This window comes from Microtus oregoni, unplaced genomic scaffold (genome assembly GCF_018167655.1).
Source record: "Microtus oregoni isolate MIOR12 unplaced genomic scaffold, Mior012 000005F_ref0000423, whole genome shotgun sequence".
In the NCBI taxonomy this organism is placed as follows: domain Eukaryota; kingdom Metazoa; phylum Chordata; class Mammalia; order Rodentia; family Cricetidae; genus Microtus; species Microtus oregoni.
This window is the reverse complement of record NW_024543064.1, coordinates 1,872,475-1,933,422: the sequence shown is the minus strand read 5'-3', so window position 1 is coordinate 1,933,422 and position 60,948 is coordinate 1,872,475. Positions and strand designations below refer to the sequence as shown.

At 49.5% G+C, this 60,948-nt stretch overlaps 1 pseudogene; it reads right to left on the bottom strand.

Moving 5' to 3' along the window:
• Positions 1-394: 394 nt before the first annotated feature.
• Positions 395-30,371, bottom strand: LOC121448255 (annotated as a pseudogene).
• Positions 30,372-60,948: the final 30,577 nt, after the last annotated feature.

The window sequence follows — 60,948 nt, the reverse complement described above, 5'->3', positions numbered from 1 at the left end:
TTAATGTGCTCCCTCCAATCAAACATGGCCAGGCTTTGGGTTTTAAATAGTTTATAGCATTTCAGATGCGGCTTCGAAGTCAGGTAGTCCCTGGAGAGGCCTAACAGACTTCTACACTTAGCCAGTGATGAATAACCAAGAGAGCTCAGGGCCCGGAAGGATTCCAGATTTAATTCAAATAATTTAAAATCCAATGTTGAAAGAGCTCTTTGCATTCATGGGCCATACCCATTTCCAGCTGCAGAAAGAGGAGGCTTTGTGTCTGAAGCTGAGGTAGGAGCATTAACTGTCTTACCATGTGCCTGGCCCTTCCAGCCAGCACACCAACATTTTTCATGTTACAAATAGCAGGCTGTGATCCCGAAAGCCAGACATGACGAGGGGGAAAGATTTATCATGGCCGTGGAGTCTTAGCTCCAGGTGGAAGGATTTTGTCCATGTCCACGGTGAGGTTGCTGCCTAACCAGTCCTGCCAAGAGGAGATGGAGCACCCTGGCCCACTGGGCACAGCCTGGGAGGCCCTAAGGAAGTTCAGAAAGCTGGATGCAGAGCCAAACACTCTCACCCATGCTTGGCTGCACCATGAGCAAGTTCTGTGTGTGGGTCTGGAAGAGGGGAGAGTGTGCCAGGTGGCGATGCTCTGAGACTCCGATAGACAGAATACCAGTTTCTGTGACCACATGACTATAGAAGGATCTGCTAAGGGTGAAAGTCAGGCCCATGGCCCCTCTGGCTGGTAGGTATGCCCAGGCTGGCCAAGACCCCTAGGAGGAGGGATCGCCAATGCCACCTGCTGCCTTCTTGTCTGGTCTTCTCAGACTAGAAGGATGGACTTGAGTCTCAAGAGACTGATCTTGGATGTGGTGCGGGCAAAGACTGGCTCGGGCTGAGTTTTGGGGAGCAGGCTGCACCCACTTCCCCCCAGTGCACTCACACAGACTCGTAACACTCGGAATCTCAAGGCACACATTTAGTTATCAACAGGGTCTTGGCAGATATTACTAGGTAAGCTGAAGTTAAGGATACTAAATTAGGGTGGGCCTCAATACTACCTCTGGCACCCTCAGTAGAGAGGAGAGATGGGGAAGGTGTGACCACACAGGTGGACGGACTGTGTCCACAAAAAAAGATGTGTGACCTTTGTTTCCGTGCTGTTCCACTCTGGTCTCTTGTTGTAGTGGTTACAGAAGCTGACGTTCTGTCAACCAGATTCTCAGAACATGGCCGGCTCTTAAGTCTCGGAGCCAACTGCACAAAGGAATGAGCACACATATCAGTCTATACGAAGAACCCCCCCTCTTCTTTGCCCTTCTGGGTGAATTCGGGGAGGCCCTTGGGTGCTCAGATGTCTTCACGGTGTCTTCACTGTGGTCTCCATCTCTGGACATGAAGCCACAGCCACCAGTCCATCTTTCAAAATTCATCATCTCCTCTCACCCTGACATCTGAGAAAATCCACAGAACCCTAAGTTAACCAAAAAGCAACATCTCACTCCAGAGTCTGTGCCAGCTTGGGTGGCTAGGCCTTTAGAGGGGCTTTGGCAATGTGTGGAGGCCAGCGGGTGCTGTGTACAGTGACAGAGACTTCAACAAGCAAAATCGTTTCACTGCCTCTCCCCGAGAAAGTCCTCAGCAAAGTATACCTTAGCCAGAGCTGCATTTTAAGGACAACAGACTCGGGATTTGAAAGAATAAGCACACAACATTGAGCTCAAAATGAGGTGCTTGGGGCTCCTACCAGCTCCCAAGGACCTGCCACTTGCAGAGACCTTGGTTCTGCTGAGCTTAGAGTCATGTGACAGAGGCAGCCATCTGAGGGGATTAAGATCCCTGCTCCAAAGCTCACCCATTGATTGTGAGGACAAGGGTTATGTCTTGCAGCCTCATGTCACCAATTTCTTTGGCCCAGTCCTTTGGGTCCTCCAGGAGAGCAGTTAAGGGCTGATGCCTAGCAGCTGGCCTAGACTCCCAACAGTCCCCTGAATGTGGATATAGAAAGTGTGGGACCAGTTCGAGGCTTCTGCAACCCCAGGCACATCTCAGCACCCTGCACCTGCATGCTTGTCTCCATGAAGTCTCTTGGAACCCAAGGTAGCCAGTGTCACATCCTTCAACACTCTGAAGGACTGTGCACAAGCTTCTGCTCACACTCTATTGGTCAGAACTAGTCACATGGCCAGCCCACCTACATGAGATCCTGGATTCAGAAAGCACAGGGACCATGCCTCCTGAGCAGTGTTTGGCTTGTCACCCAGCTCCCCTAGGACCATGGGACATCTGTGTATCTGAGCTTCACCTGCTCAAGCCAATGCAGAGGGTACAATGCTACTGCCCAGACAGGTGGCCTCAACCCCATTGCCCCTCCCTGTCCTACCCATCTCTCTCCCACTGCTCATGCCATGGATTCCTGAAAGAAAGGCAATTGCACTACAGACTTGGCTTGGCTTTCTGTGCAAGCCAAAACAAGGCTGCTACTCTCTTCTTCCTCAAACCAGACCTCCCAGACGGGAGCCAGAGACATTCCCAGTTGTCAGAGCTTCGAGTCTCATGCTGGTTATAAACCTACCAGATTGTGAGCCACAATGATGATTAATGTGTAGCCCAGGCCTGAGAGGAAAATGTCAAAAGTCAAAGAGGGGTGGAAAATGGGCATGTAAGTGGCCTGGGGAAATGGAAAAGCCAAGTGGGATAGGTGACCTAGCGTCTGTCTTCAGCCCCTCAGGTTCGGGCAAACTTCATCACTAAAGCAGGTATGGTGGCAGCATTCGAACCCACGAAGTTCACAGCCTGGAGCTTCCTCCCGTCTCTGGATGTCCCACCTCCCCACGTCACACACAGACCTGCTGCGTCATAACTCCAGCTCTCAGAGATGGCACCTAGATGCTCGGTCCATGCTGGTTCCTGACCTGGGCTGGCATATATTCTGGGTAACGCGACAGAGATGACGGACGTGGCAGAAAGTGTGGCCGCAGGTGTGTGGCTATGGACTCCCTGGCTTTTCACAGCCACGTTCAGAATCAGCCAGGCGGGTGGAGCGTGGGATAGAATGCAGGCCATGATCACCATCGTCCCCAATGACCCACTGTGGGACTGCATCTGCCTACCCTAACACCGTGTCTATGTGGTGGCCAGGTCTTTATCTGAGGACCACAGGAGGACCACTCCATCTTGTCATCATTGCCTCTCCTACATCAGGAGAGCAGCAGGTGCAGATGGAGCAAACCTGGTAGGGTTTGTTGACCTCAGTCACCAAGGTGGAACTGAACTGTTGCTGCAAAGCAGGAAGGGGAAATCCCTGTGTCATGTGACTCCCCGGGCACCTCTCGATACTCAGTGCTCTGATGTGCCTTGCTGAGGTATGATGACGAGGACTCGGGCTTCTCACTGGTCCAGCCAGCCAGGAGTGTGGCATGAGAGTAACTAGGCATATTGTTTCCTTGTGTTGTTGCTGGGACAAAATACACTGCCACGGTATCTTGTGGCAGGCTTGCCCTTGGCTGACAGTTTAGGGAGTTGCCATGGATCACGATGAGACAGGCACGGAAAGAGGCAGGAGCAGGAGGCAGCTGATTGCACCCGCAGTGAGGACGCACAGAGCCAAAGGGCAGTGGGAACTGCATTGCAAAATCTCCAGGTGCACCCCCAACGACCTGCTTCCTCCAACAGGCTCCAAATCCTAAAAGTTCCAGAACCTTCTAAAATGGCAGCACCGGCAGTGGGCCAGCTGTTCAAATACATTAGCCTCCTAGAGATATTTCACTTTCAAACCACAACACTCAGTGGTGCGGGAGCACAAGCAGTGGAGGCAGCTTCAGCGGTGGGCTCTAGATCAGCACACACCCTCTGGTAGCGAGTTTCCAGGAGCCACGGATCCCTGGTAACATGAATATGAGCTCTCCGTATCCTTCAGACAAGGGACAGGCAATTGTGGATGTTCTTGGGGCCCCAGCCAGGGCTCTTCCTGGACCAATGACTTCATCTCCTGTTGTTGGTGTGTTGGGAGCCCATGGCTTATGGTTTCCACCTCTTGTCCACTGAGAGCTACTGTTCCGCTTGGGAAGTTATGTACCTCAGAAAGGGCACAGCCAATACCTGACTGGCTACTGAGGTACAGATAGACAGACAAATGGACAGACATTTGCTTCTGTTGTGCATGAGACCGTAAGGCTTCTCTCCCACTCTGGCCTTTCTACGGCAGCAGTTCCTGGATAAATGACTGTGCCTTGTGTCTTCAGGTCTGAGAGGAGATACGCCAGCAGCCCCTTCCTGTCGGCACAAATTTCCACAAAAATGAACTGTCAGAATAAACAGTCATAATTAATGACAGGGTGATAAAAAACCAACCGTGAATCTTCACTGTGGTAGCTCTGGGATGCTCATCAGACCCCTCAAAGAAGAGGGAACGGGTGCCTCCGAGATGAAAGGGTCTAAATAACACCCGAAGTCTAACACACAGTGAGCTCCATGTCTAGGGATAGGCTTGGCTGGAAATGACGCTGATGGTATCGTTTAGAATGGAGAGGACTCATCCTTCCAGTGCCAGCATCTACCAATCCACCTAGCAGTTATATCTCAGCAAGACCCTGTCCCTGGGACCTGAAGCTGAGCTGTGCCACACTGCTGCTCTCTAAGCTCAGAGCTGAGAAATGACTCAGTAGAGGTCCAGGGACAGGGAAAAGCAGGAAGTGAAACTGGGCACCCAGCGTCTACCATTCAGGGTTGGATAAAAGAACAATGGTATGTGATGGCCGTCCTCAGTGGTCAACTTGACTTCATCTGACGTTAACTAGAACCCCAGTTGGAGGGAAGACCCACTTCTAGTCCAGATCTTTCCAGAGGGGGGGGGGATCCACTTCTAACTGGGGCTCCACCTTCTCTTGGAAACCTGTGTAAGGACTTGGAAGGGGGAAGCTTTTGCTCTTTGCCAACTTGTTCTCTCCTCTCCAGCCTTCCATTCCTCCTCTGGCATTCTGGCCGAGTTCTGTGGGATTCAGGTGTATACTGAAGACCAGCTGAGACATCCAGCCTGTGGACTGAACAACCACTGGATTTTGGACCTGTGCTCATAGGCAGCTATTGTTGGACAATCTGAACCACAGACTGTAAGTCATTCTTAAAAATCCCCTTTTTATATAGAGATTCATTCTACAAGTTCTGTTACTCTAGAGAACTCTGACTAATACAGATTTAGTGGTGACTTCAGGGCAAGACCCCACCCAGCTGAGCTTCCTACTTGTGAAAAGGAAGAAAAGCTTCAGCAATGAAAGAAACCATCAACAACAGAAAGCCGAGGCAGCTGTAACTGATTAAGGGGGCCATGATCCAGCCCCAGCAAGTGGCAAAATTTGGCAACTTCAGCTGTGTGGTTCTAGCTCTAGAGTCAAGGACACAAGGGGTTATAGATTCTCTCTCTGCAGCTAAGGAAAGCCACTTGGACCAGGCATGTGTCAGAGGTGTCCCTGCACGGAGGCCTAGGGAGGCCATTGCATGAAGCCATGAAGTTGAAGCCTGGATTGCCTCGGAAATCCCAAGATGTTGGAGATGCCAGAGCCATGGGATACAGGCCAAGGAGAGCTGCGAACAGGGTGTGGAACCAGGCCAAGAGAGCAGCTTCTCTGCTGTCAGCAGAGCTGAGAGGAATTGGAAATCTGAAGAGCCCTTTGGCGTCAGACATGGAGATGCAGAGCTGGGAGTTCACCCAGCTGGTTCTAGGTCTTGTTTTGGTCCAGTATTTCCTCACTACGCCCCCTTTTGGAATAATATATATTCAGAGCCATTGTATGTTGAAAGTATGTGACCTACATTTTTGATTTTGATTTGACAGGAAATTACAGTTAAGAGAGATTCAGAAGAAACTTTGAACTCTGAAACCATGTTGAGATTCTGCTAGACTCTGGAGACTTCTGAAGTTGGGCTGAATACATTTAGCATTATGATCTGGCTCCAAGCCCTTGGGGGCCAGGGAGTGAACTGTGGTGGCTTGAATAAGAATCGTCCCTCTAGGTTCCTATGTTTTAATACTTAGTCATCAGAGAGTAGCACTACTTGAGAAGGACTAGGAGGTGTGGTCTTGTTGGAGGAAGTGTGTCACTGGAAGTGAGATTTGAGGTTTCAGAACTTCAAGTCAGGCCCAGAGTCTCTCTCTTCCTGCTGCCTGGATCCAGATGTAGAACTGTTAGCTCCTTCTCCAGCACCATGTCTGCCTGCTGCAGTGCCTCCCACCATGATAATGGGCTGCACCTCTGAAACCGCAAACAATCCCAAATTAATTTATGATTAATTAATTATAATTGATTACTAATTATAAATAATTAATTATAATTACATTATAAAACTCTTTTATAAGCATTGTGGTCATGGTGTCTCTTCACAGCCGTAGAACATTGACTAAGACAGGGTGTCTGTGAGTGACTGGGAATTCCTGATGCTCTGAAGATCCATGAAGTACAAGGAGGATGTATTCACTCGGACCCAGGTGTCCTGCTGGATTATGACTTCCACGAGATAAGACATGGTCCTTCCATATTATTGCAGGCTTCCCTGGGCATTGTCCCTCCAGTTTTCACTATCACTTCCAACTTGGAAGCAGTGACTTCTGGGGTCAGCAGCACCTGTCTCCTCCCAGGGCAGCGCCTTCTCACCACTCTCTTGGTCTGGCTGGTCCTGGGCAGTCTCGCTGCTGTGCTTTGGGTCTGGCCTCTGAACATCCACCCTCTGCATCCCAACAGAAGCCACCTCTGCCACTCACTATCTGGGACCCCAGAGTCTCTCTTCAGACACAGAACATTGGAGGCCCTGGGACCACGGAGGTTTCTCTAGACCTGTCAGCAGACAGGCCCCAGCACTCACATCATGAAAACCTCTGGAGAGGATCAAGGTGCTGAAGTAGTGCACAAGAGTCAGGGTCTCCTGCTTGCACCCAGCACTCTTGGCACACGCAGGTTAAAAGGCCTGCACATTGTGTTTTGATAGCAGTGTGGATGTCCACGTGACTTTTAAAACCAGGAGAGTGCCTTCCCTAAGAGTTTATCAATCAGGATGGCCAGAGAACACTTCTATTTAGAGAAGAACGAACATAGAAAGGCCAGGTAAAATATGAAGTGTATCTTTCGGTGCAGGGCCGAGCTCGCAAAAGAGTAATGGAAATTTCCAGGGGCTGAAAATGAGTAACATGATCCAAAGTAGTAACTGTGTGAGGTAACGCTGTGCTACCTGGGGCTGGCTCCCAGATGTTGGGGCTTAGAATGCGTTCCTAGGAGAGGGAGGTCCTCAGCCCTCAAGGGGCAAAAGTCAGACCTATGATTTCTACAAAGAGCTGTTCCTACCATGACCTCAGCAAAGGGTGGCTACCAGCAAACATGCCCCCAGAGCAGGCGTGACAGGAGTGACTATCTACCTGGTCCTGACTAAGATGATGCTACAGTCTGGCTGTAATGCATTGTCCATAAATAAATCCTTGGCCCCTGCAGTGCCAGCATGGGAAGTGCTGTCAGCCTTTAGGAGGCAAGGTCCTAGTGGGAGGTGCTTAGGTCACTGGGGCTGTGCTTCTGCCTGCCACCCAGAGGCAGGGGTCAGAGAAGCCGAGTCTCCATGACTGAGAGTTAAAGACGCTATCTCTTCATTACTTGTCTCACATATTACACTTCAATAGCGCAAAGCTGACATAGAGATGGGAATTTTGAAAATGTCTCCTGGGGCTGGAGAGAGCTCAACAGTTAAGAGCACAGTCAGCTCTTCTAACCTGGGTTCAATTCCCAGCACCCACATGGCCACTCACAGCTGTCTGTAATTCCAATTCTAGGGAATCTAGTGCCCTCTACTGGCCTCCACAAGCAATGCACACATGTGGGGTACAGACATACATGCAGGCAAACCCCCATAGATAAATAATAATAATAAATAATAATAACAACAACAACAACAACAATAATATAGCTTTAAATTTTCTCCTGCAGAGAACTTCTAGAATAGTGGACTAAAGACTCAAAATCCTATAGCTGTAGAAAATCAAGAATGCAGGAAAAAATGATCAAAATTAATTTAATTGCTTAATTCTGACTGCCCTTGAGATTCTTCAGAAGCAAGAACTAGAGTCTAAGTCAGAGTTACAGCCTGCTAGGAGACTGAAGTCACACTCACTAACATCTGGAAGACTTCTCACCTCAAGAAATCTCTCAGGGCTGGTGAGATGGTGCAACAATAAAAGTGCTTGTCCCAAACCCTGAGGACGTAAGTCTGATTCCCAGAACCCACTGGAAGCTGCCAGATGTGGCAACGCACATCTGTAATCCCAGCACTCCAGCCCTCACACCCGTAAATGAAATGTCTAAGAAAGAAATTCATGCCCAGACATTAATTGGCCTCTAACTAGGCAGAGTGAGCAGGTACTGGAGTGGCCACACAAGATAAAGAATGTGGATCTCACAACAGAGACCACGATGGGGATACCCACAGAATCAGCTGACCTGAGCTAGTGGGAGCTCTCTGACTCGAGACTGACAACCAGGGAACCAGCATAGGATCAAACGAGGCCCTCTGAAGGCAGGGGACAATGGTGGGGCTTGGGCAGTGTGTGCAGTAGTACGTGAACTGACCTTGAGGGACCCATTCTCTATGGAGAGACACTTTGCTCAGCATAGGCACAGGGTGGGGTTGGGGGAGGGCCTTGGTCCTGCCTCAAGGAGATGATGGACAGACTTGGTTGGCTTCCCAGAGGAGGCCTTACCTTCTCTGAGGAGTGGATGAGGGGTAGGGTGGGGGAAATATAGGGAGGAAAAGAGGGAGGGGAAACTTGGGATTGGTTTGTTAAATAAATAAAAAGGAATAAAACGGATCTCACTGGAACTCTACCATATAAACAAATAACAAAACCAGATAAGAAAAAACCAAAATCTCCGGAGTGTGGGAGGAAAATACAATTTCTAGAGCTTCCACACTGTATTGCTCAAAGTGTCCACATTTCAGCCAAAAACTTATGAAACTTTGGAGGAGACAGGTCAAAATAGCTAACAAATGAAGACATTTTCTAATCTTTCAATAGCATCTGTCCCCAAGAGAGTCAGATGCTAAATTTACCAGGCAAAACTTTGCCACCTATTGAAAATGTGTTTAAAGGTCTAAAGGAAGCAATGAGGGGACACCCTACCAATAGAGAATAGCAATAAATTGATAAGTAATCAAGCAGAGATTCTGCTGCTGAAATATAATAAGGAAGAAAATGTGCTAGAGGAAGTGAACAGCGATCTGACTAACAATAGAGCTGATGAACTTGGCAGCGGGCAAATTGAGATCAGAACTTCCAAAATCAACTTAAAAATTTGTTTGCATAATCTAAAAGCTTACCTTTGAGTAGAGTAAACTCAAAGAGATCTATACCTGAGCACTGAACAGTTGTCAGAAAGCAAAGAGATAAAAACAGAATTCAACTTGCAAAGTCAAAATTACTCTGATAGCTATAGCAGACTAGCACAGAGGGTGAGGGGAGGGTCTGTTGTTGCAGGAGACAGTCCAGCCGCTCAGCCCCGAAATAACCACACAGAAACTGTATTAATTAAAACACTGCTTGGTCCATTAGCTCTAGCTTCTTATTGGCTAACTCTTATATTAATTTAACCCATTTCTATTAATCTGTATATCACCACGTGGCAGTGGCTTACCAGCAAAGATTCAGCATGTCTGACTCTGGAGGCTCCAAGGAGTCTCTCTGACTCCACCTCCTTTCTCCCAGCATTGTTTAGTTTTCCCCTACAGCTCTGCTCATTGATTAACCAATGAAAGCAACACATAGACAGAAGGACCTCCCACACCAGACTGTGGGCCAGAATTTCTCATGGGCATTGATGAAAAATTAGAGATGATTCTTATTCCTTGTTATCTCACTGAGTGTACCCTAAGAACATAAGGCCTGCTCAACATACAAACCCAATTAATGAAACACCTGGGGCAGACTAACTTCCTAAAGAAGAGAGGTTAATTAGCTCACAGAGGAGAGAGTGGAAGAAGCCAGGAGACCCTCATGGAGGAATACAGGGTGCACACAGTGGGAAGACACACCCTGAAGTGAGAAGCCAGAATGGCTGTGTAGAGCCAGGCTCAGAACTTTGGAATAACCACTTAGTATCTCCCACTGGAATTGCCTGGCCCCCTCTCACACCCCTCCGAGGGAAGGGCTCTCCACCAGGTTCCGCTCCTGAAGCTAAGGACTCTCCACCAGGCTCTGCCCCTGAAGCTAAGGACCTTCCACCAGGCTCCGCCCCTGAAGCTAAGGACTCTCCACCAGACTCTGCCCCTGGAGCTCACCACTTGTGAGGTGGGCCATTAGGAGGATCCACATGCAGGCTTTAACCACAGTGGTTTAATCTCCAGCTTCTGGAAACAAAGTTGATCAGGAAAAATGTCCATGGAGAAGTGGTGGATTCTAAGGCTAGAGCAGGGGAAACAAGTTTGTTTCTTAATGGAGTAGCGGTGTCAAAAGGACCCAGAACCTAATCAAGAAGAGCCTCTCACTGGCCAAAGCTGTCTATTGAGAACTAAATGCAACAATGACAGCTGGGCTACAACTCAGAGGAGGAAAATACCAACCAGTCCATGAATGGTGAATAAACACGAGAGAAGCAACACCCGTCACCTCACACACCCAAGCCACGTGGCAATCCATGTATGCAAATGACAGTCTATGGTAATTCAAAATTCTCCTTTAAAAACCGCAGTACTGGGGCTGGAGAGATGAGCTTCATTCCCAGCACATCAGGACATCAGGCAGCTCACAACAGCCTATAACTCCAGCTCTAAGGGACCTGCTACCCGCTTCCAGCCACATGCCAACACACAGACCACACAGACATACAGGCTGGCTAGCTGTCTCTCTCTCTCTCTCTCTCTCTCTCTCTCTCTCTCACACACACACACACACACACATACACACACACAATAAAATAAGGTCTGGTGAGATGGCTCAGCAGTTAAGAGCATTTGTTGATCTTCCAGAGGAAGTTACACCTAACTTGCTGTAAATCCACACACACACACACACACACACACACACGCAAGCACGCACACACATACATACATACATACATACACACACACACAACTATAAGTCCAGCTCCAGGGGAATCTAATGCTCTCTTCTGGCCTTTGTGAATATGTACACACACACACACACACACACAATAAATCTTATTTTATAAAAAAAAACATTAAAATTGTTGTAGGCAATATCCTCCAATGAAGTTAGTAGGCAAATTTTAAATTAAAAAAACCAGGATATTTGAATACCCTCAAAATATTTTCTTATTACAAGTAGAAAAACAATTAACTTCACAGAAGAAAATCTAGCAGAGATCAGCTTAACCTAGAGTCAAGGTCAACACACCCAAAGACAGAGATAGCTCACATCCAGGATATAATATTCTCAGACATCCTTGACCTGAATCTATAACCACAAAATTCTGAGAAAACAAAATGAACTCAGGCTTGTGGACATTCTTAAAATACCTGGCCTGTGCTGTTCACAGAGGCCACAGTCCTGGTTGGGAGGTGGAAGGTTGCCATTATCTTGTTTTATTACCTACCCTGGCTGCCCCTCAAGCAAGGGTGGTGGCCTGAAGGGATTTTGTTCCTTCAGGCACCAACCTTTTCCAAGCTACCAAGGTAACTTCTCTAAATCTAAAGAACTCCACAAGTCAATGATGGAACTGGAATTCTGCTCACTCAGAGAGGCTAAATAGCTAGTAACTAACATTCCCTCTTTGCTGGCATCTTCCAATGCCCCTGTCCTTCTCTCTACGCCCACTTAAAAACCCTTGCTCTCCCCAAAGAAAACCTTGCTCCCGTGGTTCCTGTCACTTCCTGTCAGCTCCTTGCTGATGTAGCCTCCTGCTCACAGGTTAATTTTATTTAAATCGAACACATCTTTAAATTGTTAACGAAAGCAGTAGGGAAAAACGCAACACACTTTCAACTAATATTCCCCAAGAGAAGGTCTTCTACACTCTCCTCAGCAGGTGATGTTCAGGGGACTGTAGGAGGTGGAGCAGGGCTGGACTGTGTGTGCATGCTGTAGGAGGTACCTGGCCCTCAGTCCACACCTCACTCTAGGCTACTTTCCCCACACATTCCAGTTGCTATGGTGTTCTGCCCAAGTGCATGCAGCCAAGCTCTGAAACCATGAGCCAAAAGAAACCCTCTGTTAAGTTGTTCCCTAAGCATGAGAATCAGGAGGAAGCGCTGGAAGTGACATATCCACAGCCCTAGAGGAAAGCAGAAGGACCTGACAGGTGGAAGCTGGCCAGGAGGACATGACTACTAAATGCTGGCACAGAAAAGCATATTAGAGGGGAAACCGAAGAAATTCAAACGAAGGCCGCAATTTTGTTTAAAAAACTAAAGTATAAACAACGGAGATTAAAAGTATCTTTCAGAGTAATGTTCTTATAATCACTAAAATAATAAATACAAAGTATCCTTCAGAGCAGTGTTCGTACAGTCGCTAAAATAATAAATAAAAGCCCCAGGTCTAAACAAACTTAGATAATAGAATGAAATGCCACTTACCAACTACTATTATTATTGGGGGGGAGGGATTGAGACTGGGTTTCTCTGTGCAGCCCTGGCTGTCTTGGAGCTCCCTCTGCAGACCAGGCTGGCCTCAAACTCAGAGATCTGCCTGCCTCTACCTCCGAGGCGTGTGCCACCACCATTAGGCCTTATTTTTTAATTTTTTTTTTTTTTGGTTTTTTCGAGACAGGGTTTCTCTGTAGCTTTGGAGCCTGTCCTGGAACTAGCTCTTGTAGACCAGGCTGGTCTCGAACTCTCAGAGATCCGCCTGCCTCTGCCTCCCGAGTGCTGGGATTAAAGGCGTGCGCCACCACCACCCGGCTTTATTTTTTAATTTTTGAAGATGCATCTATTTTACATGTATGAGTGTTTTGCCTCCATATGTGTATCTGTTCCACATGCATGTCCAGCATCTGGAGGAGTTATAATAAGGTGTCAGATCCCATCAAACTGGCGTTATAGATGCTTGTGAGCCATCAGGTCGGAGCTGGGAACCAAAGCTGGGTCCTTGAGCACAGAGTGTAAACCACTGGGCCACTTCCCAGCCCTCTGAATTATTTAATATGACTAAAGTTGATTTAATGTTTGGTTTCAGAAATGTATATTATGAAAAGGGAAAAGTGCAAGTTGCACTTTCTTACAGAAATGAATTTTTAAAATAATAAGTAAAACGGTTAAAAATTAAACTCAGCAATGTGAAACAGGCCAACATTTTTAAAAGGCCAAACTTTACTTAACAGAGGAATGCAAGGATAATTCAACATCAGAAAGTATAAAGTCAGGTACCAAGAGTATTAATGAGATTTATTTCTGAAGATAGTTCTTAATCTCTCTGACTAGCATATGAGGAAGAGGTCCTCCTCAGCTGTCAAGTAGCCCCTTGAGGTCACCTGAATGTAGTGATATTTGGTTTGTGTTTAACAAAGCCTGCCTGAAGATCAGGGTGCAGAGCTAAGCCACTAGAGGTCAGGCAGGGGTGGCACACACCTTTAATGTCAGGACTCAGGGGACAGACAGATCTGTTAGTTCAAGGCCACCCTTGGCTACATGAAATTGATTCAGTCTAAAAGAGAAACAGAGCACACACAAAGGTGATCCCAGTCTGAGGACAGGCTCGCCCCTTTGGTCTGAGCATTGGTAGAACTCTCTAGTGGCTGCCGCTCTGCTCCTCTGATCCTTCAGCTTTCAGCCGCTGATACTGACTCCAAGGTTTTGTTATTAAGATCAATTAGGACTCGTGCTATACCCGAGGAACTGGGAATCTGCTCTGTCCGGCCGTTCTCTGAGTTTTCATTCTCTGTTGTCTGCTCCCAGTCACAACCACATCCCTGCATCAATAGTATAGAAGGTGGGAGAAAAATTGGAACACGCAGTTAAGAAATTGAACAATGTTCACCCTACTGATCAAATTGTGTCAAGTGGCTGCTGGAGAGACTGGGTGTGGGTTAAAGGTCACAGTCAGGCCTTCTGTTGTTTTGGGAGACTGAATCTAATTGTGGCTCTGTTTCTAAATTTCAGCATCCCAAGAATGTGGCTCCTTTTTTCTGGATCCGAGTTTGGGGTGCCCTGCAGAATAGCAGAAAACAGACACACCCCAAAATACGCACAACAGGACTGAGAGGAGCTAGGGCACACCCCAAAATACCCACAACAGGACTGAGAGGAGCTAGGGCACACCCCAAAATACCCACAACAGGACTGAGAGGAGCTAGATGGCTTCGCAGGTGCCATTAGGATGCCAAATCAGTCGATGGGGAGCGTGTTCTTGGGCTGTTCTTGGGGGGCCTTGTCTAATCAGATGAGCTCCTAAAGATGGGCAGAGGTATTTCAGTGGAAGATATTAGAATATGAGAAATTAAACAAGAGGGCTGGCCTTTCTAGTGACTTTGAAGACATGGGAGACAACACGGTAAGGACTTTAAAACAGGAGATCTTGGGACAGAGCCTGGCTGATAGCCATACACAAAGACACTCAGGGCCCAGGAACTGGTGTTTGCCAACAGCCGTACAAGCTTGAAAAAGGAGCCTGATGTTCAGCAAGGACCACCACCTGCCTCACATCCACACTGCTCCCTGAGGCCCTGAGCCAAAGCAGAGGTGACGGCCAGCCTGTAAAACCCACAAGATGACCCACAGGTGGGAGGCCACCAAGCTGCGGGGAATCTGGGTGTAGAGACACAACACACCTTTTCTCTGTCGAGAGAAGCACACTCCTCCCAAGTCATCCATGCAGCCTCAGGGGACAGAACCATGTCTGGAAACAGGATTATGATAAACAGAACCACAGTGGCATGAATAATGAAAACCCGGAGACAGATACAGAGGTTTGGTGGAGAGCCTTGCAGTCTGCTGTCCTGTTGAGGACAGGATCGCCCCTTGTTTGTTTGAGCCTTGGTGGTGGTAAGAACTCTCTAGTGGCTTGGCTGCTTTGCTTTTCTGATCCTCAGCTGGAACCCCAATATCTGTCTCTGGGTTTTTATTATTCATGCTACAAACCACAAAAAGTCAAAGACATCTATTGATGAGACTGTTGTTAAAAGAAACTGGAGCATGCGTTTTACATGAGACTTCATGGGGACTGTGCTGATATTTTGTTTATGATCTAGCAAAAAGTTTGCCTGAAGATCAGAGTGTGGAGCTAGCCACACTAGTTAGCCATAGAGGCCAGGCAAGTGGTGGTGCACACCTTTAACCCCGCTGAAGGCGATTGTGATCTAACCTAAACCAGAGAAGCCAGAGAGACCCTCCCTGAGGACAGCCCAGGACTGGAATAAAACTCCGGGAGACAGAGGCAACTTACATAGACTTGCTCCAAGTGCGTTTCCCGAAACCGTACTTAGCTTGGCCCTCTGGGGGTGGTAAGTCAACCCGGTACCCAGCCAGGCTGGTTCTAAGGGGTGACAGCACCCTCATTGTTACTCTTCAGACCTTGGTTTTCTTGGGTCTAAGAGGCGAACTTGGGTGAAATTGAAGAGCTTTCCTCCGACTATACCCTTTTTTTCTCTAATGAGGCTTAGTAAATGTTCATTAGTATTCACTGGAGCAAACACAGGTTCACCAACTTGTGCTCCAACTATCCTGCATTTTTCAACCCAGTGGATGGAAACCAGTTTTGTCCCTGTCTTCTGGGCTTTGCCCCAGGTACTTTAATGTCCATTTTTGAAGATGACATCGGTCACTTGTTTGTTGAAAGGTTTTAAAACCTCTGTCCCCATATCCTCAAGTTGTATTGTAACTGTGTCTGAGTAATTCTCTCTCCTGTTGGGAAGACCATACTTCAACATAGGCCACTATCTTTTATTAGGAAGGCGTCCCCCAGCACCGCCCGAAGCCTCTATGATCCGACCAGGCGCGGTGGGACTGAGTGTGAGCAGGCAGGAAGACAGAGAGGTGTGCACCAGGACCCTGCCTGTATGGAAAGGGTTCTGGTCTCCTTCCTTCCCTCTCCGTGTGCTCCAGGCTCCATGATTTACTGCAGCAAAGCCCTGATCCCACAAGGAGGCCTCAGAGCCGCTTCAGGATGCGGCTTAGCATCACATCGCTGCTTCCCCGGGCTGGGCCCATATCCTCCTCACCTCACGTGCAGTGACCCGGTAGGGCGACCCTGCGCTCTCAGCCCCCATTCCCATTCTCACTGCGTGGAGCCCAATGCCGGCTGCAGGCAGTCAACCCTTCCTAAGGGGGATTAGTGGCAGCGGTGGAAGCTGAGTCCTTGGAGTACTGGAGAACAGGAGGGAGTGGAGAGAACCGATGGATATTTCCCCTGGGAGTTTTCCAGCTGCTGACAGATGCCTGACCCTGCAGGCACCTCGCCAGGACCGCGGCCCCAGCCCACCTGCTTGCTCCTGAGGTCGCCCAAGCCAACGGTCATGGCCCAGAGCCGGGTTTGGGCGAGCAGTGTTCACACCACAGTGGATCGTTCAGACTCTATACCATCTGGTTGGGCAGGTACTTCTGTGGAAGATCTTCAAATACCGTAGTGATTCTTGTTTTAAAATTTTAAATTTTTTTTAAAAAAAATTAAATTTAAAGTTTGAAAATTAAATTGTTGAAAAGCTCCAAAACCACAGAGAAACCCTGTCTCGAAAAACCAAAAAAAAAAAAAAAAAAAAAAAAAAAAAAAAAAAAGTTCCAGCATCTGTGAACCGAACAGGTTGTCTGCCTCTGGACTTAGAAACATCACGAGGTGCAAACGAAAGAGAGACAGATCTGAGTTTTTCCAGGTCCTGCTCTCAGGAGGGTCCCTCTGGCTTCTCAGGTTTAGGTTGAATCGCTGTCGCCTTTAGCTGTTTGACCTCTTCACTGACAGGTGATGTCGTTCCTCCGAGGTTTCGATGAGCTTTGGAACGGCCTCATCATTGCTATCCAAGAGTTTGTATGAAGACACCTGCCGCGCACGGCGCATCGCGCCCCCGTGTCTGTGCTCTGTACACTGGCACCCAGTTCGTGAGCTTCAGGCAAGGGGGCTGGAGGTTAAAATACACAAACACACACACACACATAGAAACAGCGACACGGGTCATCCTTGAATTCCCCAAGAATGCCCCCTTTATTGTGGTCAGGGGCAGATTATATAGAGATAGCCACGCCCCAGCCAAACCCACCAGAAACCACTCTCCTGCCATCAGGAACTCCTAAAGGTCTCGTGCTCAGAGCAGCTGTAGGCACTCAGATCAGGGGATTACAAGAAATTCAGGATCTGGGGTCTCACTGCTCCCAACAGGCACCAAAGGTTCATCTCCGACTGGGCTGCCCCGAGGCAGGTGTCTGTATGGTGTCCTTCGTGTCAAGCCCAATATCCCCTTGTCTACTGGTCTCACTGCTTCTTGGGTTACTTTAGCAATTCTCATGACTTGTCTTCAAAGTCTTGAAACTTTGGATTCACACGCACGGAAGAATGATCACCCGCACCTTCCTTGCCCACTGAAGTATTTCTTGAGCAGATGAGTTCGTGTTGAATCTCCACATGGAACCATCTTGTTAGTTGCATACACCTGGTTCTCTTCCAGGGCTTCCAAGCTTGCTCTTAGCCTCATTAGTGACTGACTGATGTGACCAGTTTCAAGCACTCTGATCCTTTCTGCTTTAGTCCAGTTGTTCCTTACACATCCAGCAAGATCTGCCAGAGAAAACTGACGGTAATTTGTACTTTTTCCTGCAAGACATCGTCTCCATCAGCATCCAGGGGAGCTTGGACGAGTTTGACACCGAACACTCTGTGTGAACGGCTGGATTCTCTATTCAAATGGGTGTTAACAGTATGTCTCTCTTTCTGACTGCTCCACAAAACTTCAAAATCCTCTCCCATCGATTCCACTTCTACTTCTATACAACCTGAAGCATACAGATAGCGGTCTTATCTTCTCACAGTATTTTAGATTGTAGGAGGTTGGACTGGATGGGATTAAAACTACACCTCTCCCAGTAGATCATCTATGGAATTATTATAGATTTCAATGTAAGACAAATACACCATAGACACCATCTTCATCAACATCTGCTTTGCAGAATTCTGGTGCATTTGTAATCTCTGCAAACCTTGGATCTGCTTGTTGCCCGCTAGGGGGGATCTTTGAAATGGCCATGGCTTCTCTTCTCCACTTTTCTAATACAGCATCAACTTCACACTGTTATTTCTATGCTGTCCTAGCACTAGATTTAAAAACACAATGGTTTGCCAGGAAGGGCCCTGTGCTGTTAAACCCTCATGTTCAAACAAAGAGGAAGCAGGCTTCTGTACCCCACAGAACCTGTCATTCTGTGAGCTTGTCCACTTCCGGTAATACCATACGTAAACAAAAGGCCATTATTGCCATGAATGAGGTCATCTATCAATGGACTAGCCACAACAATGAAAAGTTCCTTCTGAGCGGTGTGAGTGCCTATACCTGCTTAAATGAGTTCTGAGTCTCCTTATAGACTGCATTCCTGTTATAGACTGCATTCCTGTTGGGTCGGCAATGCTCAGGAATATGGGGCTACACAGTCTGCAAGTTTGCATTGTTGGTGACTTCAATACAACATTCTGATCAGGGAAACTCAGTGGGTACACCCTCCAGTATACCCCCAAATCAAGGGACTATTGGATCGCCATCTAATCTCATAACTTTTTTGGTTTTGTTCTGACCTTTTAACAGCTTTTCTTAAGGTACAAATATTATCTCAAAATCTGTATGATTAATACATATTTTAAACTTTTTATCAAGATATTAATGGTCATATGGAGTACTAATTCTAGATAAAGGCTTCCCGTACATGATTTTGGGTTTGAGTCTCTATCAGTTTTCTGCAGTGAACCATGACCATGCCTAACAGTGCCCTTGCCTCGACTGCTGACAGTATGCTGTCCTAATTGGACAAGCAGGACACAAAATATGGTGACTGCCAAACCATGCCAAGACAAGGCAGGACAGTCCTTCAAAACTCCTGATTCATAGAGAAGTTTGTCAGTTATTTTAGGCCATTAGGCTGAAGATGGATCCCCAATGTTACAGAGGAACTTTGGGTGACTGTCCAGGCAGTCAACTGTCCATCATTTCTCACATTTTCTCAAAGTCTCTTGCTTATATGCCCTGCTTATACTCAGTTAATATTATTTCCCTTACAGATTTCTGAGGGAGTTGAAGACTAGATAAGTTTTTCTTGTTTATCATACTCAGAAAAAAATTTACTAAAGAGATGTAAAGTATATAACATTGAGACATAAAAAGATAATTTTGAGTTGGTAATGCAAGTTAAAATAGAAAGTAAATAAGGTAGAATACTTTGGAGTCACTAAGATAGGATAGATAATTTGAGTGTTTTCTCTGAATTTTTCAAATGCAAATGGATTAGACATTGTTGATGTACTTATTGCCTGTATATATTGTAGATAGTTATTATTATTATTGTATACAGTTTTTCTTATATTAGTTGCAACCTTTTTATTAGACAAAAAGGGTAAATGTGGTGATATTTTGTTTATGATCTAACAAATAAAGCGTGCAGAGTTAGCCACACTAGTTAGCCATAGAGGCCAAACAGTAGAGGCGCACAACCTTTAATCCCAGCACTCAGGAGACAGAGGCAGACTGATCTGTTAGTTCAAGGCTACCCTAGGCTACACAAAATTGATACAGCCTAAAAGAGAAACACAGAGCCAAGTGGTGGTGGCTCACACCTTTAATCCCAGCACTAAGGAGGCGGAGACAGGAAGGGTTATGACTGGGTAGAGAGAGGAATATAAGGTGGGAGGAGACAGGAGCTCAGAGCAGTCAGTCTGAGGCTGCCTTCTGAGGTTTTGGTCTGAGCATTGGTCTGGTCTCATAAAAGTGAGAATTCTAGAGGCTGGCCACTCTGCTTCTCTGATCCTTCAGCTTTTATCCCATAATAGCTGACTCTGAGTTTTTATTAGGAGCAATTAAAATTCATGCTACAGAGACCATGAGCAATTAGGAAGGAGCAACCAACTCCATGAAAATTCAATGAAAGTCTTGGTGGCTCTTTCTGTGGAGATGATCAGATGGGGAGCTGGTAGGAGAAAGTCCTCACCTCACTGCCATGGGGGAAATGATGACCAAGACTGCCTTGGGCTACCACCACTTAGAGTCCGGAGAGGCTAGAGAACCCCTGAGAAAGGACATTCTTCAGAGAAAACACTTGGAGAAACTGCCCAGTATCACAGATTCTGACCACAGACCTCAGATCCAGACATTTATTTCATGCTGGTTTGTATTGAGCAGAAAACCTCCCACACCCCTTTGAAGGGGTTTCCAAGTGTTCCTAATACCTGATCAATGCATTCTACATTTTAAGAAAAACCATCAAGTTTAAACACAGCTTTAAAAAATCCTTTATTTTAACAAGGAGTCTGTATTAAGGATTTATTTACTGACTTCTTAGCCCCTGTGGCCTCCCCTGGGTCTATAGCACCTGCTCAAGCTGCCAGCCTACCCCAGAAGCCATCCAACAACTCACAGAAGCACATTCACTCTGTGTGCAAAGAAGTACCAGTAGGCAAGAGCACACACAAAGGTGGCACTTAGCAGAAGCAAAGCCTCTGTTGGGTAGGAGATGGATGGGTGGGTGGATGGATGGATAGATGGATGGATAGGCAGATGGATGGATGGATAGGTGGATGGATGGATGCATGGATGGATGGATGCATGCATGGATGTATGGAAGTGGGTGAGTAGGTGGTTAGATGATTAGATGATCAATGGATTAATGGTAGATATTTGAGTAGCTAAATAGCTGAAAATAGATGGAAGGACGGGTGATGAATGAATGGATGGTTGATGAAATGAACAGAGTAGATAGATGATAAATGAGATAAATGTATGGGTGGATTACCAGATGGGTAGGTGAGTGGATGATGGGGTGGGTGAGTGGGTGGATGGGATGGGTGAGTGGATGGACAGATGAATATATGATGTAGGGATTAACTGATGTAGTCATCAGATAGAATGAATATATACCATAGATGAATGGTAGGTAGTTTGATGTCTAAATCAATGCGGGGTATTTGATGGAGAAAAGAGATGATAGATGGTTGGATTACCAGATGCATGAATGGATGACGGATATACAGGTGGATTAACAGATGTACTGATATAGAGATGGGTGGATGGTTAGGTGACCATTAGACATCCATTAGACAGACAATGGAATCCCACCAACAGCTCTGTTGGGTCTCGGGAATTCTAGCAAATGAGCATGCTCACTGGCAGGCAGATGCCTTCATTTCACCTTTTCCAACAGAAACAGTGTTCTCTGTGTGCCTGAGAGAAGCCAGGACCAGCAGTAGTAACTGCCATTGGCTGAAGGAGTTTGGATTGAGCAAGACAGCTTTTGGGTCACTGGCTTGAGTTCTTTAAAAAAGATTTATTTTTATTTATGTGTATATGTGTCTTTTTTGTGTGGATAACAGCACATGTGTGTGGTTGCCTATGGAAACCAGAAGAAGGCATTGGGTCCTCTGAAGCTTAGGCAGTTGGGGGCACCTGGCGAGGGTCCTGGAACCCAAACTGCAGTCCTCCTGCTACAACAGTAGCCAGCACTCTTAACTGCTGAACCATCTCTCCAGCACCTCTGGTTCATTTTCTCTGAAAGAAAAATAAAAAGCAAAGAGAATAATATGCTGCTCAACAAGTATTGAGACTGTGTCTAAAATACAGTCAGCAACTGGCTTCTAAGACTTTCCCGGGAATATATTAAAAGTGAGAGTATGCTGTCAAATAGCATAGAGCAAAAGTCAGGGGTGTGTTAGAGTGGTGGCCTCCAAGGGAAGAGTTCATCCAGTGACCAGGGGACACATCCAAGAAGAATGGCAGCCCCTAAGCATGCTGAGAAGATCCAGCACAGGAGAAGGTTTCTCCAAGGCTCTGTTTGGGCAAAAGTCACAGAGCCATGATCTAAGGAAGGAAGGGAAGACAACACCCATTTCCAAAGGGAAACAACTCACCACATGGCATGCTTTTATTGCCACCCAAACAAGGCCAGCCACAAGGTTCCACAGACCTTGCACCCACGGAGGTTTCCACGGAGACCCACCACTGGCCACACAGAGCATTAGTGGGTTTTTGTGCATGCCAATAAAAAAGTAAAAGGCGCTGTTAAAATCGAAGCCCTGCCACATGCCTGGTTCAGATCGCAGGGGAGCTGGGCTTCTGCGCTGGAATTTGCAGCATCTGTCCCAATTAAGTCTTGTTTTTTAGCTTAAAGATATTAGTCCAATCACTAGTGTTCTGTTTGGGACATGAATGGTGCATTGTTCTGCCCCGAGCAGTCCTGCAGACGCTCAGACACCATTAAACGGCTTTGAGGCCCAATTAGAAGTGGAGGTGGGCTGGCTGTGGGGCAGGGGCTGACCACCAGGGCACAACACTAGGTGGACATGGAGTGGGGGAGGGGCGGCTAACACAGTCCATGTGTGGAGAGGGTGGGCCTTGGCGTGCATGTCTCTGACTCCATGAAGAGGCTCATCCATCTTGAGGTGACCACTGGTTCAAACGAGGGGGCCAAGTGGGGAGATGGAGTAGTCTGTGAAGCTGAGCAAATGGTTCTAGGCTAACCGCAGGACACAGTAGGAGGGACCCAGCAGGCTCATGCCCACATCTGGGGAACACGGTGTTGTCTAAAGTCACCATGCAGATACCCCACACTGCAGCACAGTAGAGGTGGCCAGCGTGTGAGACACTCCTCACCCACTCCCACAGACCGTGCTCCTCAGAGGGCAGCCCCAGGCAGCCTGCTAACCAGCTAATGGCTTTCACAGCTGCCTTGCCACCAGGTGGGTATTTTCTGCAGAACCTTCAGGGCAAGTGTCCTCATACTGTCATAGAGACATCATTAAGGGACAGAACAGCTTACAGAAGGCACCAATGCATATGGATGCACATGATATAAAAAATGAATAGAACACCAACATTAGGTTAAACCATATGAAAATACCACTTTTCTCATTTAAAGAGATAACAACTGCCTATGGTTTAACTAGAGTTGGTTGGCTGAATGGGTGAATAGATGGTAGGTGGATGGATGGATGGATGGATGGATGGAGAATAGATGGTAGGTGGATGGATGGATGGATGGAGAATAGATGGTAGATGGATGGATGGATGGATGGATGGATGGATGAATGGATAGATGGATGGATTGATTGATCAACCAATTGATTGATAATTTGGTGAGTTGCAGAGACTGTAGAGACCTGTGGTAGAAAAGTACTGGGAGGAATTACAAGGTCAGGTTTTTCAATGGTTTTTACTTCTTCTTATCGTCTGTCTTTTCTAAGTCTTCTATAGTAAGCAGGTAGGTAGGTAGGTAGGTAGGTAGGTAGGTAGGTAGGTAGGTAGATGGGTAGGTAGATTAGATAGATAGATAGATAGATAGATAGATAGATAGATAGATAGATAGATATGGGTGGGTTGGTGGAATGGGTAGATGATGATGATGAAGATAGATAGATAGACAGATAGATGATACATAGGATAGATAGATAGATAGATAGATAGATAGATAGATAGATGATAGACAGATCATCTATCTTTGCTTTTATGATAAGCATACATAAATGTCTCTCGCTATAACTTCATTCCAAAACTCTGGAGTGAAAGCATTGGCCTCTCATTCCTGAAGCTAGAAAGAGGAATTCCAACACCCAGTGCCAGGAAGCTGGTTTGTCCCAGCCTTCAAGTTTGAAACAGCGAAACAGAGGGGCCTCTTTCTGCCCTTACTCAGGCAGCCCGCTGCCATGACATCATCCCCACGGTGTGAAACTCAAGAAGCACTGTGGGAAGTGTTGGAACTGATTGATCTGTGTGCTGGTGTCCAGGAGGCTGAGGGGCCAGCCTGAGACAGCAGCTGGCTATGTCTCTCAGCAGTGATGGGGCTAAAAGCTGCATCTTCATCCCCCGGTCCAGAACCTGGAAGAAGGGCTAGCATGTGCCACATTTCTAGTGAGCGCACCAGGGGCTGGTATCTGCCCTGGAGGAAACATCTGTGCACGGTCCTCGCCCCAGGACCTTCCCGCCCTATCTGCCTGCCCCCTGCCTGACTCCTTGGGTGGGCCGCAGTTGCTGCCTCTTCTCCACAGAGAAGGCAGAAGGTAGGGAGGACTGGGGAAGGCTGTCTAGGAACCCCTGGATGCTGAAGCCAGACTTACCAGTTTGGACATGGGCATAGTCAGTCCAGGCTATCGGACCAAACCTAGAGAGGAAGCTTAGCTGCTACTTTGCTTGTTTACTGTTTCTTTATTAGGGTCAAACCAGGAGTAGACGCTTATGAGAGCTGGGGCAGGGGTCTCACAGACTCAAGGAACATCTTCCCACTAAGCCCTCTGGTAAGGCATAACACTTAACTCCTGGGATCCTCAGAGTTGTAGTCTTTAAAGCAGGAAGTTGTCCACCCATTGGTGATCAAATGGAAGTGACCAGCTCATGGTTCTACCTGGCATCTGGGACCCTCGTTTCTGGTGTGATTGGGAGAATCCCATGAACACCACCAGACTCCTTCACCAGATGAGGTGTGGCATTCCTTTCATCACTAGTGGACACTCCATGACTGGCCATGGGTGTCTTTCATTTCATTTTGTATTACCCAAGTTCTCAGTGCACGAGTCTCCAGGCCCTTGGGCATGTTGTTACAGGAAATGCAGAGCCCGGACCTCTCACAGTACCCACAATCTTGATGGCTATGTGGTGATACCTGGGTCCAGAAATGCCCCTTGTCCCCAACAGTTCTCGACTTTATCCACTCCAGGTCACAAGATGACCAGATGCCTGAGCTCAGAACTCGTGACAGAGCTAAGAGGCCTCACAACACAACTCACCAGGGAGGGCCCGGGACCTACCCGAGAGTCCCAGCTAATACTACGGGGTTGTCTTTTGCCATTCACTCAGAGGAAGCTGCTAGCATGAACCAGCTCTATCTCCTGATCCTTCAAATGATGCTGTGGACTTTAAACAGTTATAGCTTCCAGGTTTTCCCCACCCCTGAGGAGCTGTATCAGAGAAATGAAGAGAGACAGTTCCATCACACAGCTCCTGAGAAGCAGCGCTGGGGTTTGTGCAGGCATTTCTGCAGACTGGCTGCTCAGAATATGGCCCCCCTGGGGTCAGGTGCAGGCCAGTGCACTGTCCCAGTCACCCCAAGGAGCTCGCCTGCTGCCCTGCATTAGCTAATGCAACACGCAAAGGGATGCTAAGAAAAAAAATCAATTTACAGTGGAATGGCCATCTATTTCAGAGTAAAAACAATCACCTTTGTGTTCCAGAGGAACGGGAGAAAGCACTTATTTAAATTGCTGTCTCAGAACTATACAGAAGCTATTTTCAGAAAACCCTTGGATGCTTTTTCCTTCCCTTCCCACAGAACCCCACTGCTGCTCCACCCTGCATGCCTGCCTCGGTCTGCACCATCAGCCTGCAGAGCCCCTGGACCCCCAGAATGCAGCTCTGGGCCTCCCTCGAGCAGGGCTGGCTTTCCATGGCTCAAGCAGGTAGGACCCCCGGCTTTTGTGAAGCCATTAAAACGGGGAATTTGGAGGGCTTGTGGAAAGCATTGCCTTTGCAGCATGGCCAGGAGGGGAGCGACAGGTCAGGCCCCCTCACCGAGGCAGTTAAAAAGTAACACAGCCCCCAAATCACATTAAATATGTTAAGCAAACACACGGCAGGCGGCGGGGATATTAGGTCATTTCTCATAAATATTAATACCGGGGAGTTTTCCAACGGGCGAAATTACAGAAACAAAGATGCCTCTTCAGGTGCAGCCTGGCGCGCTGGTAGTCCTGGACCAGGCCCAGCAGGGGAGGGGTCAAACCAATTCTGCGACCAAAGACTTCTCAGTGCATGCGCGATTGCGAGTTGCCCCCTGCCCCTGAGATATGCTAGCACACAGAGGCAGAGCGAAGGCCAGGCACCCAGTAGGACGGAGCCAATCCTCCCCAGCTTTGGACCTGCACCTCCCAGGGCTTCAGAACTCTCTCTCACACCAGCATCCATGCCCAGTATCTACACCTGATACTTCTACCCCAGGCTAAAGGTCTGTGAAGGAGCAAGGCCTCCCTGCTCCTTCTGAAGTAGCCAGGACTCCTGTGTGTCTAGAACAGGGTGGGCCTTCCAAGGGCTCCCAGTGAAAAAGCTCAAAAACACAAGGAATTCTGCCACTCTGTCCTTAGGGTTCTCCCACTGATATATACCTGCCAGATAGCATGGTGCCTACCTGGATGCCCCAGACCAAAGAATGGATAAGGAAAATGTGGTACATTCACACAATGGAGTCCTACATGGTGGAAAAATCTAATGACATCTTAAAATTTGCCAGCAAATGGATAGATCTAGAAAACATCATAATGAATGAAGTAACCCAGACCCATAAAGACAAATATAATATGTACTCACTCATAAGTGTCCTTTAGACATAAAGCAAAGAAAAACCAGCCTACAATTCACAACCCCAGAGAACCTAGACAACAATGAGGACCCTAAGAGAGACATACATGGATCAGATTTACATAGGAAGGAGAAAAAGATCTCCTGAGTAAATTGGAAGCGTGGGGGTCATAGGAGAGGGCAGAAGAGGAGTGGGGAGGAAGGGAGGGGAGCAAAGAAAATATATAGCTCAATCAGAACAACAAAAAATGAAATATTACGGTTGAATAGAAAAAAAGAAATTAAGCTTTATTGTGGTGTTTGTGTGCAGGACGAAGGCAGTGTCTTGGTTCAGGCTCGCTCTGGGTCTTGGAAGCCATCCCCACAGATAAGGCATAAAAACTGTGAGTGCTATCTAACTCCGTTTTTACAGAACTTTAGGAAATGTTAACCCGGGAGCCACAGGAAGACTAGTGGCTTTGTGTCTGAGAGAAGCAAGAGGAAGGGCTGGCAGTGGTGTGAGGAGGTGAGCAACGCGTGCCCTAGCAGCTCAGGTCATGGTGTCTCACGGGTTGGGCCAGTATCTCCAGCATACCAGGTACTGAGGGTAAAATGCAAGGGCTTGTATGTGCAGCCCATGCAGTCAGCAATGAAGCCACTCCAAGCCCTTCAAAAGGCACAGCTTAAATCCTGTCAGTGATGCTCCAAGTAAGTAGTCAAAAAATATCACACAATAATGCCTGGCTTATCACAGACGGCAGCCAATAAACACGCACACGCTGGAAAACTTTGTCAAAGGAGCTGGATGAGTGACTGAGATGTCTCTCTTCCACCCCTGACCCACCCTGCAGATGAAGCTCGGGTAGCCTGAGGTCCACTGGGAGGAATGTGAACAGCCCCAGGCCTGCTCTTTGCCAGCTCCCTCTGAGGTGCCCCCTTACCCCTTCTAAGTCCTGCCACTCGCAGAGACTCCTGGGAGTTTCACTCTTGCTTGGTTATTTTTGGAAACTGTTAATGATTCTATTTGCCTTTCCAATGACCTCAAAAGTTCCACTGCCCCAGACCCCCCTCGCCCTGCCAACTCTGCCCACAGCCCCACTTCCCTCCTCCCAGAACAAACCTCAAGCAGAGAGGCTAAGGACCTGAGACCCCCCTCCCCATGCCCCTGGCTGCACCCTGGTAAGTGAGTGATGTCTTCCATAACAAGAAAAGAACAAGAACAAAAGGCATGTGTCCAGTGGCACCCTCCCCCTGTCTCAGTTTACTTTCCTAAACAGTGGGGAATAGGCTTGGCCTGGCCACGGGAGGTGAGAATGACAGTCATGCTGGCAGCTGTGGGTACTGTCACGATTAGAGGTGGCCTAGAGATGCGAACTGGGCATAGAGATACAGAGGAGCGATGGGGCAGAGAAGGGGCCTGACCTTCCCCAGACTCAGGGGCTGAGGCATGTACATGGCCTAAGTGTAGAGCAACCGGCTGAGAACGTGCCAGTAGCCCTCCCTTGGATTTGGAGAACATGGCCATAGAGTTTTATTGCCCAAAGCCGCTTTCCCCTTGATTTCCAAACCCATGTGCATTTATAAAGGAAATATAATCGGGTTGTTTTTAATTCTCTCACACTTAACTCATCAAAATGCTATTCTGTGAGAGCAAGTCCAGACCAAGGGAGCCTCCAGAACCTCCACGCACAAGAGCCGCACGGCCAAGCACAGCCAGCCTCTCTTGGAGGATCCTAAGAGGCTGAGATGCCACTCCTCGAGAGTCACCTTGTCCTGCCCATTGGGTACGCTCCCTCGGGGATGTAGGACAGAACCCTTCTTCCTACAGAGAATCGGGGAATCTCTGAATCTGGATCCAGTATCTTCACTGGTGCCAGCTCTTGAGGGGACTGGGGACAAGGGGTGGACATAAAGGACTGAATAGCGTACCTGAAGCCCCCCACCTGCCAAGTCTGGCTCCTTGACACAACAAGTATTCTCAGGAAGCAGGGGAGCCACAGAGGGACGGGGAGTCCAGGTGGGGTGCCAGCGGTACATGCTCCTATGCCCAGTGGTGGCCAGTGCTGCTGTTGGCATCTAAACACAGCCCCCACTGCATAGCACACACCTACAACTGGCAAGCCCTCTGCGGAGACTGATCAATAGCCTCTTCTGGGGGCGGGCCAGCTGATGGGGGACAGGGGAGGAGGCAGAAAGCAAATTCCCACACTCTGGGGGCAGGGCGACCAGACAGACACCAGCACACCCTTGCCCCAAAGTAGCCGCAAAGCTGCTGGAAATGGGGCGCGGAAGCGTTTGCAAGTGTGGGCTGGGAAGCCAGGACTGACAGGCCCCTGAGAGCCCTTCATGTGGGAGTTGGGGAGGAGGACCTGGCAGGGATGATTCTTGTCTCCTGCCCAACACCTGCCCCCAGAAAATCGTCTTCAATGCTCAAACAGCCGTGCTGGGTCCTTAGGGGTCACATAGTTCCCTCCGCCCTTTTCCAGGCTGTCCTTCCTCCCACCTTCCTCCTTCATTATCCTCTCTGCCAAGGGAGAACAAAGAAGAGTCAGGGAAAGCCCTGAATGAGAAATTCGCTTGCTCTGACCCAAAGTGGTCAGCAGGACTCAGGGCTGAAGGCTTCAGTCTGGGCGACCTAGAAGATCAACAAACCCCATCATGACCAACCTTCATTCTTATAACTTACTCCTTTCCCAAACCCAGCTCTGCTTCCCAAACCACTACCCAATGACTTCACCTGACTTTAGAGGCTGGGTTAGGGATGTCTTCGAGTAGTATCTAGGCCCACCTGAGAGGTATAGACTGTGCTGTGTACATGGACCTTCTAACCCAGTTTAGGGACCTCTAGGACATGTCCTGAGCCCCCATCTCACTGCTCTCTGTCCATGCCTCTGTCATTATTCGACAAGCATGCACTGATCCCCCTAGTGGGACCTAGCTTGTGGAAGGCCTGGGAGTCTGAGCTAGTTCTGGACAGAGGGCAGAGGTCTCAGTCAGGCAGAGGATAACAAAGGAGAAAGGTACTCCACCCACATTTGCCAAGAGTGGCAAGGCTTCCTGGAGAGAAAAGCATGGGGTTGGGAGGCTGTTAATGCCACAGGTCATCTTGGGCACAGAAGCCAGGCCAAGCTGGAGATGATCTAGTTCAAGCAGCAAGCAGCAGACCCAGGTTCCTTAGAAACTCAGAACTATCTAGAGCAAAACATGGCCAATCCATTTCCTCTGCTGGCTCACCCCTGGTCTTTTGCTCTTGCTCTCATGCTTTCTCTGAATTATGAGAGGCCATTTGGAAGGGGAAACCAGCCCACATGGTTTGGTAGCATACCTGTGCCTAGATGGCAGAGGCCAAAGGGTCCAGTGATGACCCCAAAGGCCGCCAACCCTGGGACCGGCTGTCTCATGTAAGCTGTAAGTGCATTGTTATGCTTCAGTGTGCACTCAGGGTCTAAGCGCTCACCTAGACTTCAAGGAGACACCAACCCCAGCTAGCAAACAGGCACATAGTAGAAGTCCAGACCCCAGTAGACAGTGTGCTGGTGACCGTCAGGCCCGGAGGAGACAGAAGACTCCAGGTGGACAGCGGGTCCCAGGTGGATATGAAGTCCCAGTGTATCTCAGGCCCAGGTGAATGCTTGCATAGCAGGTGGACACCAGACTGCAGGTAGCATCAATCCTCAAGCGGACATCCAGGCTCACACTCAGGCCCCAGTGACGCCCACTCTAGCAACTTTCAGCATGGGATGCAGAGATTCTTATCAGACAAATATCCCTACTCTCCTTTAAGGTGCTCATATCAGCCATCACCCAGCCGTCTGGTCCAGACCAAAGGGCCTGTGTCTAGCCTACCAAGAGGGCAGGTGGGGAGCCCTGGCTGGGCTGCCAGGTTCCATCTGCAGCCACCATGCGCTGAGCAGCGGGGCAGGAGGTACCCAAGGAGCCCCAGTCAATGGACTTTTTCATTCCGTCCGATTTCACCTCTGCTGTGGCCTCGCTCCCTTCTCCCCAGCAGAATTACTCTTATCTGCAAGTGATTTAAACTCTAAGGTTTACTGAAGATTTAAAGACTGTGAACACAGTTGGAATGTTTTAGACCAACAGTGCAAGTTGCATTTTAAGAAAATAATTAACTCCCGGGGGAGGTGTGGGTTTTGGAGCCATGACAGACCCTCGAGGCTGCCTTCCCTATATGGAATTTCCAAATAATAAAATATCTTTGATTCCCTGCTGATGTCAGACGAGAACCTGTGAGTGTGTGAGCAAACTGTCATTTTTTTTTTAAACGGGCCCATTAGTGTCTTAAAGATGCAGAACCCTCTGCAGAGGGCAAAGGGTTTGTTCAGAGTGCCATGTGGCAGGGGGACCGTGGTAGTCTCACAGTTTCCTTGTTCCTTTCTCCCTCTAACATCCCACCACCCAGACAGCCCAAAGGGCACCTTCATTCCAGGGCTCAGAGTTCAAGCCCTCACCTGCCAGGATGCCCACCCTCCAGCCCCAGGACAGGGCACAAATGCACCCACCTAAGTAGCCTGGTACACAAGCGTCCACACAGCGTCAACCGTCACCGTCAACTGTCAGCACAGCCCTAGCCGTGGAGAGTATTAACCGGGTCTTGGGGATCTGGACCTTAGCTACAGTTCTATGGGAGGCAATGCAGAGTTTTGTAACCAGCCAGAACTGGTTCTCATGTGAAGCTGTGTCACTTGTGGTCCACAAAAAACCCAAAGTTGGGGTTTTCCTCCACACAGCATGTATGGGAAGAGGCGGGGCAGGGTGGGGCGGGGCTCAGCAGGTTAGAGAACATTTCAGGATGCCCAATGCTGGTCAGGAACGTGAAACTGCTGACCTTGGCCTGGCTCATGGCATGACCTCTCCTCCCTTCCCACGAAAAAGCAGCCCTGCAGCTGAGGACAGCTGAGGAGCCACAACAGACAATACCGGAGTTAGACACATGGCTCTTGGGGCTCGAAGTCCAGGGGGAGGGCAGGTGGAGTGGGTACCCCCGTGGTCTTCCCTGACATGGCACCAGAAAGTAGATATCACTTTATTGATGGTTTCCATCCCACCTATCCAGCCATTTCTGGGGTCACCATCCCTGGAGTGTATTTGACATTTTCACGGCATCAAACTGGCTCCAGGCACTGTCTCCACAGGAACCCCCATGTGTATGTCCCCTTGGAGCAGTGTAATATGTCTTACTGCCATTAACTAGCGTCCTCCTCTCTGGCCTCATTGCCTACCTCCAAAGACAGGGCCCCAAAGGCCCTTGAAAAGCCCACTCTTTCCAGGTACATCCTGCAGCTTTCCCAGTCACAGGGAGATTGGCCAGGAGGTGCTGACTACCTCTCCTCTCTTCTCGGGGCCTTCCAGGTGTCCCCAAAAAGAAGAATGCCTGCCCCCCACTACTTCCTGGTACCCTCCCTCCCCCAGAGCTCCTGGAATACAGGTCAATCCCACCTGCCCTTTGGAGGGGGTACATGCCCAGGTCATATCCCTCCATCTCTCAGTTCCTGTCTCCAGAATCATGGGTACCATCTGCAGTTTCCTTCATCTCCATCCCTGACTCTTAAGATGCACTCAAGACATCCAGAGAGGAATTTCTGCTACTGCCAAGACGGCTGTCCAGATCTCCACCTAACCCTGGCTTGGGGAAGGAGGCCTAGGACAACCTTCTGTCTATACCCTGCCAGGGAGGAGTCTTGGAGAGCTCACCACAAGCCCGACTCCAGGAAAGCAGCTCCTCTGAAGGGGAGATTAACACCCTTTCTCCCAACCTGCACTTTCCTCTGGCCTCAGGAATAGCCCAGCTGGCCACGGCAGCTGGCCTCCATGCCTGTAGGGAGGATTGGAGACAAACATTGCTGGCCATCCGTTTTCTAACACCTTTTTCACAAATCTCTGCCTCTCAGGAATAATTCTTTCTGGTAATTTACTTGCAAAACATTTGGCCATTAACACCCAGCCAAGAGTGGATGGCAGGTCACAGACTATTAAAAATATCCACCTGGGCCTTCAGGCAGCCCATTTAACCACTGCCCTGGGCGGAGAGTCCGGCCAAGAGACCCATGTGCTTGCCAAGCAAGCTGCATGAGGGCAAGAGGACACCTGCCCGAGCCTGGCCGTCATTTGCCAAGGGCCTGGGTCACACTTGGGCATTCCTAACCTCAGAGCCCAGGAGGTTATCTGAGGAGTGGGGAGTGCAGGAGTCTCTGGTCTGGAGTGGTTTCTGGAAGGGCTGGGCCTTTGCCCAGGTTCCACCCGTGACTGCACCATAGATAGGAAACTTCAACAGAGACACTCTAATGTCCCCCAGGACCCTATATCCTAACCCATCACTGCCACAAACTCAGATCTTCTTGGGGGCGTCTTCCTGTCCCCAGCCCATCTGGGGAGGCCTTTGAGGTGTCTTCTGCTACTCTAGAGTGGGGTTTGACCTCCCTGAAAGGACAGTGGCCCCTGTCAGCCAGTTCTCACCAGCCCTTTCCTCCCCAGAAGCTTCTGCATAGCAGAAGAGCTTTAGAACAGCTGCTCTGCCTGGTAGACAGAGCAAGCAAGGAAACTGAGGCATGAAAGACACCAGACACCGCATCAGAGAGCAGGGCGTGGCCACCATGGTCAAATCTAGAACATTAGCCTCCATCTTCCAGAAGTTCTAGAATGTGGCTCTTGGGAATGGAGGGGGGGTCCCTCATTAGCCTCTGGGGAGGAGGACTTTGCCTCTGCTCCAATGGGTACTCAAGCTCTGAGGACAGATGTGTGGGGATGGGAACCCAGTTCTAACCACCCAGCCAGAGCCCCAGTCAGGCCCCGGGAAAGAGCCATAGAGGAGAGGCACCCCTCTGAGCACACCTGTCTCCTGTCTCAGCAACAGTCCTGAGTGAGGATGATGAGCAAACCCCGCCCAGCTGAGCCCGTGTGTGGTCTGAATAGATGGACGAGAAGATGCTAGCAGAGCCATGAAGCAGAATGGGTGGGGTGACTGGGGTGGAGGGCATGAAATATTGGGGAGGTTCCCGAGTGTAGTCTTGCCCCTTGGGCATCCCATGTGAACTTTGTACCCTATCCCTAAGAGTTAGAGTATCATATTCTCCTTGGTCTTGAGACTACACCCAGGAGAAAGTGGGCACAGCCCCCAGTGCAGAAGACTGGACCTCACAAGTGTGCAGAGCAGAGACTTCTGCTGGCCACTCTCCCTGGCCTTGTTCTCAGGCTCACGGCAGACAGCCGACATCTTCTAAGCTCAGTTATCAGCCTTGGGGTGAGGGTCAGACGCCGCAGGGTCCTTGTCACCCCCAGTATCCCCTTCCATCATTATACCCTCCAAACAGAGCCACCCCGCACTCACAACCAACATGGCCTGAGGCCACCTACAGTGTAAAGGTGTATCCAGCTCCTTTCAAGGAGATGTGCAGGCCTCTGGGGAGTCTACCCCAACCTGTTTGGAGACCAGTGTCCCTACTCAGATAAAAATGTTGACCTGTCCCTTGGAAATGCCTTTTGCAATGAAGCCAGTTTCCCATCCATGAGACAGGAACAGGGGCAGAGACCCTTCGGTGTCAAGTTCTTGGACCTTATCGCACCCTATCCTTAGAAGAACCAGGCTAGTTAAGACCAGATCTGAGGTGACGCTCCGGGGTTTAAAGCCCTGCCCTCCCCACAACCCCCGTGTTCACGCACACTCACACACACACACACACACACACACACACACACTTGCATGGCTTCCACCTCATGGCAATGAAGATGGCATGACCTGGCACCCACCCCACCCAGACTTCATGTTCTGAGGGAACCATCAGCACCCTGACAGATCTGCTTGGCTGGCCAGGGATGGCCTCTCCCTCAGAGGTAGGGTAGAGCCATAGAGATCAGGACTTGGCAAGGACAATCCCTCCAAAGTCCCTGAGCCTTCTAGACCCCGCTCCAAGTCAGGAGCCTGGTAACAGTGTATCTTTCCAACACCCAAAGCTCCTGCTGGTGAACAGCGCAGTCTTCAGAGACAAGTGCTACCCTGAGCTGCAGACTCTGACTCTCCCCCATCTCTCAGGGTCTGAACATTCAAATGCTTTCCTGCCCCCATTCCATAGCCAGTTTTCCATGTGGGGAGTTCTGAGCTGCACCCTTGAGCCCACCACACTGACCCGCAAGCCTTTTCTAAAAAGGTTGGTAAGGCACAAGTAAAGGATGGTCCTGGGCCTAGGTCCAAATACCTTGCTGGCACCCAGGGAGCCTCAGCGGTGACCTGCTGGCCAGCTCGAAAGGCCGCTCATGAGATGAGTGAAGCTCAGCAAACCCAGCTCGGGCCTGACTCCAGCCCAGGAGGGCAAAACTGAGGAAAGACCCAGTGAGGCTGGCTCCAGGCCTCAGCCTCCAGGAAAGACCTTTTCCATGCCCCCCCCAGCCCTCTTATCCTCCCCCCATTCCGCCAGGCCAAAGAGGTTTATAACAAACCGTGCGGCACACCAGAGAAAATGCCCCTATCATTAAGGGATTTAACGACAGCGTTGGCCGATATTGGGGATTTGTTCTGTCTCTCATTACATGTTTTAACAAGCGCGTTTCTTCACCACGCAGCCCCGCATCCTGGGCTGCCTGCCCCTCTGTGTGTGTTACTTTCATTAGAAGGCGTTTTATGAAGCCACCGATCACAGATGCACAGACAAACCACAACTGCTGGCCTGGTGTCCTGAGTTGGGTGGCCGGCCAGCCGTGTGCCTTCGGCATGCCTGTGGTGATGTCTGCATCCCCGGGCGGGGAGAGGGCCCCTCTCTTTTCATACTTGTCCCGAACCAAACCACGTAATGAAGGGGAGGCTGGGAATCAGGGGCATATCCTTGAAGAAAGCCGGGGTAGGTCTAGGTCATGACTCCGTGAGACCTGGGCTGCTTCTAGCTCCTCTCTAGAACTTGGTCTCCTGCCTGTGAGGCCAAGAAGGTGTCATGGCTGACAAGCAGAGTTCAGCTTATTTTAGCAACAACTTTATTTTCCCACAAACCACTAAGTGGTGTAAAAACAAAACCGAAAGGCAGAAATAGAGCAGATTCTATACATCCATTCGTCTACAGGAGGCTCCGAGAGCACCCAGAATTCCTGCGAGTCTGCAATCACTTCTGGGTGTCCCTCCTCTGGCTCTATGGCTGGAACCCCCACTGGCACAGAGGATGTGACAGCCCCAGGCAGCCTTGGGCTCCAGGCTTCCCAGCAGGAAGAAGACATGTGCTGTCTCATACCCCCTGAGACGCCCACTCGGTATCTGGTACGCCCTTGGTTTTACAGCCCGGTGAATCTGAGTTTTTGCAAATGGTAAGAGTTGGCCTCCTGGGGCAGCTAGAGGCCAGCACACCGTGGGCAGAGGGACAGCAGGGTCGATGAAGAGAGATGAAGGAGTATCCACCCCAGGTCCTGGAGCCCTGCATCTGCAGCCAGACAGCCCATCCCTCTGTCTCTCCACACTGACAATTGATGCTCAATCATATATATAGTCTCACAAGGTGCTACGATGGAGGACTTCCGATTCTGCAGAATCTTCTGGATTTCTCCCCTAGATCAAGAGCCATAGCTGGTCTGAAGATGTGATTGGGCATAGTTTTGGCTTGGCTTCTTGGTCAGCTCAGAGAAGCTCAAAGGAATCAGTAAGGAAGACCAGACACGGGCCTGGGATGTGCTTCATGAGGAAGCTGAGTGAGAGGGGACAGAAATCACAGTCCTTAGGGCCAACAGACTTCCTGGGGAAATAGGTATGCAGAAACACGGTCCTGTCAGGGGTCACCTGGTCCCTCCCAGACAAAAAGCCACAGGCTGGAGCCTAGAGAAGCCCAGCAGAGAGCAATAGAGGTGCAGGGAGATGTCCCGATCCCAGCTGAGATGGACTCCCACTGCCCCCAGCAAGCAGCCAGTGAGCTAGTAAATGGCAAACCTCGTGGATCCTGCTCTGCCGCCCACTGGGCCGCCCGGCCTGTGACTGTGGCCACAATGCCTTGCTTTCATTATGCTCCTTAAAACGGCTTGTGTGTCTGGAGAACAGGAAGTGGCCCAAGTCCCCCGTGTAAAAGCCATCTGAAGCCCCGACCAGGTATGTTCTCAATCAGGAAGCAGGCAGTAAATAAACATTTACGTCCCGCGGCCGCGCACTGCCTGCCCCCGGGCTGCAGAGGAACACGGAGAGCGGAAATTTGCTTAGTCCTATAAAAGCACAGGCCGTATATCAATAAATGATTAAAAATGGAAACGGAGCCGGCTAATGGATGGTATTGATTTTAATAAGCGTTAAGTACATGGGGTTTAAAGATAAGAACCGCCTGCCCATCTCTCCACGCTCCAGGAAAGTGACTGATGCAAAGAAGAAAACGGCCCCTTTGCCAAGTTAAAACTCCCTCCCGTCCTATCAGGATGGTTTCCAAGCCAGCGTCCACCTGAGTGTCCGTGCAGCACAGACATATACATTTACCTATACTGTGAGGACAGCATGCTACCCTCAGAGTGGAAGACACGCAAGCCCGCAGCATCCCACATGACCCTGAAGCCCATCTCACCTCGATGTCGCTGGCTTTGCCCAGGCCCCTGCAGGCCACGGAGTGCACTGTGTCCACTCACCATAGGGTGATATGGGCATGCCTGATACCAAAGATGACCCATCCATGTCATCTCATTTTGTCAGAGGATTGTCCAGATGCCCCCAGGTTCCAGGCCACTTTTTGGGACATACCCATGCTCATCCGTTCTCCATTTTTTATTGTTTTGTTTTTCAAGACAAGGTTTCTCTGTGCAGCTTTGGAGCCTGTCCTAGAACTCACTCTGTAGACCAGGCTGGTCTCGAACTCACAGAGATCCGCCTGCCTCTGCTCTCCTCGTGCTGTGATTAAAGGCGTGCGCCACCACAGCCCAGCTTACCTGAACTTTCATTCTAAATTTAAAAGTGACATGGGTCCTCAGAAGGTGGAGAATGTGGAGCTAGGTTTTCCACTGAGAGACACATGAGCCAGACAAGTTCAGAAGGGTGGAAGCCAAAGCTATTGATCTGTTCCAAACCATTACATAGCACCCCCTTCCCCCAGCAAGATGAGGGTTCCCCACAGATGGTCACTACCTGTAGCTGCTCGCTGGACAAGAGGGCTGGTCACTGGGAGATAGCTGGGCAAGTGTGATAGCCAGAGAGGGAGAAGGTGGGCTCCTACTGGACAGCCATCATCCGGAGTTCTGGTTGGGGACAGCCCATGGGTCATGCTGCTGGCAGGGGAATATGGCCATCACTTATTTCACTTGTTCCTAACTTCCGGCTGAAAGTTTTCTATTAGGAGAAATGGTTACTCAGTCGGTTAACCCCTCACTGCCAGGGTCCACAGTAATCTGGCCCCGAGAGGTGAAGCCTCAGAGCTCCAAATCCACCTGGCCCATCAGGTATGTGTTCAAGACCAGATGGGTCCTCACGTAGAGAATGTTTCCGAAACATGTGGGCAGTGACTGCTCTGGGCACAGCAGACTATTGTCTGATTATGCACTGGGCTCTTAAGCAAGCAAGGACAAAGTGTCATCAGCAGAGGTGGGAATCCAGTCAGGCAGACCCAGCTGGAAGGCACTTTCCCCCCTCCCCGCCCCAGAGACCCCATCCCTGGCTGGGAAAGACTGCACCAGCCACATTCTAGCTGTGACCGACAGCCGCTTGGAATTTTGTGATACATTATTTTGTCTAGCCGGCATTCCAGGCCGACCCCCTTGGCCTCCAAATCTCTTATAAACCATCTGCAAGAGTGGGAAACCGAATCCCCGCTAAGTCCCAGTGCTGAGGCCATCAGGGACCTCATGAGGGACAGCTCATTCTCATAGCCAGCAGTGGAAGACCCTCATCAGCTTTTCAAGGGTAAGCTGCCAGGGTTTGCAGGTAGACACTTTGGGGTTCAGGACAGGGCATGAGTTGAGGTGGCCAGGTCCAGGCTCCTAGAAGGCAGATGTCTTAAAAGATGAAGACTTGAACTGGGGAGAAGGCTGAGTGGTTAAAATCCTTACTGTGTCAGCATGGGGACCCAAGTTTGGAGCCCAAGAAACCCATGTACGGGCCAACTGGGCCTATGAATCTTCAGGTGCAAGCTGGCTAGCAAGACTAGCCATGTAATGAGCTCTGGGTTTGATTGAGAGAGTCTGCCTCAATAGATATTTAAGGCAATCAAAGATGATACAGACATCAAGGCTGGGCCTCCACACACACGTGCATGCACACACACATACGCACATGTACACCGCATATAAAAAAGTTAAGACAATAAGGACTTGAGTATAGCTAGTTTGTAGTAAATGGAATGATTAGTTGTAAAGCATCTGCTAAGCCAGTTCTGCCCCCTGTCTCCCAGTGTGAAGCTCAGTCTCGGTAATGGTATCCTGGGCCAACAACAATTGCATGCAGGGTGACTACACCTAGGAAAGGGGAGGTTGACCTGAGTTGGGGGGTTGTTTCCCAGGGTTCATAACACAAGTTACTGAAAAGTGGGTCCCTTAGAACAACAGAACCTCGTTCTCCAGTCTGGAGACAGGAAGGTATCGGGGGTCTTCCTCTACCTTACCTGTCCAGCTTCTGGGGCTCCTGTCAGCACTCAGCACATTGCCTCTCAGCTCTGCCTTCTCCATGTGTCCCTCTTAGGAATACCTCCTTCCACAACAACCGCCAGGACACCTCCATTTTTTTTCTTAATTTGCTAAGAGGTTTTTTTGCATGTGTATATGTGTGTTTTGTGTGCATGTATGTGTGAAAACGCACATGCGTGTGGGGGCAGAGGCCTGAGGATGAGGATGGGTGTCTGAAGGGGTAGGTGGAAATTGTCTTATTGCTTCACCTTCATGCTTAGCATGTACACTGCACATGGAAAGTGCACGCAGGCAGGAGGGAGGAAAACAGGCACAGGGAAAGACTAGGATACAGAAAAGGTCCTTAACCCAGATGTTCACAGAGAAATGGTTTTGCTTCCTTTTGCTGGAAAGACAACCACTTAAGGCTCTGCCCAGCCTCAGAACCTGCTGTGGGAACAAGTTGTAACCAGATGTAGGAATACCATGCTTTGAATCAGACTTCCTCTTCATGGTGGGTGGATGTGTGGATAAGAGAATAGATGAGTGGATGGATAGGTAGTGGGTACACTTCTGCTAGAAAGTAAATGAAGAACCCTCATCTCCACTGTTACACGCAAAAGTGGCCGAGTGGGCATGGCCACTCTCTAATACAACAGTTGCCAGTAAACACTAAAGTCTGAATTTCACATGAATGTTGCATGGGATGAAATTTTTCTTTGGTTTTCATTTTTCATAGATTTAAAACTGCAGAAGCCACTCTTGGCTCATGGCTGTTTAGAACAGCCGTGGGCTAGCTTGGGTCTATAAGATATAACTTTCTAACCCCATCTTGATAGGGCAGTCTTCTTCCCTGACACTCTAGGACATGATGGCTGTGTTGGAGGGGACTTTCAGGACCTAATGCTGACATGGTCTTTCCTATATCCTCCAAATGTCCCAGACGAGGTAAAAAAATAATCCTTGTAAGCAAAGACCCCCCCCTCCCAGAGTTAGGTGCCCCATGCAACTTTGGTCTTCATACTCAAGAAGGCTGGAGAAATTGCCTGCCCCAGCTAGACCAGCAGGGTAACTCCGGTGAAGGCCCTAGGTGGGCTTCCTAAGGCCTAGCTGCAGAACGGGGGCGTTTTCTCAGTAGGTGGGACACCTCTGGTCACATTGTGTCACCAGCGTCCCCCTTGGCCAGAGAAGTCACAGGGACCAAGCCTAAGCACACAGCAGGGAAGCTGCCCCACCCTACAGGCATGGGACACAATGAGTACCTGCTGAGCAACGGTGCAAATGATCACATATGTTCTCATTAGCTTCTCTAAGTGACTGTTAATTCCACTAATAGCCCGTCTGCTCCGCGAGGATGGGCGCTGTGTGTGTTGCTCACCTTTAGAGAGCTCTGTGCAAATATTTGCTTGACCAGCGAGTGACACCCCGTGTCTGGATCCTGTTTACACAACATTATTACCAGCGCCCTCCTCTCCACCCTGTCACCATCACCCCTCAGCAGCTGTGCTGAGGACGGAGCAGGGATGTCTGGCTTCAGGGACTTTTCTGTTTGGTCCTCTAGGAAGGGCACTGGTCAGCTCAGGCTGACCATAATAAAGCCCTGCAGAGCGGAGCATCTGCCTGCACACAGGAAACATTCATGACCCCGGAGGCTGAGAGTCCATTGGCAAAGAAGGCGTGGTGGGGCTGTCTCCTGAGATCTCTCTCTTTGGTTGGTAGATTCTGTCTTTTCCCACGGACCTTAAATGCTGTCATTATTTCTTTTTATTTTGTCATAAATCTGACTAGACTCAGGTCCACTTCATGCCTGTTTTAACGTAAGTAGTCCTGTAAGGACCCACCTCCATGCACAGCCACAGTCTATAGTCTTAGGGGCTCAGGACATCAGCAGGCGGGAGAGGAGTATCGTTTAGCCCACTATACAGATTTGCCTGACCCTGAAGTGAAGATTGGAAATCTCAGTCACTTGACCTATAATTGTTAATGGAGCTATAGACCAGGCAGGTCTCCAGGGATCTATGGCCACCTATGGCCCAGTAGAGAGAGGACAAGTGTCTAACCCAAGTCTAGTGAGATCCAGGGCACGGCTGGGATCCAGCAGCTGTGTGACAGATACATCACAGCCCTACATGCAGGCTGTCGCCCTACGTAGGATTTCCCGCTTCTTGGCCAAGAGTGACTTGAAAGAATGCACACTTGTGGTCGACGTATGCAAACCTGGCCTTAACCACTGAGCCATCTCCGTCAGCCCCGATGTTTTCCCATTTTAAGGTGCATTTGTGTCCATTAGTTCAAGTTTCTGACTGTATTATTTAAATCAATCTTCTAGTTCTTAGCGTTTATCTATTCATTCTATTACTTGCAAAGAAATTTGTGTTAAAAAAATCTTCCATTTTTCCTATTCACCCATCAGTTTCTTCCTTTTTAATTCTGTTATCTTTTGTTTTCTGATTTCCAAAACTGTTGTTGTATGTATATGTACCTAAAATCCATACATTTCACAGAAATCTCTTTTTTCTTCTCTATGAATACACTCCAACCACAGTTACCCCTTCCTCCACTCCTCCCAGCCCCTCCCCCCTCCCCATGATACACTCCCTCTCCATCCCCCTTCAGAAAAGAGCAGGCTTCCATGAGACAACAACCAAACAGAAAAAGCAAAAGACAAGGCAAAGGCCCTCACACCAAGACTGGATAACTCAACAGGAGGAAAGCATCTCAAGAGCAGGCAAATGAGTCAGAGACACACCTGCTTCCACTGTTAGGAGTCCCACAGAAACACCAAGCTAACAGTTACAGCAAATACGCAGGGGACCTGGTGCAGACTCCTGCAGGCCCTGTGCTTGCCGCTTCAGTCCCTGTGAGCCTGTGAGCCCTGCTTAGTTAATTCCGTGGGCCATGCTCTCCTGGTGTCCCCTGTCTCCTCTGACTCCTACAATCATTCCTCCCCCTCTTTCGCAGGGTTTCCCAAACTCGAAGGAAAAGGACCAGATAGAAAACTCCAGTTTAGACTCTCTCTCCACATAAGGTCTGACTGTGGGTCTCTTCATCTGCTCCCACTTACTCTTGGAGGAAGCCTCTCTGATGATGACTGGACAAGGCACCAATCTATGAGTACAGCAGAATATCATTAGGAAACTCCTCCTCCTCCTCCTCCTCCTCCTCCTCCTCCTCCTCCTCCTCCTCTTTCTCTTCCTCCTCCTCTTTCTCTTCCTCCTCCTCTTTCTCCTCTTCCTCCTCCTCTTCTTCCTCTTCCTCTTCTTCTTCCTCCTCCTCCCTCCTCTTCCCCCTCTTCTTCCTCTTCTTCCTCTTCCTCTTCTTCTCCTCCTCCTCCTCCTGCTCCTCCTCCACCACCACCTCCTCCTCCTCCTCTACCTTCTCCTTCCCGCCCCCCACATCCTCCTCCTCTTCTTTCTCCTCCTTTAAGTCATGTTGGTTCTACCCTAGGTCTCTGGGCTATCCAATCTTTGGTTCTTGGTCATTCAAGCAGTGTCAAGAATGGACTCCATCTTGTGGCATGGGGCCTCAAATTAAGTCAGACATTGGTTGGCCACTCCCACACGTTCTGTGCCACCACTGTCCCAGCACATCTTGCAGGCAGGACAGATGGTAGGTCGAGGGTTTTGTGGATGGCTTGGTGTCTAGGTTTCTCACCTTCCTGCACCAAGGAGACTAGAAGGTAGGGATGAAGGCTCCATGCTGGCACCAGCTCAACCTCTCCATGTTCAATGAGCGGTGTGGATGTTGTCCTCAGCAATGGGGCCCTACTGGCAGTCTTCAGAGAGCAACCTTCTGTCCTAGCATCAGCCTGGGCTGTTTGGGCGTCTCCATGGGATCCCCTCGGTCAACAATTGAACCAAATGCATCTCAGTCCCACCATTAGAAGACTTGCCTGAGTACAAAAGATGGCCAGTTCAGATTGAGCATCCCCCATTACTAGGAGTTCTCACCAGGATCACCCTCATAGATGCCAGGAAGTTTCTGCTGCACTAGGTTTCCATGCCACCCCACAGTTGCCCCCTAATTCTAGCCACCTCCCCCTCACTCTCTCCCTCCATCCCATCCCGCATCCCTTCCCACTCCTGCTCCTGTTCACACCACCCAACCCACTCTCCCCAGAGACCCGTGTGTACCCCCAGAGCTCTCCTCTTTAGCTAGCATCTCCAGGTCCACCAATCACAGCGTGTCATCATTTACCTAGCAGCTAATATCCGTTTAGTGAACACACATCATATTTGTCTTTCTCTATCTGGTTTACTTCCCTCAAGATTTTCTTTTCTAGTTCCATCCAGTTGCTTGCAAATTTCATGATGTCATTTTTTTTTTTACAGCTGAGTCATACTCCATTGTGTAAATGTATCACATTTTCTTTATCTATTTTTTTGGTTAAGGGACATCTAGGTTGTTTTCGGTTTCTGGCTATTATGAATAAAGCCACAATAAATATAGCTGAGCAAGTGTCCCTGTGGTAGGATGAAGCGTCCTTTGAGTGTATGCCCAAGAGTGGCATAGCTGGGTCTTGAGATAGATCATTTCCCAGTTTCCTGAGGAACTGCCACATTGATTTCCATAGTAGCTGCACAGTTTGCACTGCCACCAGCATGGAGACATGTTCGCCTTGCTCCATCCTTGGCATCGTGAGCTGACACTTGTGTTATTGATCCTAGCCAGTCTGGCAGGCAGAAGATGAACTCTCAAAGTAATTTTGATTTGCATTTTCCTGATAGCTAAGAATGTGGAACGTTTGTCTTAAATGTTTCTCAACCATTTGAGATTGTCTTATTGAGAATTCTCTGTTTAGATCTATACCCTATTTTAATTGAATTTTTATATCTAGTTTCTTTAGTTCTTTAAATATTTTGGATATTGGTCCTCTATCAGATGTGGAGTTGATAGAAGAAATCTTTTCCCATTCTGTAGGCTGCTGCTTTATCTGATTGATAGTGTCCTTTGCCTTACAAAAGATCTTCAGTTTCATGAAGTCCCATTTATTAATTGTTGATCTTAGTGCCTGTGCTATCAGTGATCGCTTCAGAAAGTTGTCTCCTGTATGAATGCATTAAGGCTAGTCCCCACTTTCTCTTATTTCAGGTTTAGTATATCTGGTTTTATGTTAAGATCTTTGACCCACTTGGACTTGAGTGCTGTGCAGGGTGGTAAGTATGAATCTATTCCTGTTCTTCTACATGCCGACATCCAGTTTGACCATCACTGGTCAAATTTGTTGAAGTTGCTGTCTTCTTTCCAATGTATATTTCTGTTTCTTTATCCAAAATCATGTGTCCAAGGGTGTATTGATTTATGTCTGGGCCTTCAGTTTGATTCCACCGATGAACATGTCTGTTTTTATGCCAATAAAATGTGGTGTAGTACAACTTGAAATCAGGGGTGGTGACACCTCCAGTTTTTTTATTGCTCAGGATTGTTTCGAGCTATTCTGATTTCTTCCATATAGAGTTGAGAATTGTCTTTTCAAAATCTGTAAGGAATTATGTTGGAATTTTGATTGGCATTGCACTGAACCTTTCTGTAGGGTGGCCATTTTTACTATGTTAACCCTGCATATCCATGAGCATGGGAGATCTTCAAGGGAAACTCTTGTCAGTTGGTCTTTCTCTCCCTCCATTCCCCTCTCCATCTCTCATCATACCTTTTAGTTTGAGTTTGACTTTATCCAGTCTCTATGTGGCCACCACAGCACAGCTTCCTGGCCTTTATTTCAACCCCTCTATGTACTTCTAATTAGACTGAACCTCTGTAGGTTTTATAAATGGCGTATACTTAGATTCTGGTTTGTGCCCTTCATAAACAAAAAGTATTGGGGTTTTATTTTTATTGGATGTGGTAATTCCGTTTTTAATTAAATCATTTAATGCATTTACATTTAGTGTAATTACTGGTATATTTGGTCTTTTTCTATTCACCCTGAAGAGTATGTACTCTCTTTTCTTGCTTTTTTTGGGTTGATTCCATTTTTTATTATTCTGCTTCTGTTATCTGCATAGATATCAGTTACACGTAGATTTCTGTTCACTTAGACATTACCATAGAGATTATATCAACCAGCCTTGCCAGGACCAAATGCAATGTCTCTTATGAAGCTTTGAAAATGTTTAGGAATAACTTCCCCCTTACCACTTTAACTTACGTTAGGTATTACATGTTTTCATGTATTATAGATCCCAATAGTGTATTTTTTAAATCCAGTAGGAGAATTTATTTAGATAATCAGTATTTACATAAACTAGGCAGCATGTCGCCATCTGGAATGAAGGAATGTCATCCATCCCTGCTTGTATGCTTGACCCTTGGGAGTCTCTTCCTTTCTAGTGAAACTTTTGAGTCTTTATATTCGCAGTGGCTTCTCAGATTTTGTTGCCTCGAAATACCTTTGTTTCACCTCTTTGTGAAGTATACGTTTGTGGTCTTTAGAAGTCTACGCTGAGGCTAGAGAGACAGCTCAGTTATTAAAGGCTAAGGCTCACAGCCCAAACTGCAAGAAGTAAGAAATCTAGGATGAATTCTTGAGACAGGTTCTTGCTATGTAGTCCAGGCTGGTCTTGAACTCATGACTCTCCTGCCTGAGAACCCCAGTATATGATCCCGTCTTTTGCTTTCAGCTGTTAGGAAATTGCATCATTGTCTTCTGCCTTCTGTCTGTCTGTTGATGTCAGGTCTAGCTGTGACTCTGAGAGTAAAAGGTCTTGTTTGCCAGTTGTTTAGATAGTTCTCCTGTTCTTTGGTTCTCAGCAATTGCTACAGTGATGCAGGAGGTACAGGTGTAGGGGAGAGAAAGGACACATTTGTCCAGTGGATCAGATAGGAAAGGGTCACTGGGAAGGGCATCTCTCTCTTCGTCTTTCTCTATCCCCCCCCCCCACACACACACACACACATTCGAAAGTTCAACTCTCAAAGACCTGTTAGGGGGCTGGAGGGCTTCTTGAATGAGATTAGAATATTAATGATTTAACAACTTTAGAATAATTTCAGCGATTACCAATGTGGATGCTGCTTTTCTGATCTCTTCTGCCCCTTCGGTGGCATCTGATGAGAAGAATTTACTTTATCCTTTGTGCATCCTAAGTCCTCTTCTGTATTCTTCATGGTGGTAATCCCACAAGCCTCAGTCTGGATTCTTTGTCTCATACACCTCCCTGCTCATTAAACTCTCTCTGTCTATGTCTAATCTGTTGTTTAAGACAGCTCCTAAGGTCTTAATTTTAATTATTAATTAATTGATTTTACTGATATTATCTCTGTGTGTCTAGTTATTTTTTGTTGAAGACCAGACCTTACATACTTCACTTAAATAACCAAAACTAAGAATTGTGCTAGCCCCCTCCAGAGAGGACTTATGTTTATTTCTCATATTCAGATGGGAACACTAAGGACCTGGGGATACCAGGACCAACCATGTATGACCAAAGACGGAGTTAATGAGTTGGCATAAATGAGTGTTAGCTAATACCGAGGTGCCGTCTCCGGGGCAGCATTTCCTTGAGACTTGCTGCTCTAAACCTTCTCTTCTTGCTGATTTCTACCCAAATTGCTTTCCCAGTTGTCCTCAGTAGAAGTGTTGATCTGTACTGTCTGACCTTAACCTTCTCATCTACAGTTCACCAAGGCAGATACAAAGGTGATATGCTCCAGGGCCTTTACCTGCAAAGGGGAGACTCGATAGTAAAGGAAGGTGACCCTGCTAGGTTCGGAAAGTGTTAGCCTTGCTGAGGGGGGAACTGCAGCCAGGGATGGAGCGACGGTGGACCCCAGTGTGTGCTTGGTCTTCCCAGAACTCCTGTGGTAAAAAATGACAAGCGGGGGAGGAATGTCCTGTCTTAGGGGCAGTTCATACTCTGGCCTGATGCAGCCAGGTTCTCAGGCACCGATAGATTCCTCCAAGCCAAGTCTCTGAGTGTCACAGCTGTGAGAGAGGGAGGGGAGGAGTCAGACACACTGGGGAAAGAGGGAGGGAGGGACATGTCAGGTACACAGAAGCAACATGCCAAAAGGAGGCTGTGGTTCAGGGGAGTAAGCAGGGAGAAAGTGAGAAAGAGCCAGGGAGCAGGGGGCAGAGGTTGAAAACCTGCACACACTCCAGGTACTTGCACAGGGCTGGCTCCCCCATATTCAGGCCTCCGTGTTTTCCTGTCCTCGCTACTGGGGACACCCAACTTCACTGGCCGGGCACCTAGGATGGAGTTCTGCCAGCGTTGGCCAAGCTTCATTCTCAGGGATTTCTGATGGGCCTAGCCATTTCCTGCTCAGCCCTCCCCCACCCCCTCAGTGGTGCAGGCTGTCACCTTGGACATTGGAGGCCCACGCCTGCCTCCCAGGGCCAGTAATGACCTCCATATGGATCTGACAGGGCTGCCATCTCTGCTGCACCGGCCCCCAGTTCTCAGACTCTTCTGACATGTTTGACCACAGAGCACATTCCGGATGCTTGGAGGGCGTGGCATGGGGTGGGAAGGGGCTGGAGAGAGAGCTGCGGTGGGGTCTTCTCTGCAGCTCTGTGCTGCTATAAATAGCCCCCACTCAGACCCTTGCTCCGCCTACCCCACCTCCCACTGGCAAAAGCCCAGCTCCTGCTCAGTCCATGGCCCTCCATCCCGACAGAACTGATCGTGGAAGAAATGGCAGTGAGCAGCCTGGCAGAGTGAGTTAGGACCAGCCAAGTGCACTTTTGCCACGGCTGCCACTCTTCCTCTGCAAAATTTCTAATCCCAGATGACGCTTCGGGCCCAAGCTGGAATTCCAAGTCCACAGTTGTTCCACTCCATCTTCCTCACTTCTCACTAAGGGCCCGAGACGACTCCAAGGCCTGCTCTTCTCTCTCCTGCAAGGTGGCGGGTCCTATTTCCATCCCAAGTCCTCCTTTGAAGACAGCATTAAATGCCTCTCCAAGAGGCTTTTATCATCCTAGAAGTATTTTTTGAGCTCAGAGGTTACTCAAAATAGACCCTAGACAGTTCCATTTACTTCCAAGTGAGGATGGGAGAACTGGCCCGAAGGAAATCAAAACCAACCCAGGCATTGCCCCCAAACAAAGCAGGGCATTTATGAGATTTGGGGGAATCCCCTGGGCACGCTGGGCACTTTAGAAGGTAAGGGGAGCCCTTGCAGACGGCTGGGTGTGTGGGGGCTGCTTTACACTCGCTGCTGGGGCTCTCTCTCCCTGGAGCACTCTGGCTTGTCCCTGCCTTCTGTGCTTTCTGTTCTTTCCTCGAGGCAAGTTCTCATCCTCTTCCTAGCAACTCAAGGCCTGGTAGCACTCTTATCCCTGGAACCCTGTGCCTCTGGCATTGCCTGGCACCGGGACAGCTTCATGCAGCTCATGGGACACTTCTGGCCTTTGCCTACAGTTGTGTTTCTCTGCCCCACCCTTGCCTGCAGTCTCAAGTGAATAGGCAATGCTGGGCATAGCGATTCATCTGCCTTGGCACCAAAAGCTTGGTTTTGCTTGCTCCCTCACTAATGGCCTGGGCCTATGTGGGGCATCGGGTTCCACTACTATCTTCCTGGCCGTGTGACCTGAACCCCATAGAAAGCGGTTACATGGCAAACAGCAGGTAGGGTTTTTGCCTCCACTCAAGCAGAGTTGGATCAGGCTGGGCTGAGCTGGCAGCTATATCTGTATATCAATGCTATATCCTGCCACCCAGGACAACTGGAGAGAGATGGCATGTGGGGGGTTCTGGGAGACAGTCCACCCATTTTTCTGCAATATCACATAGCTACGTGACCATGCAGATCTCAAAAGTCACGAAGGCATATGAAGCCTCTGTCCTCTGTGCCACCCTTTCCGTACAGACACTGACTGAGGGATGGGGTGCTTCCGAGATGCCATACAAGATCGTTCCTGCCTCCTCCAGCTTCTCCCAGCTGCCAATAGCACTTGGCTTATGGCTGCTCCCCCTGCTTCCACTGCTACCAAGCTCCTTCTCTGACTGTGTCCCCAGGCCTCCTCATTTATGGGATGTTCGTTCTTAGGATTAGGTTCTACCCCAATCCAGTATGGCCTCATCTTAATTACCCCCTGAAAGAATCTATTTCTGCATAAGTCCCCTTCCTGAGATCTGAGTGTACACGCATATTGGGAAACAGGGAGACGCTAGTCAGCCCGCTGGAGGAGCCTTGATCTGACCCTCCATTCAGCCCAACCCCCGCCTGCATGCGGGAACATTGCCAAACTGGTGCCCTGGCCTCTAATTCCCTGGGAGAGGATATTCCCAATGTGATTGCATAAAGATTGGTTCCAAAAAGAATAGATCTGAGGGCAGAGACACATGGTGACAGTATTCAGCTGTAACCCTATCCCTTGGGGAGCTGAGGCAGGAGGATAATGAATAGAGACAGCTTAAAAAAGAAACAGGGAAAAAGGGAGAGAGGGAGGGAGAGAAAGAAGAGGAGAGGGAAGAGAAGAGGTCCGAAGGGAGGGGAAACAGAACAACCTCTTTCTTTTCGGCTCCCAGCGTGTGGACACCCGAGCAGAGTAGCCTTGTGAGCTCCAGCAGCCCTCATGTCTGCAAAGCTTCTGGAATGGGCCTTGCACAGCCGTGGCCCTCTGTGTAGCCATGGACACCTTCCAGACGAGAGACAGCACAATGCCAGTTCAGAGCCACCATTCCCTTCTGGCCTGTACAAAGATGGCCTTGTTGGTGTGTATCAAGCCTGCAGTATGGGAACATCACAGGCTGATCCTTGTGTGGGGGGTTGGGAGACAATAAAACCTGGACATGGATGCTAGGGGCCTCGTGCTAGGCTTCCATTACTAATGTTTGCTCAAAACCTCAAATGCCCACGAATTAGCTAATGCACACGGCTAACAGGTATGCACACAGCTGGTGAGGAGGCTTCTGCGGAGCGGCGATCGCCGTAATTGACAAGGATGACTTCCTCTTCTCTTGCCCAGGGTTGAGGAGCTGAGCTGGCCCAGGGCTGTTCAGTACCCAGTGACCATGGAGAGCAGTAGATGCTGCCCAAGGTACAAATAGGAGTGGCCTTCTCACGAGGGGCCTGGTGAGCAGGAAGGCATTCACGTCTTTAGGAGCAGTTGTTTGGTCCTGGAACATGACTGTTCCTACAGCTCTCAAAGATCACGAAGATCCCAGCACACCACCCCTCTGACCCCTGTTACCCTCTTACCTGGCACCTGCCCAACTGCTCCTGTCCCTGCTCCTGTCCCTCCCAGGCTTCATGCTTGCCTCCCATGGCTAGACCATGGCAGCCTGGGCTGAGCCTTAAGGTCTCACTAGGAATGCCCCATGGTAGGTGGAGACACGGCCAGGACGCCTCAGTCCTCTGACTTCACTATGCTTAATCATAAACCCTTTCCCTGCCTGGCGCCCATGCTATGAGGGGTCCTAACCAGCCCCCTCCTGTCATCTCAAGCCTTGAGTAAGACTGGCACCAAGGGAAACCTTCTGGATGAGCAAAAGGCACAGGCAGAAGGCCTTGGGCTCCCCACTGATCCCTGGGGTCCCTAGCTGTGCTTCTCACAGGGCTCCTACCCCATGAGCCAGAGCCAGGCTGTGCCCCAAGCCTCCCTCTGCATCCTCCCCAGGGCACCAGAACCAGTGCAGAGCCATAACCTCACGCAGCATGGAATTCACCATGAACAACTGTGCCTCCTGTGAGCCTTCAACATTCTGTCTTTGAGTATGCGTCATGTGAGTACTGTCCCATGAGCAGCAGCCTTGGCCCCTCCTCCATCCTCCTTCCTACCCCCCAGGAGGGAGATTCTGAGTACCACACCCTCCCTCTGCTTCATCTAAGGGTGGATGCCACCAAGCTAGAATGCCATGTGTTGGCACACAGTAGGGCCTCTGCAGCCAGGGACCATCGTGAGGAGCAGAGGAACTGGGTAGCATGCCATGGTGAAACGGGGCACGGGTGGAACTGAGGTCCCTGACCTAGGTGGCCGTCCTCAGAGCCTGCCGAAAAGTGGTAAGAGGACCAGGGCTCTCCATGCATCAGGGCTCGCTGTTCTGTTTCCATAAAGTCACTTAAGCGGCAACTGGCCTTGAGATTGGTCCCTGATTGGAGTCAGGTTGGAAGACATGTTGAATTAATGATGCAGTTGTGTGCCGTTGCTCCCTGGGCCTTGTTTTTTTATGGTGAAGGTGGGTGGGGAGGGGTGAGGGTGGAGAAGGGAGAACTTCAAATGAGTGAGGTTTTAGATCCATGCTATGTTTTGCTAATATTTTGATTTTACCTAGGATTACTTTTTCTCCCCTGTTTAATATATTGTTTTAAATAAAAAATCCTAATAAATCTTGAGAGAAATATGTCATAGCAGAGTTTAAAAACCATAGTGCAATATCTAACAGTTCATAAAATATTCTATTCAAATAGCCCAAACTGTAAGGCGTTTGGACCAGAAGTAGTTAACTCCAGGCTCGACATTTTATTAGCTACTAAAATTAAGAAAGGGCAACGCTGTTTCACAGTCCGATAATTAAGTACCGTTTTCTCTTTTTTAATTCTATAAAATTAAACTTCCTGTTTAAAGGTCTGGAGGGGCCCTGGGCAAAGGGGCCACGGATGAGCCCCGAGGGCAGCCAGAGGAACAACCTCGCCTTATGTACCCGCAATTTTAAAACTAGGCCTTGGAAAAAAACATGCCGCAGTCAGCAAAAAAACTGCAGGTCGTAAATCAGAGGTCCGTTTTTCACATCACTTTAACTAATCCATTAAAATCGCGATGCCCAAGGCTCCATCAGTAACAGAAGCCGCGGCAGACGGCACCCATAGCCCATCTCGGCCGTGCAGATGTCAGGTGTGGCAAGGCACGGTACAAACCCTGGCCCAGAAGGCAGCGGGCCTCACCTTCCAGCATCCATGGCTGGTTTCCCCGTGGAGGGCCAGGATAAAGCGGCAGTCTGCCGTGTTCTATCCCGATGTCAGCTTAAGTCCCCGTGCTGAGGGAGCCAAGCCGTGCTGACTCCAGCAAATTCCCGCAGGCTGCGCAGTGGCAAAGGAGACAAACACCTCGGTCTATACCCGGGACTAGTGGGGACTTCCCTTGCTTACACAGAGCAGGGACCCTTCAGGAAATTTATACATAAGCTCCGTTTTTAAATGAGATGTTATAACGGGGTGCTAGAAACATGACAGACTTTTCAGCTACTTGGGGTGTCAGGAGTGTAGTTTGCTCTTATTTAATGTGACATTACTATTGGTGGACCCACTTTGCTCAAATGTGTGAGTGAATTTTAATTGGATTTAGTATTTTAAAAATCTAATAGCACAGCCTGAGGATCACTTTATGGTCAGAGAGCAACGGCAGGTATCTGCCGGACTATCCCTAGATGAGCCGGCCAAAGAAGGCACAGTGACCCCATGAGCCCTTTCAGAGCAGACGGCCAGGAAGGACTACATGGATTCTCACAGACTTGCAGCTGAGAAGTACTAGCTACTGAGCTTCCCTGTCCTTTCTGCCTCGTGTGATTTCTCCACAGAAGTCCAGTTTCAGCTTAACAGCTGCCCAGAGCCAATCAGCACCCCCCCTCCCCGACCCTCTGCCCACTCCTGCACTCCCTCATCTCCTTCATGATCACCCTGGGGTAGGAAGGGGTGGAGTGGGGGGGACATCAGCCTCTTCTGCAAGGAGCAGGCTGGAGAAGCAGGTGGCTTGCTGATCTGAAAGTGTACACAGCCAGGACACACGGGTCCAGGGCAGCAACACAGAGACTGTACTGTTCTGGTGGGTAGACCTGAAGAGGCCCCTGGCCAGCTTGAGAATGTGCTTTTTTACCTAGGTGAGTGAGGTCTTGGCACCTGGCAAGATGGGTGCCCACACCCTGCAGATAGAAATCCCTGCTTGGTACAGACTTCCTGCTTCTGGGATGACGTGCTGAGAGTGGGTAGCTCTCCCTGGGGCCTTGCTCCACACCCTGGTGCTGACCAGCGACCCAGAGCTTTAGGATAACAGCCCTGTGGGATGAGGGTCCACTAGAAGGTGGCCACCAGGGCTGGATCACTCCCAATCTGAGGCCTGCACCCCTCAAGTTCCACCACACCCCAAACAACCTTTGACTCATTTGTCATAGATATTAAAGGCATGGCTGTAAGGCCAGTCTCCCTCAAACTTTTATGGATGTACATAGCAACATTTTCATAACAAAATACTTGTTGAATCTCTAGGGAAAAATTTAAGAGCCTTTAACATGGCTGTTAAGTTTTCGGTGGAGACAGGTTATCAGATTTCGGGCATCTGCTGTGGAAGACTTCTACTGAAATTTCTTTGACATAAGCCATGGCTTCTCTGTCCTGGCCAGTCTGCATGGGGAGGGTCCTCATGGGAGAAGCCATACACCACATATTCTAGCATATATGTGTATGCACACAGGCAGTGACACCATGAGTACACACAGATACACACTGACTGGTACCCACACTAACACATATGCGCAGTGACACCCTGCGGTACACACACACTTGGTACTGTGGGCCACACTAATGCACATGCATTCTGACACACAGTAACACCCTCTTTTGGGCAACATGTGTAATTCTTTCAAACTGGAACATATCAACACGTATGTGTCTGAACATGTACCCTAACATGCATGATGATGTGTGGACAAACATGCAGATACTCACATGTACACACGCCAGAAGCTGTACTCAGTGTAAGCATGCACTAATCTACCCTCCGAAACCACACACAATCTCCTCCGTCACACGGGCACAGTGAGTAGACAGCCCTTGCTGAGCTGCTGTGCCTGCACACGAACCCAGACTCTAGAAACGTGGGCCACAAATCTCTGTTGTTTGTATGCCAAGAAAGAAAAGAACTGAAAACTGTCACATGCACACACACGCATGCACACAACACACTCATCGAATATACACACACTCTCACCCTCACAGAAACTCACACACACACACTCATCAAATATGCAGACACTCATATAGATGTATACACTCATCCTCACACACACATTCTTCATATAAAATATACATCTTCACACACACATACATTCACACTCACATAAACACACACATTAACAAACATGCCTGTTCTTTCTTTCTCTCACACACATGTGCACATACATGCCCTGACACACGTGCTCATATAATACATATATACACACACATACACACACACTTCTATACTCACATGCATGCCCCATAAACATGAACACATACATATTCACTTACATGCACGCTCCCTCATAAACACACACATACACACTCCACTCACACTCATGCTTACATGCCTTCACACACATATACACATGTTCTCACACACACATTCACACACTTCTACACATCCCTGTGCGCACACGTACACAGACTCCCACTTTCATGCATGTACGTTCCCACTACCTGTGTGTAAAAGCTGCAGAGATGATCACGACCCATTCAGGTCACCATCCGTATCTCTATCACACTCACTGAGTACCTGGATACTCTGGGCCAGTACCTAGGGGCCTGTCCTGACTGTTCACATCTGACCCTAGTGCCCAGGTCCCACCCTGGGCAGAGGGCTGTCGTGGGCCTGGACAGAGGGAAGCACACTAGCAGCCTGAGTCACCTCCCCAGGGCCATGGAGCACGGAGCATTGCAGGGAGCTGCAGAGGGACAAAGGCAGATGCCATTTCCTGCCTTGGAGCACAAGTCCTGCTGGACACTGCAATTCCAGGGAGCAGAGGAGTAAGTCCTGCAGTGCAGTAAGCAAGAGGCACCCTCCACCTGAAGAAGGGGGTAGAGTGGCATAGACATGCTTCAAGAGTGGGGGTCCCTTCCACACGCCCTGCCTTCTCCACAATTGTCCACCAACAAAGGCACAGGGCTACCAAGGAGTGGGACTCCTGATGTGTATGCTACCATGAAATGTGTCTATCTGTAAATAAGTTACTTACTTGCTTTGTAGGTGGGTTGCTCTCATTTTCCAACCAAAGTTCAGATGTCCTCAGAATCTGTGGGAGTTAGACTGCCCATGCAATCAATGGCTTCCGCCTGCTTGACCCCATCTGTGGAGGACAAGGGTTGGGTGAGACCAAGCCCCAGAGTGTGCCAATTCTCATTTTAGCTTCTTGCAGAGGTGTTACATTCACCCACCATGCCAGTGACACCTCCCTGCCAGAGACCGGGATTGTGCTACCAGATCAGGTCCTGGCGCTAAAAGAGGACTCCAGACCATCCTTGACCACTGGTGACCAAAGGTCAATGCAGAAAGCTTAGCCTTTTCCTTTGGGGACTGAGCGTCCACAGACAACATGTCCTGGGGCTACCCATGGCCGACACATTGGTTAGGGTGCATCCAATAACAAACCTGGGGGCAGCGAGCCCACAAAGCGGCGAGAGAGACCAGTGCCAGCCAGGAGGGCTGGTGCCCAGAAGCACCTTAATTGGCAACAGCCAGCAGACAAGCCTACATCTGCAGGTTGTTTCAAAGACAATAAATCAGGGGCTTGTGGGGCTGGCACCCTGCCAAGGTGGAGGGGCCTAGGAGAGCAAGGGCCACGGCGGCCTGAGTCCAGAGAGGCTCCGGGATTGGCGGCACTCGAGACAGATTAATCTCCAGTGAGACTTTGTGGTTGGCTTGGGACTGATTAAAGAATGTGTCATTGGGAAGAGGGCTACACACAGGGGCTGCCAGAGTTTGGGCTCCCTGTCTGTGAATGGGTCCCAAAGATTCCTTTCTCATGGAGCAGAGGTGAGAGAGTGTCTGGGTCAGCCAGGCCACTGTGTTCCGTGACATAAATGGGGGAAACTTGCCCACCTAGACCTCCATGCACTATGGCATACGGTCATACGGTCCCCTCAAAGAGCCCGGATGGGGCACAGCCCCCAGTGGGAAGCCGGCTTGGACGTTGGAGAGTGGAGCAGCCTGGGAAGTCACTTTGCCTGGGACCATGTTAGATTCACAGGGACAAAGCCCACCTGGTTCCCACTGAAGAACTTTGTCTTTGCTCCCAGCCTCCATATCTGTCGGAAGCTAGGACTCTGTATGACCTGATACTGGCCTGCAGGGCTGCTACAGATACCTTGTCCTGCATACGCAGCCTGGGGCAGGTCTGTACGAAGCGTTTCCGCTGTGGAGAACCCTTAGGACTGCAACAGTTTGGCTCCTCCTTCAGGGCTGAAGAGCTCAATGCCCCAGTTGGACACCAAAGCACAGAGAGGACACTCCAGGCTCACCAACTCAGCCAGCATGAGGCTGTTCCCACTCCCTCCTCAGGGAGGTTGGCTTAGACACCGGCCATCCATCCTGCTTCCATCTCGGCCTGGCCCTTAGCACCAAGAGGTCCTTGAGAAGCCGCTGGTCCCACCCACAGGGAACTGGGGGCAGTGCCTCGAGAAAAGCTGGCGCTATGGTGGGTATGTGCTCCTGACACCTGCTGGTGATACCTGTAGTCTCCATCGCAGGACGGACAATGCCCAGCTCTGGGCAGGACTGGCGTTGGGACCCAGAAGTGGGGAGAACGACTGGGGTCAGGATGGACAAAACTCAGGGTATCCGTGAGGATCCTCAGGTGGCCTCATGGTCACCCACCTTCGTGAATCTCCTAGTGTTTAACACATGTGTGTATGGTGCATGTGTGAGCACCATAGGTGCATGTGTATGCCAGCATGAGTGTGATTTTTCTGAGAACATGTGATTTGTGTCACACCTATGTATATGTACATGCGTGTTCATACGTGCAGGTGTATTTCTGTGTGCGTATACACGTTATGTTTGTGCAAAGCACACAAAGGTGCTGCAAGGCTCAGGAGACAGGCAGCGATGGCAGAATGAAAAACCAGGTCTTTTCCCACCTGCATGTCAGGTGCCGACTGAGGCACATAACCCACCCCACAGACTGTGGGGAAGGCAGCAGCCTTCCTGAGCTCACAGTGTCTTTCTTGGGATCTTCAGATGGCCCTCGAGGTTCTCCAGAGGACAGTCCCAATGGTCATGACTCCAGCCAGATGTCACGGAACAAACAGGGACTTTCACTCTTCGCATGCCTCCCAATGACAGGTGGGAGGGTCTGACCTGCGTAAAGCCAAAGCCTGCACAACCACCCAAACCCACAATGGCCCTTCCAAAACCACAGCAAATGTGACCAGGAGGGGCCTAGGGGACCATCACATCACTCTCCTGGAATTCCTCATGGCTGGGGGAAGGGAAGTCTTTGCATCACGGCCCAGGAATCTACCCAAGTTCTGTGGCCTGAGCTCGGGACAGAGAAACCAAAGCTGCTGCTTGCCTCCAAGGTATTCCTCTGCGGGGTCACTTGGAAGAGGCCACCCTGGGCCAGCCTCCCCAGAGGAGGGCCAGCACCCAGTGTTCTCTGTCTCCTTGGCATACCTCTCACTGGAGTGGTGTTTCTGGGCAGACCCATGTCCCAAAAAGGCTAGCAGCCCTGGTGTTGAAAGCCGGAGACAGTGATAAATTGAATGAGATGGAAATGGTTGAGGGCCGCTATTCATAGCCCAGAGCCCAGCGTGCAGGGCCATGAATCTCCAAGACTGGAGCTGCGCTGCTCATAAAGGCCTGATTCACTGGAGGAGCTGGCTCTGCGAACTGCACCGCAAAGGGGATTTTTTTCCACAGAGGCCCAGGTGGGAGGGTCTGCAGGTCACCTGGGTCTGTGGCTTTCCTTCTCCTCCCTCCCCTCTCCACCTCTCCTTTCCAAACCAATGGTCACCCCATAAGACCCTGCTTCCTCCTGGCCTCTTGGTCATTTCTGGAATTCAGCAACCCAGGTGTGTAAAGAATGGTCAATTGTGAAAACGTGACATCCGGGTCAATCCCTCCCATGCAGCACATTTCCTGGGCTAAATCTAAGCAGCTTTCCAGCACCAGGGAGAGGCTGAAGTCAGAGAGGTACGGTACCAACACCAGGAAGATGCCAGAGCTAGGGAGATACCAACACCAGAGAGATGACATAGCCAGGAGGTGTCAGAGCCAGGAGGTGTAAGAGCTAGAGAGATACCAATACCAGGGAGATACCAGACCCAGGGAAATATTAACACCAAAGAGATGCCAGAGCCAGGGAGATACCAAAATCAGGGAGATGCCAGAGCCAGGGAGATACCAGAGCGAGGGAGATGCCAACACCAAGGAGGTGCCAGAGCCAGGGAGATACCAGAGCCAGGGAGATGCCAACACCAGGGAGGTGCCAGAGCCAGGGAGATACCAAAACCAGGGAGGTGCCAGAGCCAGGGAGATGCCAACACCAGGGAGGTGCCAGAGCCAGGGAGATACCAAAACCAGGGAGATGCCAGAGCCAGGGAGATACCAGAGCCAGGGAGATGCCAGAGCCAGGGAGATACCAGAGCGAGGGAGATGCCAACACCAGGGAGGTGCCAGAGCCAGGGAGATACCAAAACCAGGGAGATGCCAGAGCCAGGGAGATACCAGAGCCAGGGAGATGCCAACACCAGGGAGGTGCCAGAGCCAGGGAGATGCCAGAGCCAGGGAGGTGCCAGAGCCAAGGAGGTACAAGAAGCAGAAAGTACCAACACAAGGAATATACTAGAGCCATGGAGGTGCCAGCACCAGGAAGGTGTCAGAGCCATGGGATATACCAAAGTCATGGAGCTGCTGGAGCCAGGGAAAAGCCAGTACCAGAGAGGTGGCATAGTCGGGGAGGAACAGCATGAAGCTCACAGCAGAACAGGTGGAAGCTAGGCTCTCCCTCCCGTGCACCCCTCTCACTTCCTTCTTGCACAAGCTGCACCATGACTCCTGCTTTTGCTCAGGTCTGGAAGGGCTGGGTGCGCCCCTGCACCCATCGCTTGCACCAGATTAGACATTCTATACAGATCCATAGGGACCAGGATCTGAGACCAAGAAATAGCACAGAAAACAATACACATCTGTGAGAACTCAATCTCCACTTAGCCCTGGCCAGGTCTGGAACATTTCAGCCATTCAGAGTCAGAGTGGGCCAGCCAGGGCCTGCTCATCTCCCTCCTAAGGCCCAGGGTGACACAGTCCAGCGAGGACTGTCACAGGGGATGGGGCAGGATCCTCCTCGGGCAGTAGCTCCCATTGCTGACCTTGTCCATTTGGGGCAGACTGACTCTAGATGGCCTCTGGCCTGTTTCCTGTTGATTCATCTGGCTGAGCTCACCTAGGCCTGTAGCACGATTAATAAAAACCCAGAGACTGATATTGGGGTTCAACCTGAACTCAGAAAAGCAAAGCAGCCAGCCACTGGCTCTTAACCTCCACCTCAGACTGAAAATGGGCCATCCTGCCTCCACGAATCCTCAGATTGGACTGAGAGTGAGGGCTGTCTCCTCCCATCGTATATTCCTCTCTGGTGCTGGAATTAAGGGTGTGCGCAACCACTGCCTGGTCTGTATGGCTGACTAGTGTGGCTGCTTTGCACTGATCTTCAGGCAAGCTTCATTTACTAAAACACAAATTATATATATATATATATGCCTACTTGGTATCCCTGCCCATCTGCCAATGGACTCTTCTTTGCTACAATCCAAAACTTCCATGTCATGGGAGCTCCTAGGACTTCAGGGATGGCCTAGGAGGTCTCATTGCCAGGATCCTTTGGCCATCAACCGTTACTGTCCCCATGTCATTCGGGCTCGAAGAACCCTGCAAGGTTAATTTCACCTTGATCCTGAGTACCACAGACAGAGGGATTTCTGGTTCCTCTATGTGCTTATGTAGAACTGAGTGTGGCAAGGGCTGAGCTTCTCTGTCTCCACGTCATCCTTTTCCCCTGCTTCCTCTCCTCCACACGTGTCTGTTAGGGTGGGGGTGAGGATGGCTTTGTATCCATTATGAATGTCCTCACCACTGTTTTCCAACTGGAAGAAGCTGAACTCTTGCCCTGACCTCCATTGGCTCCACTCAACGAGCCTACAGCATGAGTTCCTTCACATGCACAGTCCACAGTCAGGATGGGACTTCTCTGCATGGCCACCATTGGCCCTGAGGCCAGAATAGCTGGAGGTAGATGCAGGTGGGTCCTGATGTCAAAGACGTCCACTCCATATGTCCAGGACTTGGCTCTTCTTACACCGCTATGGAGGAGTCTCACCCATCTGCCAGGTGCGGCAGCTTCTGTCTGGCTCTTGGGGGTGACTGCCTGCTCAGCCTCAAGGAGGAGGCTAAGGATGGTGAGTCTGGTTGTCCTGTGGGCCAGAGCATCTGTCCGCCCATCTTGGTCATTCCCAGTCCCACTAAATTAGGACACTCCTCCCAGTGCCCTGAGCACAACTCAAGTGTTTTCCAGAGTGCAAGGATGAATCTGACTTTTCCAGAAGATCTGGAGTGTGGTCACAGCGGCCACACTGAGGGCTCCTGGGAGTGTGCTACGGGCATACACCAGCAGCCAGAATGGGACATGTTCCCTTCTCCCAGCTCTGGGGGATTGGGTGCCTGAGGAGGTACAGGCGGGGCTGACCCCTTCCTACACTGCAAGGGGACATATGCTCCAGGCCTGTCTCAGCTCCCAGAGCTTTGCCGGCCATATAGCTGCTGAGTCACATGCCCCTGTGTGTCTCTTCCGGTGTCTACATCTTTACTATATAGGAGGACATCAGCCATGTTGGACAAGGGCCCACAGTAGTGACTTCAACTTAGCTCGACCACTTGCAACAGCTTTTTAGTTTCAAATGAAGTCTCCTTTTAAGATATTTTTGGGTTAGGGTTAAGAATTTTAAGGGACACAGTCCCATCCATAACAGGAGCCAAAGAAGTCCCCTGGGCATCAAAAGCCTGGGCATCAAAATCCAACTTGGGTTTCCTGATCTGAGAAGAAAACCAACCCAGAGGGAGCCCCCAGTCCAAGTCCACAGGAGGCCCAGTATAGTGCCCAGCCATTCGTGTCTGGCCAATAGAGCCGTGGTGGTGACACACGACTGTGAGAAGCCCTGATTGGGAGTGCCATGGTAGCTGTGGGACCAGGCAGGATCCTGTGGGCTCCTCCTGCCAGGGGCCAGCGAGGGCTGCAGCTGCTCAGAGTCCTAATAGCCAGACTAGCCTGGACTTTCAATTACCCCAACAATACTG